Source organism: Elaeis guineensis, chromosome 1 (genome assembly GCF_000442705.2).
Source record: "Elaeis guineensis isolate ETL-2024a chromosome 1, EG11, whole genome shotgun sequence".
NCBI lineage: Eukaryota > Viridiplantae > Streptophyta > Magnoliopsida > Arecales > Arecaceae > Elaeis > Elaeis guineensis.
The window spans coordinates 87167861-87239949 of NC_025993.2; the positions used below are offsets into that span (position 1 = coordinate 87167861).

General features: G+C 39.6%; 2 protein-coding genes across 2 annotated transcripts in view; both read left to right on the forward strand.

The window, feature by feature from the left end:
* Nucleotides 1-10530: 10530 nt before the first annotated feature.
* Nucleotides 10531-19994, forward strand: LOC105032304 (ABC transporter B family member 11). The gene is made up of 13 exons (XM_010906713.4): nt 10531-10850; nt 11298-11716; nt 11966-12020; nt 12116-12291; nt 12508-12729; nt 12829-13067; nt 14280-14805; nt 15044-15317; nt 15528-16399; nt 16804-17070; nt 18016-18279; nt 18970-19263; nt 19416-19994. The coding sequence occupies exons 2-13, from the start codon at nt 11375-11377 to the stop codon at nt 19767-19769; spliced, it is 3885 nt and encodes a 1294-aa protein (XP_010905015.1). The 5' UTR covers nt 10531-10850; nt 11298-11374; the 3' UTR covers nt 19770-19994.
* A 50095-nt stretch (nt 19995-70089) lies between these two features.
* The window catches only part of LOC140856119 (uncharacterized), a 4380-nt gene continuing 2380 nt past the window's right edge, over nt 70090-72089 (forward strand). The window contains exons 1-2 of the mRNA XM_073253284.1: nt 70090-70570; nt 70652-71913. Of these exons, the coding sequence (XP_073109385.1) occupies nt 70090-70570; nt 70652-71913 (1743 nt within the window). The remainder of the gene's footprint in view (nt 70571-70651; nt 71914-72089) is intronic.

The window sequence follows — 72089 nt, forward strand, 5'->3', positions numbered from 1 at the left end:
TCGACATACTCGGTCCGTTCCCACCAGCGTCGGGCCAGAGGAAGTTCATCGTTGTCGCCATCGACTACTTCACGAAGTGGGTCGAGGCCGAGCCCTTGGCGCAGATCACCGAGCGGAAGATGGAGGACTTTATCGAAAAGTCCATCATCTTCAGGTTCGGGTTGCCGCACACCATCATCACCGATAACGGACGGCAGTTCGACAATCAAGACTTCAGAGATTTCTGCGCCAGGTTCCACATCCGCCACCGACTAACTTCGGTTGGGCACCCACAGTCCAACGGTGAGGTTGAGGTGACCAACCGAACCTTGCTCCATGGACTCAAGACCCGACTGAATGAAGCCAAAGGTCTCTGGGTCGACGAGCTGGGCTCCATTCTGTGGGCTTACCGAACGACCCCCCGCGTCCCGACCGGGGAGTCGCCGTTCAGTTTGGCCTACGGGACAGAGGCGATGATCCCGCTCGAGATCGGCCTACCATCTTCAAGGGTCGAGCAGTACCAAGAGCCGGACAACTCCGAGAGTCGGAGGGCCGACCTAGACCTCCTCCCCGAGCTGCAAGACGAGGCTCAAATCCGAATGGCCTCGTACCGACAGAGGGTCGCCCGGTACTACAACGCCAAGGTCAAACCAAAGCTTTTCAGGCCTGGCGACCTCGTCTTAAGGAAGGCAGAAGTGTCGAAGCCCTTGGACCAAGGGAAGCTGGCTCCCAACTGGGAAGGACCCTACAAGGTTGCAGACACCTTCGGGCCAAGAGCCTATCGGCTGGAGACCCTTGAGGGGAAACCCATTCCCCAGACTTGGAACGCCGACAACTTGAAGCTGTATTACCAGTGAATTTTAAAATTCAATAGTCGGAATACAAGTTCAGTTTGAAATCTGGGAGTCTTAAAACCTTCGACTAGTGATCGACGCTCAGCCACAACGTATCGACGCGGACCTAGCGCCGACGACGCATCAGACTCTTGCGAGCACCGACGCATCTACAAAAACAGGAGTCAGCACTCCTTCAACGACTCGTCGGACCTTCACAAGGGCCGACGGACTCTTGCAAACGGGAGTTACACTCCTTCGACTTTCGGCAACACATCCGCCCCTGACGAAGGCCGATGCATCTGTTGCGACGGGAGTTCATACTCCTTCTACGGTCGAATTTCTGGGCAGAATCCATCGGCCGACAGGCCGATCGGGCCCCGACCAAAGAAAGGTTAAAAGCCCACGCGACTATTGTCGTGACTTCCGACCAGGCTACGGCCGGTCGAGGGATATTCGGCTTACCCCCGTCTATCACACGACGCGACCTTAGTCGCATCCACGACCTACCGACCGACCTACGGCCGGCTGAATGACATTCGGCTTGCCACCGTCTGTCAAAAAACACAGAACCCGACGCAAGAGAATGGGGACCCGACTTACTATCGTTCTCCCGACACTGCGCCGGGCGACGACCGACTAAATGCATCTAAAGAAGTCCGACTACCGAACCTTTACCGGGTTCGGTCTGCACCCGACTCAATGGATGCACCCGACTGATGACTTCGACTATCGGAAGCCGACCTAAAGTCGGGACACATCCTACTTTCGGGACTGCGCAAGTTATCGAAGTCCTACCGACTTACGTGAGTTAGCGACTTACTTAAGTTGGCAACTAAAGTTCGACATTGCAGCAATAATCGACATTACAAACAAGAAGAGAAAGAAAGAAGTTTCATTCATTGGTGAAAAGAAATTACAAAGTCGGGTCGAGGCCCGATTACATATATTTTCAGAAAACAAAAAGCAAAGATAGTCGGCAGGGCCGATCATCCGTCCTAGTCGATCTCTTCGACCGACGGAGGATCGGGGATGATCGGCATCTCGGCCATAAGCGGTGCTGGGTCGGCCGCTGAAGGATGGGCTTCAGTCGGCAAAGGAACTTCGGTCGGCACCTGCTCCGGGACGGCCTCCTCCACCACGATGACGCCTCCCGACGGCTGGTCGGCCATCTCCTCCGTTCCTTCTCCTTCGACTCCTTCCTCCTCGGCTAGCGGCGGGACGACGCGGCTGACGTCCAACTCCGGGTACAAGGCGTGGACGACGTCCCGACCGTCCTCGAACCCGATCCGGTATGAGGCGAAGCCCGATTCGAGCATCTCCTCCCGGTATCGGTCGGAGGACCGAAAGTCCTCCACCGCCCGATCGGCCGACTCCCTCGCCGACATTGCCTCGTCCTCAGCACGGGCGAGCTCCTGCTTCGCCGACTCTGCCTCGGCCTTAGCCATTTCGGTGTCGACCTGGGCGATGGACAGCTCCTCTTCGGCTTCAGCGAGCTTCTCCAGGCTGACCCGAAGTTGCTCGCATTCCCCTTGGAGTTCGGCTGAGGCACCATCCCGTTCACGCCGAAGGCGACGCACGGCCCGACCTTTGTACTTGGCCTCCTTCTTGGCCGACCGGAGTTCGGACTCAAGCCGGGAGACCTCGTCGATTAACTTAGCCTCCCGGTCGGCCGACTGCTGGAGTTGGTCGGCCAACATTGCTCTCTCAGCCTCGGCCGCTGCCGACTTCTCCTTGAAGGCCGCCCGAACGTTGCCGAACCTTCGGTACCCGGCCTCCAGTTCGGACATTGTGAAGATCAGCTGCCGATGGAAAAAAGCTTCGTCAGAATCGCATAACACGAAAAATTTCTAAGTTAAAGGAAAAAGTGATGCGAAGCTTACCTCAACCATCGTCGGGTAGAACCGCGACAGCATCTCGGCCACCTGCCGAGACCGTAGCGACTCTACGTCGGCTGGGAGGAGGATCCCTTGGCACAACCTCCTCGCAAGGTTGTGGTCGGCCAACGCCGACGCACCCTCGGGGTAGTATGCGCTGGGAGGCATTGAGCGGCTCCCCGACCTATCTTCCTCCGCGGGCTCCATCGGGGCTTTCCCCCGATCAGCTGCCCCGACCGACGGGACTGGCAGCGACGGCACGCTGGAGTTCGACCCGACGCCCCCCGTTGCGCCAACGGACGCCGCCGGACGATGTTCGGTTTCCCGAACATCATCCGGCTCCACTCGCACCGGTGAAACCGCCGATACTTCTTCGGCCGCCTCCTCAGTCGGCCTCTCCTCAGCTTGGACCGTCGGAGCCACGAGGGCTATGACCGGCTCCGACTGGTCGGTCGCCGATGCCTCGACGGTTGGCAGAGCTGGGGTTGGTTTCTTTGCAGGGCGCGAGGGGCCGGCCCCCGACGCTGGCCTCTTCCTCTTGGCGAACTGCCAAATCTCGGCATCCGTCGGCCTCATCCTTGGTGGTGTCCCTGCAATACCGACAAGAACGTTAAAGGCTGGACCAAAAGCCGACCAAAAGATGAACAAAAAGGAAAGCCGGAGGATCGGGCGATACCTATTCGGGGGACCAGACTTAAGCCGGCGTCATAGAGAGCTTGTTCGGTAACAAGCTCCCTCTGCTTCGGTACCGACATGTCCTTCAGTCGGTGGAAGTCCTCCCGGTCGTCCGCATCCACCCGACTGTTGTTGTTGGCCTCGATTCGGGGTATACCCCAACGAGAAGGAAAGCCCCAAGAAGAAGAGGAGGAAACAAAGAAAAACTGGTTCTTCCATCCATGAATGGACGATGGAAGACCAGTTATGAAAGCGAGACCCTTCCGGGGGTTGAAGAGCCATCACCCTCGGGCTTTAGAGTGGGGTTGGAGCACAAAGAAGGCCCGGAAGAGTGAAACGCGGGGGTTGATCGGCAAGAGCTGACACAACAGCGCGAAAGAAATGATTAAACGAACAGAGTTCGGCGCCAGTTGCGTCGGACAGAGTCCGTAGTAATCAAGTAGATTCCGGACGAACTCCGGAATCGAAAGTCGAAGACCCGCGCGAAGGTCTTCAACGTACAGCGCCAGATCGCCAGGCGGAGGGTTGTTGACCCGACCGCCGGCCCCTGGAGCGGAGAGCCGAAACTGCTCCGGGATGCGATAGTGCTCCCGAAGCCGATCGACGTTCGGCCCCGAAAGCGAGGAAGCCTCATCTTCCGGAGCCGATCGGGAGTCGTCGGTCGGGTTCCCCGACCGAGCTCCCTGAGTCGGTTTCCTGGTCATTATGCCGGAACCGAAAGAAAAGAAAGAGAAGGAAAGGAAGAAGAAGGAGAAGGGGGGACCACGAACCAAATGGACCCTCCGCAAGCGAAGAAGAGCTCTGCCCGCGACGACTGAGAAATCGCCCGGACAGAGTTTCCCCAGTGAAATGTCGCAAATGTGGGTCAGGGGTCCGGGAGGTCCTATATATATAGGGCCGACCGACGGCCGAGATGCTTCCGCGCCGACCGAAGACCTGCAGATGCGCGATGCGTGGCACCCGCCGGTTGGCTAGCGAGTCGGCGCGCCCCATCCCGGGACGGCCGCACCGCCCACATTAAATGCCGGAGGGGGCGCCGGCCAACCACCTTGACACGCGGCACGCGGGGCGCGGCTCTGCATTCACGTGCCCGCGCCGGTTCGCGTTCCCGATGGGACGCCTGACAGCGGCCCTCTCTCCCGTGATCGGCGCCGAACATCCGATCGACTGACGCCGTATCGTCCGGCGCCCGATCTTCTGACACCGACGTAACGACTGACGACGACAAGACGTGGCGTCTGACACCTGACGCCGACGTGACTTCTGACATCGACTGGACGTCCGGATCGCTGGACATTCATGAGACGTCTGACATCGGATCATCCGGCAGTACGGTCGGATCTACACGTGCGACAAATCCACTCCCAGTCATCCGGGATTGCTGCCCGAATGGAAGCATCGGCCAGCTCACCACCCGACTTAGGAGTGGAGGGGGGCAACTGTTGGGGGATACCCACCGACCGACCGACCGACCGACCGACCGACCGACGGACTGACCGACTGACGGCCCGACCGACCGACGGACCGACCGACCGGCGGCCCGTCAGTCGGCCCGACCGACCGACGGACCGACCGACCGGCGGCCCGACCGACCGGCGGCCCAACCGACCGACGGACCGACCGACTGGCGGCCCGACCGACTGGCGGCCCGACCGACCGACGGACCGACCGACTGGCGGATGCCATCACCGGCCATTCGACAATCCATCGCCGACTGGGAATGTGTCGGGCGTATCCATCCCGACCGACTGAACCCAGTGGATTGATGGCCGACTCACATGATGCTCGCCGACCGATGGAGGGGCCCGACACCACCCAGCTGGTTGCCGACTTTTGGTCGGTCGGCTCCTCCAACACCGTACAGCCGCCAGACGTTGTCAGCTCTGACATGGACATGCGGCACAGTTACCTAGGGGCATTGTCCCGCCGAGAGCCGGGTCAACCCTGGTGATTGGACGGCCACACGGCGACATGACGTTTTCACGGCGACTCTGACAGTCCACAGTGAGTTGACAGTTCCTCACTTGTCTGCGCCATTAATGACGGCGCCATACTTAGCTCCACTATATATACCGGGGAAGGCAACAGTGCAAAGGATCGATCCGCCCGTCTCTCCCACATACGCAGGCTCGCTCCTCTCTCCCTCTCTCTCTCTCTCAGAGCTCTCTGTCTGCATTTCACTGTTGCCCAGTCACCTCTCTGACTTGACCGTCGGAGGGTCCCCGCCGGAGCCGCCTCCGGTTGGTGCGGATTTCCTTTTGCAGGTGCACGCTCTCCGGCGATCGGACGACGAAGCGATTGGCCGCAACAAACCCCTTATTAAGAACGTGAACTATACTCAAGGTGAGACCTGAAACTGTATAGGTCTCTTGAATTAATATTTATTGACTTTACTAATTTAACTAAATTGCACCCTCTCTATTGATACTACATCTAGATATCTTGTTACAATAACAAGTGAGGCAATTTTTTTGCTTTACTTTTTCTCAATAGAGCAAACTGGTCCCAGGTACCATGAAGCATCATCATACATGGTAATCATTTTCATAAGTAAAATTTATGAAAGCACAAGTTGTTAAATAAAGATGCATGATGTCTCGTAAATGGGAGACTAGTTTACCTAGATTAGGCTGCTGAGCCGTTTACCATTGACTTGCTACTTAATTTTAATTTTTAATAAGAAGGTTCGTGATGAGAGCCAGTGGACCATATAATTAGTTAAAGATTAATAAATCATCTTTTGGGAGGAGGTACCTCTTAACTAATTTTTTAAACTTGGATCGATCCAATACATCGGTTTTCGTTAACTAACATTCAAAAATATTGACACTGCTAGGGAGTGCTTGGTTGGGGGGAGGGGGGCGGAGGGAGTGAAGGTGTAGAATCGAAATCAGAATAGATGATTTCTATTTCAATAGTTAGTTGGAGGAGTCTTACTTCGATTTCGATTGTAATATGAAATGGGAATGGCCCAATTTATATAGAACTTAATTTTTACTCTCTTCTATGGATTCAAATTTTCATTCCAATTTCGATTCCATTTACGAACTAAGCATTTGGGGGGAATTTAGCCATTTTGATTCCGATTGCGAACCAAGCACCCTCCTAAAATAAGTATAAAGAATAATGAATTCTCAAAATCAAAATCATAAAAACAAGATTTTTTTTTTATTTTCTAGGTAATCTTCTATTTTTTTGAAATAAAAAGTTTCCCATATAATTCCATTAATCTACTATTTTTTAGAACAAAACTTATAGATTTACATGATATAATAATTAAATATAATAAATTTGGGAGCGTAGTAATTGGGGGGGCCCGGGGGGGTGTGTAATATATAAGAAACCCTCCAAATCCATCCATAATTGGCCCTAGATAAGGTGGACTAGTTTTGCATTAATAGACTTGGGTTGTAACTGGATCGAACCAACCAACGTACTAAATGAATCAGGTTTAAAGTTAGGGTTTTGCTAACCAGTGCCCTTAAGGCACTGGTTAAGGAATATTTAATGCTTTTTGAAAACCAGCAAAATTTTTAAAAGTAAATATATTTTTATAAAGATAATTACATCTTTTGCACAGAATATAAAAAGATATAATCCTCATTTCTGATGTGTTTTGCTGGTTTTCAAGGAACATTAAATGTTTCTTGACGAGTGCCCTCGGGGCACTGGTTAGCAAAACCCTTAAATTTAAAGCCCTTATCTTTTAATCTATTTCAATCTGTTAGATAATTTGTTCGAGTCATAGACTATTTAAATCATTTAAAATATATTTAACTTGTTGAAGACTTGTTTAATACTATTTTATAAATTGATCATCCAACCTATTTACAAGTTGTAATTTTCATGTTGGGTAAAGTTACCCATCTGATTTCAAATTAACCAGTGTTCCTTGATACCCATATCCCATTACAACTCAGACTCGACCAACCCGGGTCATCGCCATCTCCATCAAGTAAATGGCGGACACATTATGCGACACGTAAACTAATAGATCAATGAAATATCTTAAGAGGAAGATATCACTGCATGCATCATCTACAAAAATGACTAAGAATTGCATGCAACAAGTAATTCAATGGACCTACAAAGCAATGGGAATTTGGCACCACTTAACAAATCCTTGTATATAGTAGTAAAATAATATATCCAACTTTCATTAGGAGTAGATCTCTAGGTTACAATGGACCACTCTAGAGCAAACTCCAACCATCCCTGGTAAGCTTCATGGATGCTCGGTGCACTACATCCTCCACCAATATGCTATTCTTTTTCTAATCCTTGGCCAAGAAAAGCTTGTCCTTCTTTCTGGCATTTAGAAATAATCACACATAAATATATCAACTGAAAAAAAAAAAAAAAGAATTAGTGCACGTGTTAGTGAACAGTGGGCTAATTAGTTGGGAGCCACTAACTTGGGTAGGCGAGGAATGAGGATGGAGAAGTGACAACTTTTTTTTTTTTCTCTTCGATGGAGATGTGACACCCATCTGTGGGGTGGTTAGATGCGGTGGTCGATACTCGCTAGACACTTGCTAGGTACTTTTATGAGTATGGACATCATTCGACCGCCACCACACAAAGCACTCTCCCAACAGTATGTGCTAAAAATTAGTTGGAACCAAAGTAACTTTATCCCCAAGGCTTTAACACAAGCTGAAGTCTCGCAGTACCTAACTTTTGGTTGGTGTGTCTTTCATAAAAAAAAAAAAAATTATATATATATATATATATATATATATATATATATATATATATATATATATATATATATATATGTATATATGTGTGTGTATTATTTTGAGAGGATAAACATTTTGTATTTCTTACGTCTAAAGATCTCATAATAGGTATCTCAAAGATTCATACGTCATTCTATCGTAGCAGAATCCACTTATATTTTAGCCCATGATGCTGAAGTTACAATATAAGATGGATAATTTATATAAACATAAAAAAAATTTAGAGATATAAGTTTGGTTTTGTTTAGAATCGAATGAACAGTACTGTTTGATATTTATACGAGGATGAATTTAAAATTGAGATCCAAATTTTTCAATAAAATATTATTTAAATGGAATCATGTTGTTTAGGACGCACATCAGGTGACTTTGTTTTAATTTGCTGATTTAATCAAGTCAAATCAAAAATTTTAAAAAACTAGATTTGTATACGGGAGATGTCTCAAAAAATTATAGGTCTCTTTCTTCAATGATATTGAAGGCCGTCAACTAAGCTACTGAGATTTTTATCACAAAAAAAATTATATATTCACATTATTTTGACTTAGACTATAGGACTAAACCTGAGATAACAACGTATTCCTCTATTCTTTATTATTTTATTTTATTGGAGGAGAATGGATAAGGTCGTGGAATAAGTTCAATCGACTAAATCCCCCTTTAATAATATTAATAATACTGCTAACGGACATCATCAAAGCCATCCATTAAACCTTTTCCTATATATATTTTTATCCCTTCTATTTACCATGAACCGATATTAGCATCTGCTAGGATCTCAAAAATGTGTATCTAAAAATTATTCGAAGACCCATGCAATATCATGTAATGATTTTTGAATCAAAATGGCCTTCCCCATGTCACGAATCTTGATTTTATATTTAATATGATGCTCGCCTTTTGCACGTTAACATTAAGATCACTAATTTCAAAGAAAATGCTATTATGAGTGTTTTTGTAAAATAAAACCTAATCTTCTACCATGGAGTAAACAAGTAATACCTAATCAATGGGTTGGGCCAGATTCCACTCATGTAAAGTGGCTGCTGCTTAAGGCTGAGCTGGTCCACTAGACATAACAGGGAGGATACCGAGTGCCGACAAAGCCGTAGTGGAGGGGCAAGGTTAAAAAATTTGTGAAATTTTGTAGGGGAAAGGACACCGCTGGATCCCCTGGTCAACCGTCCGGGCACACTATTGGTCCCGTTATTTTATGTGTCACCGTCATGATCTAAAAGCGGAATCAAGTAGACAAATCTGCTCATGTGAGCGTAAATGAGCTTTGAAATTCAAAAACATTAGAAAGAAAATTAATTAGATTATAGGATTACAATGACATCCTCCTAATTTTTCACGATTTGTATTTATACTCTAAAATTTTTAATATTTTTAATTAGACTTTAAAATTTAGGATTTAGTTGTAATGTATGTTAGTCATTTTTCAGTAGTATAGTATCTTTAATTAAAAATAAATAATGAATAAGAACTATCATATCGATTGGTATCATACCATACTATACTGTTATCCAATCAAATAAAAAATACCATACTATTTTAACACTCATATACTAAATTTTATCATATTAAATTACATACTAATATTATAATAGAATGAAATATTGAGATTGTGAACTTTAAAATGACTAATTTACCCTCTATCTGTTAGTGGACGGGGGTTATCAATTAGAAGGAAATCTTTTTTGAGCTTTTGACTAATATCTTTCTCCTCTCATTCTCTCTTCTTTTTTACCTCTTTTGTTTCGTAACTCTTTATATAAAGCTTCTCCTTTTGTCCATTTTTCCATTGATTCTCTCCTCTTTTCTAATGAATATTTTGAGAATATCACCAATCTATGTGGATATATGTTATATATATATATATATAGAGAGAGAGAGAGAGAGAGAGAGGATAATAGAAATATGGAAGAGATGGAGGCAAGCTATAGCTAGAGTGGAGAAGGATTGGATGCATGGGTGAGGATGGGATATTGTTGGCATAGTAGGTCATATGAGTTTTGAGATAGAGATGACTGACTGGATGGTGGATGATGGTGTTTGACATAAATAGAAGAAAACACAAAGACAACATAGCAAGATTGATTAGTGCTAAATGCCCTCTATTAATTTAATAGAAAAGGTATTTCTAAAATTTTAAAAATATTTTGTTATGACATGATGATTGTGTGTTCATATATTTTGAGAGAGATGAACGGTCGAGCAACGTTGCAATAAAATATTAAGTTTTGAAATCTAATTGAAAAAATTAAAAGTTTTAAGGTGTAAGTGTAGATTGCAAAAAGCTATGAGGTTGTTGTTGCCATTTCATCTAAAAATAATAGAAAAAGAAGGATTAGAAAAATGGGAATACAGATATCAGATCCGGATGCTACTGTTTGACTAGAGGGGAGATTGGTCTTGCTCGCCAACTTCTTTCTAGTGTCCCCAAAGCTTGGGCTTATTCAAAGTTTCGAAGACAGTGATCCATAATGAGAACAGATTTTTATATGCATAAATCTCAGAACCCCATGAGCCTTAGATCTGAAGTCAAGCCCATATTTGGCCTGCAAATGGTGGGTGGCGACACTAATTTTAGTTTCTATACTTGCTAATTTAATTTCTTCCCTAAGGGTGATGCTTGCACTTCCTCCCAAAGTGGGTTGGTGACAAGTGTTGGGGTTCTTATAGCCTCTCCCCCTCCTCCCTCTCCTCATGTTGATCTGTCTTGGAAAGACAGTTTATGTTTGGTAAGTCTTACACCCTTGTTTTCCATACAGTGAATTCGTATATCGACTTGATCTCATATTGGGTGGTTTGATTTTGTTCCCCATTGTTTCCATCTCTGTGATTCTAAAGAAGAAGATATATGTCCACAGGTTTTGCTGAACCATTTATGTTTTTGGAAAGCCTTAGACTCTAGTGTGCCAGCCCTTCTTGAAGAAGAGATCATGACTCTTGCTTTTAGTCCATAAATTAGATTCCAGATGCTGTCTTCTCTTCTCTGCTCTGCATTTGTTTGCTATTCAATGTTACAAAGAGCAAATTTATCTTTTTCCATTTGAAGTAGCACAAGCTTTCTTCTTCTGAACTTTAACCTGGATTATTTCCCAAGAAATTTTCACCTTAGGGCCTGAACCTTAGGTTGAAGGCTCTAACTTTGTCCCCCTAAAGCATTATTCTTCATGTTGTGGCAGGTCATACATTGATATTTACCAGGGGGATCTTCAGATACTGGGTACTCAAAGAGCTCTATTGAGTTCATAGACCAGCAATGGGGGCTGGAGGAGAAAAGGGAAATATCGAACTTGTAGATGGTATCAGGACCAATGATATCGGATCCTCCAGCAATTCAGTAGTAAGAGAGCCGGTGAAGATGCCGGATCGGCATGAGAGTGAGAAGAGTGGGAAGCAGGACGACGGCAAGTATGCCGTTCCATTTTACAAGCTGTTCGCATTTGCCGACTCAACTGATATAATTTTGATGGTCTTGGGGACGGCTGGCGCGGTGGCAAATGGCCTCGCGCTGCCACTTATGACGGTTCTTTTTGGAGACCTGATTGGCTCTTTTGGAGGAGCTGCAGACAACCATGATGTGGTTCATAGGGTTTCCGAGGTGCATGTTTCTGATGTGGATGCTAGTTTTTCGAACAAGCAGTGATCATACTTAAAAATTTTCTGTTTTCACCATCTCTTCGTCATTTGTTAATCAATTGCCATTTTGTATGGTTTGCTTCACAATTTTGAGCATTATAACAATCATCTTATGTTAGTTTCAAAGTTTCTTTGACTAGTATGAGAGCTGAAATTTCAACTGTTTATATGGATGGCGACTCTCTCTGATGATGAGTCTAATCATGTTCAGGTAGCACTTAAGTTTGTCTATCTAGCAATTGGGACAGGCGTGGCATCTTTCTTCCGTGAGTACCCTTTTGCTATTTGTAATGCATCAGAGCCAAGGTTGCTTTCAAATTCTAAAGTTTATAAGAGTCCAATGGCCTAATTGCTTTCTCAGAGGTGGCTTGTTGGATGGCTTCTGGGGAGAGACAGGCTGCACGAATACGAAATTTATACTTGAAAACCATATTACGTCAAGAAATTGCCTTCTTTGACAAGGAAACTAATACTGGAGAAGTTGTTGAGAGAATGTCGGGGGACACCGTCCTTATTCAGGATGCCATGGGTGAAAAGGTACTGGTACCATTTTGTGCATTTTCACTTGGCAAATTTTGATGCATTTCTTAACGAGGCTCATTTTGGAAAGTCAGTTCTTCTAAAGGTTTCTTGTGGCTTCTAATCCTGCGAATCATCTAGACAAATGAAATATTTTTGGTTCCGTAATGGATTTCTTTTTCTGAGCAATTTCCTAATGGATCTCATTTGAAAGTATCTATTACACTTTTGCAGGTTGGTAAGTTCATTCAATTAACGGCGACGTTCATTGGAGGTTTTGTGGTTGCTTTTGTTCAAGGGTGGCTTCTCACCCTTGTTATGCTAGCAACAATTCCTCCACTTGTGGTTGCTGGAGGAATCGTGTCCACTGTTGTATCCAAGATGGCATCACGTGGACAGGCAGCTTATGGAGAAGCGGCAGTTGTCGTGGAACAGACCATTGGAGCAATTAAAACAGTAAGTTCTACAAGTATTCTACGATAGGAGGACTTTACCATTGTATTCTTGATATTAATCACTATTTCTTGTGGAAATCCAACTGAAATCTTTTCTTAGGTTGCTTCTTTTACTGGGGAAAAACATGCAGTGAACAAATACAGTGAGTCTCTAAAAAGTGCTTACAGTTCAGGTGTTCAAGAAGGTTTGGCTGCAGGACTAGGTCTTGGCACAGTCATGCTCTTCTTGTTCTCTGGGTATTCTTTGGGCATATGGTATGGATCAAAATTGATACTGGACAAGGGTTACACAGGTGCTGATGTCATTAATGTGATATTTGCAGTCCTGACAGGCTCCTTGTAAGTTGCTATTCTTTGCATATTTTAATGAAACATGTTTAGTGCTAGAAATTCCATCCAGTACGAGGAAATTTTCTCTGAAAAAGGAACTGAAATGAACTGCCTTGACTAATATGCTAGGAGGAAATGTGAGTTGAGCGTTCTCTTTAAATGAAAAACTTATTTTCCAAAATATCTTACCTTGATCTATCATCAAATAAATGCTAGTTACATTTGATTTCAGTATATTCTACTAGCTTCTATAAGAGTCTGAATAAAACACAAAACATTAGAAATTACTTAAGCATTCTAAGAAACACAACCAGACAAATGCATACACTCATATACACTGTAGAAACTTGGTAAGAATTACTACATTTTGAGGATTCATGAAACCAACCCTAAATAGTTGGGTCAACGTTTGATGGTCGTAGTTGTTCATCAACATGGAAATAAGTATAAGCAATTTTGGGTACTTAATGTGGCTCTACATATATATAGTGTCCATCTGCTCCTAGCACTTTTGCTACCCTGATATCCTTTTAAATCAATCTAACTATTGATGCCTGAAATTGTATCTTCTAGTGCCCCCTACTGTAGTGTCATAACTACTATAATTACAATCTCTGTAATACGTTTCTACAACTAGCTTAAAACCTGGTTCAAATTTTTACTGAAAATTGTTAAATTTTCTTTCAGATTTCAGCAATTGCATGTCTAGCCACTCCATATACATGACAAATTGAACCGGTGAATGAAAAAAAACTTGAATTACAGGCGACCTGTTGTCATAAATATAGACTTATCTGCTGAAACCTGAAAGGAAGTGAGATATGAAGTATACAAATGGCTGTACACCTAGATCTCAGTGGTGACAAATATAAAGATATCTCTCATGAACTATAATCTGCCATTCATTATTCAGCTATGAAGCATTGATGTAGAATACGCTGACAACTTCTGTTATTGGATACATAAAACTCTGGCTACTTTTTGATATACAACATATTCAGAAATATGGAGCTGAAGTAATTATACCAAACTTGATGGGATTGTACTTATTTGTTCCACTATGTCCATGATATATTTTGTCACACCATTCATATTTGATACCTTGAAAAGCTAATAGCACCTAAAGCATTTCTTTATTTGTGTTGTAGTCAATAATAATTATATCCAATCATGATTTATAGCATTTCCTAATATTGTGTACTTCTGATATGAATTTTCCAGCTCTTTAGGGCAGGCATCACCATGCATGACAGCATTTGCAGCAGGCCAAGCTGCAGCATATAAGATGTTTCAAACAATCAACAGAAAGCCAGAAATTGATGCTTATGATGCAAGTGGAAAGATGCCCGATGACATTGAAGGGGACATAGAATTTAGAGACGTTTATTTCAGTTACCCTGCGAGACCAGATGAGCAAATCTTCCGTGGATTCTCTCTTTTTATAGAAAATGGAACGACTGTGGCCTTGGTTGGAGAGAGTGGAAGTGGAAAGTCCACTGTCATCAGTTTGGTAGAAAGATTCTATGACCCACAGGCTGGTGAAGTTCTCATTGATGGTATGAATATCAAGGAGTACCAGCTTAGATGGCTTAGAGGCAAAATTGGACTTGTCAGTCAGGAACCAGTCCTGTTTGCTTCTAGCATCAGAGATAATATAGCCTATGGCAAAGATAATGCAACTATTGAAGAAATCAGAGCTGCAGCTGAACTAGCTAATGCTGCCAAATTCATTGATAAAATGCCCCAGGTTACACATATTTTGTGTTTCAAAAAAGTTTTCTTTTTATTTATTTTAAATTTCATTAGTCATCACTAAAACTGATCATTTTCATATATTAACTCTGTTCCTGTACTGCTGAATGCTTGATAATTGTCAACAAAAGATAGGATATACAAGAATCTGGGCATCTTAATCTCAGATCTTTAGTTTCATATTAGTTGGATTTGTTCATGATCGCTGAAATGGCAATATCCAATATGTTCAGGGAATTGACACTATGGTTGGTGAGCATGGAACTCAGCTGTCCGGTGGCCAGAAACAAAGAATTGCCATTGCAAGAGCAATTCTGAAAAATCCACGAATTTTACTTCTAGATGAAGCTACTAGTGCTCTGGATGCAGAGTCTGAACACATTGTGCAGGAGGCACTTGATAGAGTCATTACAAACCGAACTACAGTTGTAGTTGCTCACCGTTTAAGCACAGTAAGGAATGCTGACACAATAGCTGTCATACATCGAGGATCAATAGTTGAAAAAGGTAAGGATCAATTAGATGCTGTGACAGTTAAGCCTCTACTTTGCCCGAGCACCAATTAAATTGGTCTACTCCATCTTGTCCTTGTCAAGTTAAAAGATGATAAATTGTATTGCTTTGTTTTATGGTGAAAGATTGAAATGGAGTTCTATTACTTTCAAAAAACTTTGAGTTTATTTAACTATCATGATGGGTGAAGTTCTTTTTGATCAGGTTCACATTCGGAGTTGTTAAAAGATCCAGATGGAGCTTATTGCCAACTCATACGCTTGCAGGAAATGAACAAAGAATCAGATAGTACAATGGGACCGGACAAGGACAAATCTGATATCTGGGATTCAGGAAGGCGTTCCAGCAAAAAACTGTCCTTTCGAGGATCATCGAAAGAGCAAAGTAGTCAGCATTCATTCCAAATGGCACTTGGTATGCGTGTAGGAAGTGATATTCAAGCAAATGCAACAGAGCAAACTGACATTCTAAACACTAAAGTGTCTCCACAAGAGCAAAAGGAAGTACCTCTCCGCCGCCTTGCATACCTTAACAAGCCAGAGCTCCCTGTGTTTGTACTTGGTTCAATAGCTGCTGTTGTCAATGGAGTCATATTTCCAATATTTGCAATAATCTTATCCAATGTGATAAATACATTTTACCAGCCACCGCACAAGCTTAAGAAGGATTCCAAGTTTTGGTCGTTAATGTTCCTGGTATTTGGCTTGGTGTCCTTATTTGCACTTCCGGCTAGATCATACTTCTTTGCTGTTGCTGGGTGCAAATTGATAAGAAGAATTAGATTGATGACATTTGAGAAGGTGGTTAACATGGAGATAGAATGGTTTGACGAACCTGAGAACTCGAGTGGGGCAATTGGTGCAAGATTATCAGCAGATGCAGCTGCAGTTAGAAGTCTTGTGGGTGACGCACTTGCGCTAGTTGTTCAGAACACTGCCACTTTGGTTTCTGGTTTGCTGATCGCTTTCCTTGCCAATTGGCAATTATCTCTTATTATCTTGGCTTTGATACCTCTTATAGGTCTCAATGGATATATCCAGATGAAGTTTATAACGGGATTCAGTGCGAATGCAAAGGTTTGGCTATACAACTCTATGAAAAGTTTGCTTCTTTCAGAAGAACTTGATGAAATCTGTTATGTCTAGCATAGACTTAAAATATACATTTGATTAAATTAGATGGGTCATATGATAGTGCTACTTAGGTTATTCACAATTAAATGAAGTCATGAAACTTCAAATTTTGGTGGGACTGGTAAAGAATTTTAGAACATTGTTACTTTAAGACAGCATCTAAGAGAGCTTTTTTAACAATTCGAGAATCTTTGTTTATAGCTATAACTTTTGAGTGGACATAGCTCCTCTCTCTCTCTCTCTCTCTCTCTCTCTCTCTCTCTCGTGTGTGTGTGTGTGTGTGTCTAGACTAAGAGTTTGGTAGTGTCATTGATTTCTGATTGGGGGGAATTTAAAAATGGCTGCAGATGATGTACGAGGAAGCAAGTCAAGTTGCTAATGATGCAGTCGGAAGTATAAGAACGGTTGCCTCATTTTCGGCTGAGGAAAAGGTAATCGAACTGTACAAGAAAAAATGTGAAGGCCCTATGGGAACAGGAATAAGGCAAGGGATAATCAGTGGAATTGGTTTTGGAGTCTCCTTCTTTATGTTGTTTTGTGTGTATGCAACCAGCTTTTATGCTGGAGCTCGGCTTGTGGAGGATGGGAAGACAACTTTTGGAAAAGTTTTTCAAGTACGTACTGTTTTCTTCCTAAAACATTATCAGATTCTATTGACCTTCAATTAGTATATGATTTTCTTAAAAAAAATAATTATTTTTGGATGGTTGCTTTTTATGAAGTTTTAGATTTGATCTTGCCATATTTGTCATGAAAAGCATATATCATACGTACAAGTGGCAATGATTAGTAAAAATAAAAATAACATAATATTTTCATTCCAATTTGAAGATGTGACAGCTGATAAATATGCCCTTTTTCTTACATCTCATGGTTTGAGTTGGAAGAAGAAAATGAATAGAAGAAACTTCTCTCATTTCTTTTGATATTAGCAAGGAATGTGTGGGATACCCTCCTATTCATACTGATAATAAAAGAAGACAGAGACCAGTAAGCTATACAGACTATAGAAGGCCAACCAACATAGAATTTTGCTAGCCTCTCTCATTCAATACTAAACCCAGAAGGGCAATAAAATAAAGGGCAAGAGCAATACCGATAATGGCCATCGATCATTTTAGAAGTTAAACATAGAATGATGCTTAGAGAAGCATTTTGAACATCTAAAACATCTAAAACAGAGCCAAGATTTGCAACTTTCAACAACAAAAGAGGTGCAAAAATACTGTTCGTTAGAAGTATATGATGTTGGCTCACATGCTGTCCACAGCTTTTTGTTGTAGAAATTTTTGAAGTCCAAACTATTGTGATTACCATGCTAATAAGATTGAACTTTAATGTCACTATCTGAAGTGACAACTTTTCATGCTTAAAACAGCTATTGAAATTTGATATAATTGCATGTATTTTTTCTACTGCCTTTTTTTTTTTTTTTTTTTCAATTTTCTTATCCTATTTGTGGTAATGTGAGAAGCCCATCATCCAATTCTTTAACATAACAAGAACAGCTGTATTTGCTATTTTTGTCTATCTCAAACTCATCTTTCATCTGGCTGCAGGTTTTCTTTGCTCTGGCTATGGCAGCTGTTGGCATATCTCAATCAAGCTCCATTGCACCAGATTCTACCAAAGCAAGATCTGCTACAGCTTCTGTGTTTGCTATTCTTGACCGGAAGTCTAAGATAGATCCAAGTGATGATTCTGGGATGTCTTTAGAAACAGTGAAGGGCAACATTGAGTTTCAGCATGTCAGTTTCAGGTACCCTACAAGGCCAGATGTCCAGATCTTCCAAGATCTGTGCTTGGCGATCCGTGCTGGAAAGGTAATGGATCTGATGTCAAACAATTCGCATCTATAGTTATATTTTTGCATATTGAACTTCTATATTTGAGCAAGTTGACAAGTGGAATAAACTAAACTAAATTCAAAAAAAAAAAAAAAAAAAACTCATTTCTGTTGCATTATGTGCCATAACTTTTAAACTTTTTAAAGTTTATCAGGCAACCTGAATGATCAACCTATTGGGTTGTGTATAAAGATTCAACATATTTTGACAACTATCTATCAAGCTATAATTTCTGCTGAAATAGGTTCCAAATTTCTGCCCATGGCAAATTTAGTCTAAACTGCAAAAGAGAGACCTGTTGTGACCCATAAGGCCAGGGTAGAGATATCAACTCTACTGGTCACAGTTTGAGCTTATTCAGCTAGGGAGTAATCCTTAAAATCCAAAGAGTGCAAGACTGAAGACTTCGGATTTGGGGGGAGGTGGGGAAGATGATGACTTTTGATATGTTCATTGCCAATGCAAAATAGGCCAAAAAGCCAAATGATAAACATTCCCTTCTGTAATTTATAAAATACAAAATAAATATATGTTATTTTGTGCTTCATGAAAAAATTCATGGGTTATTTTTTCTCTGTTTAATATACCTGAAGAACTTTGAAGAATTATTATTTAAACTTATGAAGTTTTACTTCCAAAATCTAACAAGCTTCATTTAACTTTTAGACTGTTGCGCTTGTTGGGGAGAGTGGCTGTGGAAAATCAACTGCCATATCGTTGTTGCAAAGATTTTATGACCCTGATTCGGGTAAGATATTGCTAGATGGAATTGAAATACAAAGGTTCCAGCTGAGGTGGTTTAGGCAGCAGATGGGTCTGGTGAGTCAAGAGCCATCCTTGTTCAATGATACAATCCGAGCTAATATTGCTTATGGAAAGGAAGGAAAGGCCACTGAAGCTGAGATTGTAGCTGCCGCAGAGCTAGCAAATGCCCACAAGTTTGTCAGTGGTTTGCAGAAGGTTGGATGCTGCCATATAGCTACTATTTCTGAAAATCATACAGCTGATCACATTTCTCCGTAAATTTCTCTTTTTACTGTATTTGAAATATATGCCCATCAAAAAATGAGCTTTATTAATTCTTGGTTCTCTTAACGAAAACTAAACTGCAGGGTTATGACACATTAGTTGGAGAGCGAGGTATCCAGTTATCTGGTGGGCAGAAACAGCGCGTGGCGATTGCACGTGCCATAGTGAAGGATCCCAAAATATTGTTACTAGATGAGGCAACTAGTGCGCTTGATGCTGAATCTGAACGAATTGTTCAAGATGCATTGGATCGAGTCATGATCAATCGAACCACGATCATTATAGCCCATCGCTTGTCTACAATAAAAGGTGCTGATATTATTGCCGTCGTAAAAAATGGAGCGATCGTAGAGAAAGGAAGGCATGATACTCTGATTAATATCAAGGATGGGGTTTACGCCTCCTTAGTAGCTCTTCACTCGAGAGCCTCTTCATAGCGTATGGTACTTTGCGCAGACCATGTTTTCACCTATTTGCATTTTGGTCGACAAGAATCCCAAGTGCCAATTTTTTCTTGGTTATCCCTCTCATGCAACTCTATTTATACAATCCTTCAGATATAACCATGTGAGCCTCTGCATAGATTGTAGCAACAGAAAAAAAAAAAAAACTGTATACGGCATGAAATGCTTGTTATTATAATTATAATTCATCTTTTCCTATTTGCAGCTGTATGGGAGTAAAACTAAACACAGTTTAATCATGAGTTTTTAAACAATCAAAATTGAAACTGTTGAATTACCAATATTAAGTAATTAAGTTGGAAACAGCTAGCCGACATACTGGCACCGTGTGATTTAAGTGTACGTGCACATCCAGAAACAGCAGAGACAGATGTACAGTGGGTTCTTCTTCTCTAAAAGAAAATATATACAGTGGATTCTTCTACATCTTTGTAAACGTGCGTATGGAGTGTTTTCCTGAACCCCTAATGGTAGGTACTGTCGGTGTGTTCTTGTAAGTTGTACACATTATGCTGGAGCACTAACTGGGCTACCCCAGAATTTTTGTTGATTCTTGATCTCGGCCGCTATGCCAATCACTGTGTCATCAGTTATTGTTGTGTATGAGGCCAGATAAGGCTTCTACGTATGACACTTCATGAGATCTTTGTATTGTTGATATTGTGAGGTAGTACTAGCAAAGGTGGGTATCTTTGGTTGCACTGAAGATTTCATGGCCCAGAGAACAGTTAGGGCATGTTTAACCGTGCCTTCAAAAAATTCCAATTCCAATTCTAGATATGGTAGCTCAAAACCATATCAAAGTTTGGAAACACCTGGGAAAAAAACGCACAGGGGAACAGACTTCCTATGCACAACAAGCGCACTAAGTACTCCTGGAAGGTGCCCTTTCCAAATCATCATCTAAGTTTGTTGTACTAAAGAGATGGTTGCTTGGCAAATAATGCTAAAGAATAACAGTACGACTTTGTTGTATTAATTAAAGGGATGGTTGCTTGCCAAATAGTACGAAAGAAGTCATAATCATGATCTGACCCAACAAGTCACAACCATGTTTGCTTTCCAAGCACCGTTTGCTGTTGTCTCTGATAGAGGTTTACACCAAACTTTCTTTTTTAATTTTATTTTTATATACATTTTTTCCAATTTTATTTAAATTGTTGCTAAAGTCACGGTTTTGGATGTTACCGGGGAAAAAAGGCAACTCCACGGATCTGTATGCTGTATAATGCAAACGCTTGGGGGGTGCGTCTCCCTTCCCCGGTGCTGCCAGTCCTGCCCAAGGGTCTCATCAATTATCTATAAGAAGGGGAGACAGGATTTTGAAGATTTTACCGCTAGTTGAGAGGATTGAAACAAATGGCCCCTGTGAGCATGGACGCTATCTATTTGTAAGTGATTTGATAGTTTATCTTCAAGCCGATACCATGCTATGCTGCAAATGGACTAAAACAGAGACATCCTAAGTTACAAGCTGACAAAATTAGGAAAATTCCGATATGGTACAATATCAATTCGGTATCATACCAACATTTGGTATGTTCACATGTATTAGTTCTGAACCAGCATGTATTTTTTATATGCTTTTCATTATTTTTTGATGTTTAATTATGTTTTATGAAGTTTTTGAATGATATAAATATTAATTTGATATTTTTGAGGTGTTTTAATATTCTTAATCGTGTTGTTTCTATTTTATATGTTTCTTATTTATAAAATTCTTATAATTTTAATAATAAATATAATTAAAGTACATAAATCATTATATTTATCAAGAAAATTAATAAAACACAAAATATAAAGTCAATTTAAATATATATATTGACATCCAAAATCTCATGAAATAACGATATTTCTCTTATATGTTGAGGTTGTCTTTGTATGTAGGAGGCTCAATGTAATGCTCTATCCATATTTCCCCTAGCTCGTATAAGCTCATCAGGTCGCAACAAGGTATGTAGCTAAGATAGTCTGGTATATACTGTGTATGATGGCATCGCTCTATTGGGAGTTATTTTCCTGGTACTATGGCTATGGAGCAATCCATTCGAATATGTTGATAATAAATCTGACTCACAAGATACTCTGAGCTTTGTAGGATGGTACTCACTACAGGATGATATGTCTGAAGCACCATATCCATATAAAAAATAACTAGCTTATAGATAATAGGATCCCGTGTAATATTCTAGACCTGACACATCGAGGGATCCTACCGCATGTGCTCTATCATTCGCAACAGCCTTATATCTACCATGATCTTGAAGAATTTTCTCTTGCATGCAGTCATGACATTGTGATCTTTCAGTCATGCATCCTGATCTCTATTCTGTATGGTGTGAATAAACTAGGAATCTTTGGTGAATTGAAGACCATACTAGGGCTGTGAGTCATATATGGTGGTTTGATATCTTTCTTGACTATTAGATGCATCATTGTTGCTACTCTTATGTGATATTCTGTGCACCCGATCATGTGAGGGCTTCTGGTATTTGCATCTAACTCCACTCTCCAATGGGGCCTTATCTTTGCCTTCATAGTTGCTTCTTTCTTTCCTTTCATGCCCTACTCTACCTAGCTCTGTTGGGAGAATCGATCGTGCCCTAATGATTGACTGGATCAGGTAGTATGTGGTTTCCTCTGAGCATCATTTGATCAAAGCTAGCACTAGGAGGATGGCTTGGATATGAAGCCATATGTTAATCAGCTCCCCACTGACCCCTCTACCTGATCTATGGGCTGTAAGCATGGGATCGATGTTACAATTTACCCATTGCTCCACATCCATCTAAGCCTCTCACTACAAAGCTAGTTCTTGTTTTTTTTTTTTTGATGAAAGAGGAGGGAGGGTTCCTACCTTTGTTTATTGCTGGAAGATATTTACAAGAGGCTTATCATTACAAATTGGCTTCCATACTTAAGTGTACAGAAGACCCATTTCTCCCCGAGCTGGAGAGTTCCGAACCAGCACACATTTTTTATATACTTTTTATTATTTTTTGATGTTTAATTATGTTTTATGAAGTTTTTGAGTGATTTAAATATTAATTTGATATTTTTGAGGTGTTTTAATATTCTTAATCGTGTTGTTTCTATTTTATATGCTTCTTATTTATAAAATTCTTATAAGTTTAATGGTAAATACAACTAAAGTACATAAATCATTATATTCATCAAGAAAATTAATAAAACACAGAATATAAAATCAATTTAATTGTATATTGACATCTAAAATCTCATGAAATAATGATATTTCTCATAGATATTGAGGTTGTCTTTATATATAGGAGGCTCAATGTAATACTTTATCTACATTGCCCCTAGCTGGTATAAGCTCATCAGGCCGCAACAAGGTATGTAGCTGAGATAGTCTAGTACGTACCGTGTATGATGGAATTGCTTTATTAGGAGTTATTTGTTTGATACTATGGCTGCAAAGAAATTCATTCGAATATGTTGATAATAAATTTGGCTTACAAGGTATTCCGAGCTCTGTAGGATGATACTCATTGCAGAATGATATGTCTCGAGCACTATATTCATATAAGAAATAACTAACTTATGGATAATAGGATCCCATGTAATATTTTAGACCAGATACATCGAGGGATCCTACCTCATGTGCTCTGTCATTCGTAACAGCTTTGTATCTACCATGATCTTAAGGAATATTCTCTTACATATAGTCATGACATTGTAATCTTTCAATCATGCATCATGGTCTCTAATCTGTATGGTGTGAATAAGCTAAGACTTTTTTGTGAATTGAAGACCATACCAGGGCTATGAGTCATGTATGTGTTGAGTGGATGTCTGGCCAGGACACCACCTCCCAAGATCCTTTCAGTACCACGCGATGCAGCAGGAAGAAAGAAGAAACAAAATAAAAGAAAAAACAATCAAAATACGTGGATCAGCCACAAAAGGGCTCGCCTCCACGGGGCATGCAAACTTCACTATGAAAAGAAAATTTTACAAGAGGAGACCTCACCCTCAACCCTTGTACACCCAATTCTCTCTCACATGAAGTTTCCCTCACAAAAGCTCTCTCTCTCTTGAAGACCCCCCTGAACCCCTGAAGAGCCTGGCGACCGCTGTCCAGGAGCCTCCTGCTCTTTCTCTCACAGCACGTCACGCCTCTCTCTCTCCTCTGGTTCGTATGGTCTTCGTACGGCGAGAAAACAACCACCACACCTCTCTGTTACCTTACAGGGCCTTTTAAAGGCTTAAACACTGTTTAAACTTGATTAGAGAGGGATTAGGAATCCTAAACAAAGCCAAAAAACCCCCCGGACCGTCGGATCAAGACCGGAAATCACCTGAGCCCTCCGATCGCACTTCGGTCCACGGAATAGTGCCGTGGACTGTGAGAAACGCGTGGGAAATGCCCATGCAGTCCATAGACCGCACCGTGGACCACCCGGTCCACGGTGGATCGGGGCAAGGGGGCCAGCAGCCCGCTGGCCTGGGCTGGCCCGCGCGCGCGGGCCTGGGCCGCGCCTGCGCGCGGGCCTGTGCGCGCCTGGGCCGCGCGCCCGGCCTGGGCCGCGCGCCCCGCTGGGCCGCACGCCCGCCTGGGCCGCGCGCCCGCCTGGGCCGCGGGCCCCCACCGCGCGGGCCTGGGTCGCGCGTCCCCCGCGCCACCGCCTGCGGCCGCGCCGCTACGGCCCGCCGCCGGTAGCCGGCGGTCCTCCGCCGCCTTTATTCTCGTGCCGACTTCATAAGCTCGTATCTCCTCCATCCGAGCTCCGTTTCAGGTGATCTTGGTCTCGTTGGACTCCGTATTTTGCCGTGAACCTCGCTGTGGGCTCAATGTGGGCTGAATCTCGAGGTGTCAAATCCTAACAATCTCCACCTCGACTCGATATTCGGCCTCCTCCAAACTCCGAGAGCTTCTGGATCTCCTCGCCCCATGCCCTGGGGCAATCGCCTGCTGATCATGGATGGGCAAACATGGGAGTCGAGCCAGGCTGCTCAATCCCATCTCCGTCGTATGCTGTGCTCCTCCTGACCTGAGACCTGCTCAGGGCATCTTCCTGCGGTAATAGGAATCTTACCTTGCGACGTCGCCTCTCGTCCTCCCGAGTCTCCTGTCTCATGCCCGATCCGCCTCCTGGAGCTCCACCTCGCTCTGGGCTCCACCTGGCTCCCGATGCTCCACCTCGCACTGGGCTCCCTGCCAGGTAATAATGTCCTCTGCTCCCCTTTTTCCCCTCCAGCACAATCCTATCGCCGCGTAGCACCCTCAGGATTCCTCCACCAGCTACCATCCTGTAGCCTCTCGAATCCAGTCTGCTAAGTGAGATAAGATTCCGTCTGAAATCGGGTATGTATCGGACCTCCCCCAATCTCCTCACTGCACTGTCATGTGTCCTCCAGCTGACCGTCCCAATGCCTCTGATCGCACAGCTCGATCCATCCGGCAGATATACAGTCTTCTCACTGTTCTCCAGGGAGTCAGACTGCTCCTCTCTGCAACACACATGATAGGGGCATGCAGAATCTAATATCCACTGCTGGGAAGAAGTAGATACCTCGTCAGATATCTCAAAGACATCTCCATCTAAATCACTGCCGGCCGTCGCTACAGCAGCCACCGTCCGATTTTTCAGTTGAGGGCAATCTCTGGCTAGATGCCCCAACTCCTCACACCGGTAACACCTGGTTTTGCTCAAGTCCCTCCTGGACTTAGACCGCCCTCGATGCGATCTCCTGTCGCTCCGTCTACCGCCTCCTGCACCTCCAGAAGCCACCAAAGCTGAGCTATCGCCACCTGAGCTCGAAGCTGGGTTCTCTCTCTTGAGAACCTCGTTCTGGAGTATCGCCGCGGTGACCTCGTCCATCTTGATAGTACTCTTCCCCACTAGAAGAGCAGTCACCAAGGACTCGTACGAAGAAGAAAGCGACGCCAGCAAAACCAGCGCTCTGGTCTTCTCCTCAACATTCTCGCCAACGCTGAGAAGGTCGGTGAGGATCTTCTGAAAGTGGCTCAGATGCTCCTGCACGCTCTGTCCCTCAGTCATCCGCAGTTGGTAAAACTGCCTCCAGAGGAAAAGAGTGTTGGTGAGAGACTTCGCCATGTACAACTCCTCGAGCTTCGACCACAGCACCGTCGGGGAAGTCTCGCTCAGCACATGGATCACCACCTCATCCGCCAGGTACATGCGGATGGTACTCACCGCCTGCATCTGTAGCCGTTTCCAATCCCGCACCTCCATGGTGGTCGGCTTCTCGTCGCATAAGAGAGCATCGATCAACCCCTGTTGGATGAGCACGTCCTTCACCCTTGCCTGCCACAAGGAGAAATTGCTCTTACCATCGAACTTGTTGATCTCCATTTTGATTGTTCCTGTTTTATCCATCTTCAGTCTTGCTCACCACCACTGCAATCTGCGTCCTTGTACCGCCTTGCTCTGATACCACTTGTTGAGTGGATGTCTGGCCAGGACACCACCTTCCAAGATCCTTTCAGTACCACGCGATGCAGCAGGAAGAAAGAAGAAACAAAACAAAAGGAAAAACAATCAAAATATGTGGATCAGCCACAAAAGGACTCGCCTCCACGGGGCATGCAAACTTCACTATGAAAAGAAAATTTTACAAGAGGAGACCTCACCCTCAACCCTTGTACACCCAATTCTCTCTCACATGAAGTTTCCCTCACAAAAGCTCTCTCTCTCTTGGAGACCCCCCTGAACCCCTGAAGAGCCTGGCGACCGCTGTCCAGGAGCCTCCTGCTCCTTCTCTCACAGCACGTCACGCCTCTCTCTCTCCTCTGGTTCGTACAGTCTTTGTACGGCGAGAAAACAACCACCACACCTCTCTGTTACCTCACAGGGTCTTTTAAAGGCTTAAACACTGTTTAAACTTGATTAGAGAGGGATTAGGAATCCTAAACAAAGCCAAAAAACCCCCTGGACCGTCGGATCAAGACCGGAAATCACTTGGGCCCTCCGATCACGCTCCGGTCCATGGAATAGTATCGTGGACCGCGAGAAACGCGTGGAAAATGCCCACGCGGTCCACAGACTGTGCCGTGGACCACCCGGTCCACGGTGGACCGGGGCAAGAGGGCCAGCAGCCCGCTGGCCTGGGCCGGCCCGCGCGCGCGGGCCTGGGCCGCGCCTGCGCGCGCCTGGGCCGCGCGGCCGCCTGGGCCGCGCGCCCGCCTGGGCCGCGCGGCCGCCTGGGCCGCGGGCCCCCACCGCGCGGGCCTGGGTCGCACGTCCCGCGCGCCACCGCCTGCGGCCGCGCCGCTGCCGCCCGCCGCCGGTCGCCGGCGGTCCTCCGCCGCCTCGATTTTCGTGCCGACTTCATAAGCTCGTATCTCTTCTATCCGAGCTCCGTTTCAGGTGATCTTGGTCTCGTTGGACTCCGTTTTTCGCCGCGAACCTCGCTGTAGGCTCAATGTGGGCTGAATCTCGAAGCGTCAAATCCTAACAGTATGATGGTTTGATATCTTTCTTGACTATTAGATGCATGGTTGTTGCTACTCTTATGTGAGAATCTGTGCACCCGATCATGTGAGGGCTTTTGGTATTTGCATCTAACTCCTCCACTCTCCAATGGAGCCTTATCTTTGCCTTCGTAGTTGCTTCTTTCTTTCCTTTCATGCCCTACTCTACCTAGCTGTACCTAACTTCATTGGGAGAATCGATTGTGCCCTATTGATTGACTGGATCAGATAGTATGTGGTCACGTCTGAGCATCACTTGATCAAAGCTAGCACCAAGAGGATGGCTTGGAAATGAAGCTATATGTTAATCAGCTCCCCACTGACCCCTCTACCTGATCTATTGGATGTAAGTATGGGATTGATATTACAATTTATCCATTGCTCCACATCCATCCTAGTCTCTCACTACAAAACTAGCTTCTTCCTCTTCTTTTTTTTTTCCCTTGTTTTTTTTTTTTTGGATGAAAGAGGAAGGAGGGTCCCTACCTTTGTTTATTGTTGGAAGATATTTATAAGAGGCTTATCATTACAAATTGGTTTCCGTACTTAAGTGTACAGGAGGCCCATTTCTCCCCGAGCGGGGGAGTTGACAAGACCTCGATGTAGTAGTGCTTCCCCCCAGGTTCTCTCAACCAACATGGGACCAAACCATGCAAGATGTGAGGGACAGTCCCCTGACACTCCTTCCTCGCCGTCTTTTCCTCTGAAACCTCTAGTCTCATCCCTCTACATTAGCATTCTCCCTAATGCTTTAATTTCTGCTTCCCATTTCCCCCTGTGAATAGATGTCCACTCCTTGAAGAGATTTACAGCTTTGTGAAGGGTCTTGTGTGCAGAGTAGGCCTCAAAACGAAATATCCTCCCGTTTCCTTCTTTCCACATAGTCCAGCAGATAGCGATTACCAAGCAGTCTCAAGATCCTTCTGAAATGTGTATGGGAATCTGATTTCTCCTCAGTATGCTTAACACTCAAGTATACTTACACTCAAAGCATAGGTGTTTAACTGTTTCTTCCTCCTCGATGTATGGTGGGCATTGGAATGGTGCATTCAGATTCCTTCGCCTCAAATTGTCAGCCGTCAAAATCTTATTTCCAAGTAGTAACCAATTGAAGAAGATCTTAGTCTTTTCCAGTACTGGAATTCTCCAAAAATTTGGAAATTCTGTTGTTATTCCCCCATGGCTTAGGAAGAAATAGCAATCTTAACATTTTTACAGGCTTTTGTACAATTGTACCAGATGACATTTGCTGTTCCAATGAGCCTTAAGATTGTGTTTAGTGCATTTAGCAATGCCCCAATTGGATGCTTGATATATGCATAAATTGTTCCTGTGGTTAAAATCTCAGATGCTGCCTGGTAGCCAAACCTAAATAATCATCTTCCACAAACTAATCAAGAGTTAGGGCTGTAGATGGGCCGGGTGACCGGTGACCCTACCCGGCCTAACCTGGTCCTGCTCCGAGGACACCCAGCACCAACCATGTTTGGAGATCCATGGGCTGTGTTGGGGTCAAACATTAGGCCCGATTTGGTAAACAGGTTGCCTTTGTATTTGGTATTTTCTAAATTCTAAATCCAACAAGTATAATATCTTGGTATGACCTAGCCCACCAATCAGACCCTCAACCAACCCGAGGTAAGCGGATAATGGTTTTGCATGAATAATTCCAGCCATATACGGATTCACCCAACTTAATCCATTTATTAAATAGGTTGGATCTGCGTTTAGAGTCCTAACTTGTTTAACCCACTTCGACCCATTTATTAAATGGGTTGGGTCAGTATGGTTACAGCACAACCCATTAAACCATTTGGTACCATCTAACATGTGATCACAATCTTGACCTGATCTCACCTTTTTATTGAATAGGCAAGGCGGGTTGGTTCAGGTTCTTTGTTTGGTAAAAGGTTATGTTTGGTTTTGGATTTATGACTTGTTAATAAACGGAACATGTTAGTTTTCCCTTAATACCTATGTGGCTATGTCTCAACCCGACCTGATCCAACCCAGACTAATTGCCACCCTATTGGTCTCAAAATTAGCCAATGATAAGAAATTAAGAACAGGACTTTAGAAAATTTTAGTTAAAAGGTGACTCCTCAAAGATAAGAAATGAGACTAATTGCCGTTTCGCAACCGCAAATGTTTGATACTTTCGACAAAAGAAGAAAGGCTCCACCGTGTGCGGTTACAGGTTTTCTTTTTTGTGTCACCATCTGAGGTTTGGATGCCAGATGAGCAGTAGCAAACAATGAATTCACGTGCAAAAGTTTGGGACTGTTAGGCAAGAGGACATTGCATGGTCCGTAGGTATTATTGAGGAGAGAGGAGAAAGTAGGGCCAACAGAAAAAAAAAAAAAATTCTTTTATTTAATTAAAATTTTTTAAAAAATAAAAAAGTAAAATGTTATTGGAATAATTTTGTTTATATTTAATAGAAAAAAATTCATATGGAATATAGATTGTTTTGCTTTACCATAGATTGGGAATTAAGATTTTTTTTTTTCCAAAAGATCTTTAAAGCCATCCAAGAATTTATAGAATAAGATGAAGATTTTTTTTTTTATTAAAGATATGATATATATTTTATATAGTTTTCAGAGAAAAATGGATGTTCAATTGAATATGAGCGACCGTAAATTGTACGAAATTCTCATGACCAATTAAACACACCAAACCATTTTTCTAGATATTAGTTTCTTAGAAAAAATACTCTAGTGAGAAAAAAAATTTCCCATGAACCGAACAAGCCATCATTGTGTCACGCCAATCATTCTAACAAACCAAAAATAACTCTTATAACTTCACCGTCTTGCCATGTCCAATCATCAACCATCTATCATAGCATGGATGGTGGGTGTTTGAAATAGTACAAAGTCAACAAGCTAGGTTGGGATGGGTTGTTGAGAAGGTTTCACCATTTCCTCACTTCCAGACTACTGAATTTATCTCCTTGCTGAGGGATACATTGCTTAGTTTCGATTTCAATAAACTGAGCTCTCTTTCCCCCACTGTACCTAAGATATCTCTGAAAAGACTTCCCTTCTCTGTAATTATTATTGCTTGAGCTACTGTGATTTTTGGGTAAAAGGTGAGGGGATACAAGCTTGATAATTCATCACAGAGTGATTTATCACCAGTCCAATGATCATGCCAGAAAGACACATCCTTGCTATTTTTGCATTGAAACTTAATGCTGCATCTGAATGGTTGTATCACCTTTAAAACAATTTTCCAAACTACGTACTGAGGTGAACCTTGCTTGCTTACACTTTGTCGTCCATGGTGCCTTATCTTGATAATGTAGTCTTCTTATCAGAGAGCTCCAATTGTTCATTGGTTCCTTAGCAACTTTCCACCACCGCTTTATTAGGAGACATTGATTGAATATTTTGAGGTTAATCACTCCCAAGCCACCTAATTTTTTTGGGTGGCACACCTGATTCCAGTTTACCAGTTTAACACGTCTTGCACCTTCCTTGTTACCTCGCCATAGGAATTGCCTATGCATTTTGCCAATTTTGTTGTTGATTTCCTGTGGTATCAGAAGTGAGGACATCCAATAAGTGGGAATGGAGCTTAGACAAGCATTGATCAAAGTTACACGTCCCCCCATTGAAAGCATTTTATCCTTCCATGCTGATAATTTGTACTCTATTTTTTCTAACAGGAAGGACCAATCAGCCAACTGAAGATTTGAAGTGTGTAGTGGGAATCCCAAGTATTTTGTGGGAAGTTTTGAAAAAGTACATCCTATTTGCTTAGTAATATTCTTGCCAGTGGATTTTGTAGTTCTGATCCCTAATAAATTGCTTCCGTCATAGTTGATCTTTAACCCCGTGAGCAGTTCGAAAGAGTAGAGTATAAACTTGAGTCTTGATGTTTGTAGCTTATTGGCATTGCTCAGCAGTAGCATATCATCATCATATTGAAGGTAGTATGTGTTTCCTGTTGTTTCTTTAGCACCAATTCCTTCAATGAGTTCATGTTTTGCAGCTCCTTTGAGTATTCTATCAAGAGTATCTGTGAGAAGGGATCATCTTGTTTGAAAGAATCCAATTCGATGGCCTTCCATTGACAACAGGTGCCAACTTGCTGGAGCATAGTAAATTTTTAACCCAGTTGCACCACCCTTCCCTAAAGCCTCTTGCCTTCATCAGCTCATAAAGAAAGTTTCAGTTTATTTTATCGTATGCTTTCTCAAAATCCAGCTTCAGCAAAATACCTTTTTGCTTAATCTTTGAGCAGTGTGAGATAATCTCCATGGCCGCAGAGTAACAATCTGCAATTTGGCACCCTAATGCGAATTGTGATTCTGAGACCAAAGAGTTTATATATTTCAGAAGTCTATTCGCCAGTGTCTTTGTGAAAATTTTGACAATCCCATTCATCAGGCTAATGGGTCTATAATCCTTCGCCCCCAAACTGCCTTGATGTTTTGATATAAGGGTGATATACGGGTAATTTAATCTTCCTATGTCAGTGTTCTTTGAGTGAATGGCCTGAAATAGTTTGCATACACCTTCCTTCATCACTGCCCAAGGTGTTGCTAAAAATTGAATGTGAAACCGTCAGGTCCGGCGGCCTTATCCTCTGGGATATCAAAGCTTGTTGGCTGTGGAGGTAATCTCTTAGCTCATTAAAATCTAACTACTATTGATAGTCTGCAAGCCAACCAATCATCGGGTCTTTGTGGTCCTAAACAAAGTCGTTGTGGAGCGGATCATTACACTAAAGCTCCACTTCCTCCTTAATACACCTAAGCCTCAATCTTGGATTATAGTGTATGTAGATGAGACTGTGGAGGTGATTCCGTGTGAGACAGTTCCTTTGTCTGCTGTTGATCAGGAAGAATATCGATGTGCTTGCAGTTGAAAGGAGTTGTACAAAGTAGATCTTAAACATGGAAGAAGATAGGAAAGTCGCAGCTAACCACTTCAAACCAACAAGAAAGAGTCAACAATGTCTATCATATTTGATAACTCATAGCATGCGTAAAAGCTTCCCACTCCATGTGCATAAGCAATGGTGAGGAGCTTCCTGGCCCGTGATATATAAAATTTGATCCTATGATTGCTCACCCTGGTGCTGTTTATGGGGGAAGGTCTGGGAAGTAAAGAAATGACGCCCACTTGTTTTGATGGCTCACGCTGTGTAGCCGTGTGGGTTGCTATTGTCCTATGAACTCTTTCAAGCGCGTCCATGATCTAAATTGCTTTTTTGGAGAAATATCCTTATTTAGGATCTGGTTGGTTAGGGACCTAGGGTTAATTTGGTATAAAAAAATAAATTTCATATCAGAATATCATGTTTGGTATAAAAAATACGAAAAAAAAAGATAATAAAAAAAATTGATGGGTCCCATATTTATTTTCTGGAGAGAAAAGATAAAACAAATACCATAAGGGGTTGGTCTTTGATAAATTTCTGAGTGGTAGTAATCCATATTTGACATAACTCCCAATATAATCATTGAATTTATTTTGATACCTTCCCAAATTTATTCAATAAAAAGTTTTTGCAAAAGAATAAAAATGTAGATAATATTATGCAAAGTGCTATGCGATTATGGTTATCATATAAAAACTAATTGAAAATGACAACATTATCTTGGTATTAAAAATTATTTTATATTGATGGGCATATTTATAAATTTGGTCATATTCCTATGTAAGATCACCTCCAACCAAATATAGTAATTTTTTTTCAGTGTCATTTTTTTTGAATAATTTTTCTACTAGTCCAATATAATAAAAATTATTTTCCTTCAGAATCATCTTTTTGGATAAATGATTCCAAGGAATCCTCAGGTTATCTTGTAATTTGACATACCTTAACCAAATGGATCCTAAGATTTCTTTCAAGTAAACCCATGCTTTGGCAAAAGAAAAATTTTTTTTAACAAATAGGGCTAGAACTTGTGCTGGATTAGGGTGGGTTGAAGGTAAAACCTCAATCATACTCAACTACCAAATCTCTCGACACTGATCTAACACAACCTAACCTAGTCTTATCTTAGAACTCTCTAACCCAACATAAACCTATTAGAAGATGTTGGAAGGGTAGTATGTCATCCAAGCTGAAGACATAAATTAATGAAATATATTGGGTTGTCACCACAGCATTGCCAGAGATGAATGAGCATGATCCCAGGGGTATATACATCATCCCAGAATTGTAAAACTTTGGAGGGAGTTGTAAAGTTACTTCGGAAGAGGTCATTCAGTACATAATGAGACAACAAAAGATTCTGATAACTTCGAACTCAATCGATCCTGGCTCGTCGATCGATCCTTCTGGATGGAGCTTCCTGATGGAAAATTCTATCAGACCTAGCTTCGATTGTTGATCCCAGCTTTGATCGATCCCAATTTTGGAGGCCAATTCAGACTGTCCATCGATTTTTGTTTTAATCATATATCTTAATCACCAACATTGGAGCAGTCCTCACCTCCATTTACCATGCCACTTACCAATTGAAAGCTCAACGGCCAGGATAGATCCCACCTGAGAGTTCTGCACCTCCTTTCAAATTCAAAGCAGCCCAGCTGGCTTTGAAGCTAATAATGCAGGTATAACTACAGCATCCCAGAACTCTCGGCCCCAAATCTCACCACAACATGTCTGAATAGATCGGGATGACCCAAAAAGGGTGCCCCTAAACGGTTCTCGCCTCTATCTGTAAATGGAGGCCTCAAAGGGACTTTCTAGGTATGTAAAATATATATCTCTTGCATGCTCTTTCTCTCTGATTCCTGAAATTTGACTTAAGTATCGGAGGGTTTCGATCAGAGCCAACTCTAGACAGGACTTGTTTTGTAGGTCATTTTTTTGGAAGGAAGCACCTCAACTCCAGCCATCTCGACTAAGAGTCAGATTTCAACCACAATAGATTGGTGCTAGAGGATGGATAGCTTTGTCCATTTTCTTGAGAAACAGCATGTTATCTGTCATCATGCCGCTGCAGAAAGCTTCATCAAGGCATTCTGGGCATTTTGTCACTATTGCTCGCCATGCGATCCAAGATCTGAATGAAAACCATGCACTAGCATCCCAGCCAATACCACCACCACAACCACCACAATCAGCTCCTGGAGTGAGTCAGGACCAGTTTGCCATGCTGGTTGATCAAGTACAGATATTAATTATGATGGTCAACACCATGCGACAGCAAGGTGCTGCACAAGCGGTGGCCCCACAACATCCTCCTCGATCTCCACCACAAAGCTTAGATCGACGAAGACAAATCAGATTGAGCCAGCCCTGGAGCCCCGAACGTAGGAGGTGTTCACCTACTACTCACTTTGGAAAAGGCTCCACCCTTGGGCAGTCTCCCACTCACCACGTAGAAAACCACACGATCCATGATGCTGACATAGATCGAAAGTTTCAACAGATCAACCACAGTGTTGAAGCTCTACAGCATCGAGTTGTCGGATAGAATGATTAGGCTGGTTTTCACATTAATCCATAGTTTGATGATAGGATCATATGAGAACTGCTACCTCCTGGTTTCAAGGTGCCTCAACTAGAGGCTTACAATGGGTCTACAGACCCAATCGACCATCTGGAGAGCTTCAAAGCTCTCATACTCTTGCATGGCACCGACGATGCGATCCTGTGCCGAGCCTTCCCTTCCACCTTGAGGAGAGTAGCTAAGGATTGGTATTTCAGCTTGAAGTCTAACTCCATTCATTCTTTTGACCAAAAGAGCCAGATGTTTATCACTCACTTTGCAACCAGCAAAAGGCAGCGTTGGCTATCGGTGTCGCTGGTGCACATTAAGCAAAAGGAAAGAGAGTCCATCTAGGAGTATATGGCCCATTTCAATGTGGCTATTCTAGAAGTCGACGACCTGGGTTGCCATGACTGCCTTTCTAGGAGGGCTTCAAAAGAACTCCCTCCTTCACTCTCTATAGAAGAAGTATTCACATGATTTTGTGAAAATGTTAGAGTGGGTAGAAAAATATGCCCGGCTAGATGAGGCCATCGAGAATCATGAGACCTCGATCGAAGCACTAGCTGAGGGGGGCAAAGACCCCAAACATTAGCTACTTAGAAGATCCAATTAAGAACCGCCCAAGATCGAGAACCCCTCCTCGCCATCGATCTCAGACACCACTGTAGATCCAAAGACCTAAAAGCCCGCCTCGACAGTGTCGCTCATCTTCGAGGCATAGGTCTCCACAAAGGAGGTTCACTAGCTATACCCTCTTAAATGCCTCAAGAGCTCATGGAAATCCAGGAGCAGCTCCTTAGGCCGCCGATGATGAGGTCCAAAAATCATGATCGGAGGAAATATTGCTTCCACTATCACGATCATAGTCACGATACTGAAGATCATATTCAGCTCCACAAAAAAATTAAGGTGCTCATTTGAAGAGAAAGATTGGATCGCTTCATCCGAAGAATAAGGGAAGGCCTTGCGCACCCATCGAGAGTGCCTTGGCATGAAGAGTAACCCTAGCAAGATTAGCCTGTGGAGAATCAATTGGTGGTGGGCATCGTTAATGCCATCACTATGGGGCATCGTGGTGGTGGAGCAAGGAAAACTACCGAACCTTCCAAGAGGTGGAGGACTGAAGAACCCATTATTTTCATCAAAGAAGATGTACAAAGAGTTCAATTCCCACACAATGATACAGTGGCTGTATCTCTCAATATAGCAAATTACGATGAACGCTGTATATTGGTTGATAATGGAGGTTCAATCGATGTATTGTTTTACGATGCTTTCTCCCAAATGGATATATCTCCTGAGAGGCTTGGGCAACTGGATTTCCCCCTTGTGGGGTTCACTGGCAATGTGGTATCCATTGAAGGGCTTATTACCCTGATAGTGATAGGTGGATGAGCTCTTCGACAATCCACAACATAGGTCGACTTTCTTATAGTTTGGGCATTGCCAGCCTACAGTGCTATCCTTGGACGTCCAGGACTCAATACACTCTGAGCTATAGTTTCTACTTATCACTTGAAGATGAAGTTTTCAACTGAGTTTGGGGTTGGTGAAGTTCGGAGATATCAGACCCTGGCTTGATAGTGCTACATCATCATGCTCCATGGTGCAAGGCCTTCTAAAGTATATCCTATCGATGGATTGGATACCCGCGATGAGCTGATCGAAGAACATAGGGAACCGATAAAAGATGTTGAGACGATTCCACTAAATGATAGGAACAAGGAGCACATAGTACAGATCATGTCGAACCTTGATCTGGTAACCAAACAATATTTCTTTTTTTTTTACGAGAGAATGCAGACATGTTTGCTTGGACCCCAACTGATATGCCAGACATTGATGCGGCAGTAATGGCACATCAGTTGAGTGCTAAACCAATCTACCGACCCATCAAACAAAAGAAGAGGAGCTTTGCACCTAAGAGGCAGAAGGCGATAGTCGAAGAGGTAGACAAACTACTCAAGACTGACTTCATCCGGGAAGTGACTTATCTAGACTAGATTGTAAAAGTGGTCTTGGTGAAAAAGACGAATGCCAAATGGCATTGACTTTATCAATTTGAATAAAGCATGCCCAAAAGACAGCTATCTGCTGCCCCTAATCAACCAGTTGGTGGATGCGACTTTGAGGCACGAAATTCTTACCTTCATGGATGTCTTCTTTGGATATAATTAAATCTGAACGGTACCTGAAGATGAGGAGAAAACTATCTTTATCATTGATCGAGATCTCTTTTATCACAGGATCATGCCCTTTGGCCTAAAGAATGTAGGTGTAACATATTAGTACCTCATGAATAAATCTTTAAGGACCAGATTGGATAGAACATAGAAGTCTATTGGATGATATGTTTGTCAAAAGTAGAGCCTTGCGACCCATATTAAAGATCTTGAGGAGATCTTTGCTACTCTTCAAAAGTATCAGATGAAGTTGAACCTAGTAAAATACACTTTTAGGGTCACTTTGGGCAAGTTTTTGGGATTTATGGTGTTAAGCCAAGGGATTGAAACAAGTCCCAAAAAAATTTGGGCCATACAAGGGATGAACTAATGCGTGTTGTTATTAGCACCAAAGATAAAAGTTGTAATTTGATTCAACTATTGGATAGAATAGCTGGAGTTGGGTGTCAAATCTATGGAGATTAAAGACTAAGTTGTGTTCAACAAAAACAAAGATTAAGATTGAAGGTTTTAGGGTTTGTTTTATATAAAAATAATTTTATTGAATAGGAAAGTTTTTATGAAACAAATATCTTGGAGAATATAAATAATTATGGAAGTAATTAATTAAGAAATTTAATTAAGAAAAATTGTATGAGAATGAAAGTCTCAGGGTTTCAAATCCATCTTTAATCACAACCTTAATATTTTCTATTGATGCAATCATGATAATCAATCAAGATATTTTATAATCAAATTTTGAGTATAACTTATCTCACTCAAGCACGAATCGTATCTCTCGATCACGACCTATCTCTATAGAGTCATAAGCTGTTCAAAACTTGAATCTTAAAAATCTTAAGAGGTAGATAAAGAGACTTATGAGTAAATCCTCAAGATAACCTATTTTGCTTGAGTATAGATCATATCTTTTGATCATGATTCATCCCTATGAATACATAGGCTATTCAAGGACTAATTACATATACCATAGAGCATAAGAACTTGAAAACAATCTCATGAATAGGGAAATAGAATTAAAGCTCATTGTAACATAAAGAGTCTTACAAGTTTTTAAATCACTAATTGCATTGAAGATAAATACATAAACATATTCAAGATAAAAATATAAGACTGTAAATTAAAAACTTCATTTGCTCCCTTGAAGACTAGACCTCTAGCCGCGTATGATGTTGATTTTGCTTGCCATTATTCCCTCCATCTTCCTTCTTGTTAAAACATTGAAGTAGAGGCTATGGATAGATGAAAGAAGGATATAAGATTGGAGAGAGAGGGATGAGAGTCTAGGGCAGTAGCTCCTAGGGCTTGGGCATGGAGATGAGGGTGGCTCGGGTTTTTATGGGGATATGGGAGTCGCCTAAGTGATGGAGGGTTGAGATTTGATATGGAAGCAAGGGACATTTTAGGAGAGAAAGGGGGGCACGGGATGGTGCAGAAGAAAAGGAGGTGTGCTAGAGTTGGGGCATGAAAAGTGAGAGGCATGCTAAAATATGAGGGCACTAGGGTTTTGTGAAGTGGACTCCTCTTATGGTGCATGAATGGTGGCCATTGATTTAAAAGAAATTGCTTCCTATCCCTTAGATCTTAGTGTGCCGCCTCATATCTCTAGAGTTTTCTGAAGTGGTGCCATGAATCTCAATCGTTGAGTGGAGCATCACTTTTAAGCCCTTGAATTTATTTCCTTATTTGCTTAGCCGTTCAGGTGGTTGCTCTTAGCCTCTTAGTACTTGAGTTTTGCTTTGGTTCTGTATCAATTTGGATCCTGATTAGCATGAACTTTCAATTTTCTGTAAAAACGGACAAGAAATATCAAATTCTATATAATATGGATCAATTACTAAGAAATTTAATACTTCTATATTTTAATTAGTGCACTTATGAACTCATCAAAGACTGTAAATAAGGTTTAATGTCTCACCGACTGAGTGGCAGCATTGAATCGATTCATCTCCAAATCAATCGAGCATTACCTTTCTTTCTTCCAAGTTCTGAAGCAACTAAAAAATTTTCAATGGGCAGAAGAATGCTAGCATGCATTTGAAGAGTTAAAGAGCTACCTCAGCTCTCCACCACTCCTCAACAGGTCAAAGCTTGATGAAGAACTTTATTTGTACCTGGCGATCTCTCCAGTTGCCATAAGTGCCGTACTGGTTTGAAAATCTGACAAGATTCAGAAGCCAATCTATTATATCAGTAAAATTCTCCACGATGCAGAGATCAGGTATACCATGCTAGAGAAGCTCATCTTTGCCCTCATCATTGTAGTCCGAAAATTTCGACCCTATTTCCAAGCACATCTTATTATGATCTTGACCGATCAACCTCCCAAGGCAATCTTACATCGGCCCAATATATTTGGCTGACTGGCAAAATGGACGATCGAACTCATGGAGTTTGAGGTGAAGTTTCAATCATGGATCTCTATTAAGGCCCAAATCTTAGCAGACTTTATTGTGGAGTGTACCATCCCAAAGGATCAAGACAAGCCCGAAGCAGTCTAGGAAGAGATCGAACATGTTGAGCAAAGCTCCTTAGAAGAGCCAGATGGATTTGGGGTGTACACATAGATGGGTCATTCAGCTCTGTCAGATTGGGAGCAGGCCTATTACTCCTTAGACTAGAAGGATTTGTGATGGAGTATGCCTTATAGTTCAATTTTCCGACCACCAATAATAAAGCTGAATATGAAGCTCTTATCATCGGACTGAGGATTGCAAAAGAGTTTGAAGTGTAGATGCTGAGGGTTTGCACCGACTCATAATTGATGGTGGGATAAGTAAAAGGGGATTACGAAGCATGAAAAGAAAATATGAAGAAGTATCTATAAAGGTGAAAGACCTAACCTTGATATTTGTTAACTTTGACATTCGGCAGGTACCTAAGTTGGAGAACTTGAGAGCTGATTTGTTGTCCAATTAGCAATTTCGGTGCCAAAGGATCTACCTCAAAAAATATTTTTTGAAGTTATGAAGAGACCCAACACCAAAGAACTAGTCCCAATCTTGCAGATCGATGACAAACCAGGTTGGATGGACCCATTCATCTGCTTTTTACGAGATGGAATGCTGCCTTTAGATTCGAAGGAAGCTCGAAAAATCAAATACCAAGCACCTCATTACGTTCTCCATAAAGACAATGTTGGGTTCTGGTGATGTAGCAGAATATGATTTTCAAAAATTTTTACATTCATTTAACTATTGAAAACAAGTTTAACAATTAAACATGACTACCGAAACACAAAACCCTAGAAACACCTTGATGATTATAATTAAACAATTTAGGCTTGCATATTAACAAGGGATCAGAAGTCATATACTAAATATGAAGATGAGAATCTAGTATAGAATGATCTCTATAAGGCTCCAAAGTAGAAGCCCTCCAATGGTGATCCACACGGGACAAATTGAGGTCCTTCCCAATTTGGCGTAGTGCTGTAGCCATCTTCACAAGATCACTGCCAATCGTCCTTCTCAAGAATGAGTTGCACCACTACCTGTATGCCTTCAAATCCTCCACTAGGACCACACTAGGAACCATTTCTTACAAGAACTCATCACATAAAAATCAGATTAGATGTTCAACTCTTGAACAATCTGAATTTTAGGACAAGTATCACATACTTTCCAATTTCCTCTTGCCTTCCTATCTATTTTTCTTTCTCTCTATTCTTTATCTCTTTTTTTTTTACTTTTTATCTCTTCATTTCCATGCCTAACCACTAGAGAAATACCATGTTTATCACATAGGAGATGCCCCCTTTAAATAAGAAAGAAAAGGGCACCTCCAAGGGATGCCAACAATTGGCGTTCAATGTTTTTCACTGATGATTAATTCCAATTAAGGGAGTTAGTTGGATTTTTAATCTATAGAAGGACTCTCCTCTACACACACCACCCAAGGCACCATCTGATGTTGCCACCCTTTAGGAATTAGTGTGGAATAATGAAGAGATAGGAAGGTAATAAAGAGTTTTAAATGAGATGGACTCTTCCAATCTCATCGCATAAAATATATGGTGTCCCATTTATTTTTTGGCATGTGAGTTCCTTCACAGAGAAGGACTCTTCCTTCTCTTTTGCACCCACATGTCCCAAGGCACCATCTGATGGCACAAAAAACAAATGATAGCATGGAAAAAAAAGAAGGGAATTTAAGAGGAGTAAATCAGAAGGACTCCTCCATCTTAATGCTAAAATAAATGGGGTGTGGTCCTTTTATTTCTTGCGTGTGGTGGCATAGAAGAATTCAAGATTAGGTGAAATACTTTCAAAATAAATTAATTAAGCCATCTCATGTCTTAAGGATTGAACCTAATTTCATTGGGTCAAGGCAATAAGTCAAGGGTTAGCACAAACACTTTTGCACTGAACCCAATTAGAAACTTGAGTTAATTCATGTGCTAGCAATTTAATTAATTCATAAAATTTATAATAAATCCAAATAGATTAGATCAAGATCAAATCTCTATTGTGTGTGATCCATTGGATTTTATATTTATCCAGTAGTGGACTCAAACTCATGACCTAATCTGATTAGGTCAGCCCAAAAGCATCAATCAATCAAAACACCTTCTAATTAATTTTTGAATTAAATTTTTTTAATTCTTGTAAGTCTACAAGTCATGATTGACATCTAGCAATATATTATAACTACCTAAAAGATATAAAATTTGATAGAAATATCAAAATTATCTTTCCATGATGAGTTACCGTGTAATTTAATCCTTCAATCACACAACATCCCAACTAGGCCATGGGCATGGAATCATGTTAAGCCCAAATATCTATCCATATGTATCTCGATTCGATGATGATGACTTGATTGATAAATTTGTAAAAAAAATTTTTACGATTCATTCCTGCTCTGGCCAGAGATTCTCAGAGTTATCATCCTATAAGATCACATAGGATATTCTCTTCTCCTGCAAGGAGTGACCAATTCCATATTGACCACTTACAACCTCCATGCATACTTCACCAAATCCAGAATATCCTACACACATCTCAAAGTGGCATGCTAGGAAATAAACTAAAGTAAAAATTTATATACATAACGTATCATGGTTATCTCAGGTCAAAGGATCACTTGCACCACTCCCACTGGAGAACCATCTATCGACATGCTGTAAGGCTCCATCAGATGTTCTTTCTGTGGATTAGTTCAGTGAACTCATTCTTTAATGAGCACTTACATCCTTGTATTAGTGTCACCATACAAGTGATTGTGAGATCAATCATCCTCTCCATCAAGCATATATAGGATGTACCAATTTTACCGACATCATTGATCTCCGACTAGATAATCCAATGGCTGAAAATATTTTAGATTGGGACTATCAAAATTTTAGATCTCACTGGTATAATCTTATCATGGTCTTAAAATCATTATCCTAATCTATGAGATTTATGATAATCATAAAAATATGATGCAGCAAATGATAAAATATAATATCTCATGAATAAAATAATCAATGTCATACAAATGAGTAGGAAGATAATACAAGAAAGTTCCATCGCATCACCGATATGATTGGCTTGTAAAGTATTATTTTTTCAATCTCTCACTTGCACTAAAGTCAATCATCCCTATACCTGATGCCTATGCAATCGAGGTGGCGAACATACTGTTGCTGTGTTAAGGCCTAGTGAATTGGTCCATTATGCTGTTCTTCAACTCATTTTATGATCTAATCTTGAATGAGGTGAAAGTGCCATAGGATGTGCGTAGGTTTCTGATGAGATCACACCCAACTTAGTGATGAACCCTTTCATCAGGCGACTTTTCTTAGCAATATTTACTAATCGTAATTAACTGAATCAAACATAGTTTATTGTTTGGAACTTTTTCAATTCACTGCTCCTCTAGTACTTCTCAAGTACTTTGAAAATACTTTTCACAATTTTCTTTCAATGATCCTACCATGGATCTGCCTGAAATCAAGGATTCTACATAAGACACAAACCACATCAGGCTTAGTACATTGAATATATGGGTAAGTAAACTCTTTTACAACCATTCATGTTGAACCCCTTCAACATAAAATCTATGTACCTAAACTGGAACAAGCCTATCATCCACATGTATCTATCTCTATAGATGCCAAGTATGTTGGATACTTCATCCAAGTCTTTTCAAAGAAAACTTCTATGATAAGTATGTTATTGGCCAAGTGCGATATCGGGACTAGCTTCCCAATATGCTGTATGTCATCCACATACATAATCAAAAAGTTAGTGGGACTCCCACTTATCTTCTTGCACACACATGTTCATTTATATTTTGATAAAATCAAATATTTTGACTATCTCATCAAAAATAGAAATACCAACTCCTCCATGCCTGCTTTAATTCATAAATAGATTTGCTCTCCCACTAGAGGCAAACTCTCTAGATGGTATGCGGCTATGGCAAGCAAAAATTTAAATTGACATTCTTGTTAGCAATCTATTAGGTCATACCCATAGGTGCTTAAACCAAAGTCCATACTTGGTTGATGTACAGAGAGTCCATTTCAGATTTCATGATTTTAAGTCATCTGTCAGAGTCTCTACTCATGACTATTTTCAAATAGGTCAAGAAATATCATTCTCAATGATGTGTGGTATATTATCATTCTCAATGACAAACCCAATATCTGAGTGGTATATTACACACTCTTATTGACCTTCAGAGAGGTGTGTGTTATGATAGTGCCTCATCAATGGACACATCTGGTCGAGGATCAACTTGTGGACACTCCATAGGTTTTGATAGAATAGTTTATAGATCTTGAACTTCTCAAGTTCAATTATCCTCCCATTGTCTCCTTCTTAGATATTTTTTTTTTAAAAAGTGGCATACCTACTGACAAAACACCTTTTATCCAATAGGATGGTAGAAGTAGTATCACATACTACTACGATAATTTATAAACTTATATAAACCTGATCTAGCATAAAACTTATGTACATCAATTTTTTTCATATAAGCTGGGCAACCTACTTTTTTTTTTTTTTCATATCTTATATGGAGTGCTAGTAACATATTTTAACGGTATCTAATTCAAAACACATGCAACTATTTTTGGGGTATATCTCTAGAAAGAAATAACAAGGTTTGTGAAGCAAATTAAGCAACACACCATATCTCATATGGGGTGTCTATCTCTGAGTCAAGATATTATTAGCCTTTGAACATCCATATATACAAGACCTAATAATTCGCTCGCACCTTTTTTCATATCCAGTAAATAAGATTTTGGTCATTTTACCTATGAGATAAGATTTATAAATTCTATATGATTCAAAAATCATACAGATCAAAGAACTCTTCTTTGTATTACTTGTTTATCTTTGACTCACAAAAATGGCCAAGTTGGTAATGCCAGAGATATATGACCATCACATATTTTTTTTTATTCTCATCAATATGAAGAACAACATCATTGAGTGACAGGAACACAAGACCACTATCATAAATCCACAACCATAAGATTTACCAGAAGGAGAGCAACTTTTGCTCCATACATTAATTTCAAAATCATGCTGCAATAACAAAGAAATTGAAATAATATTTCTGATAAATTTAGGTATATAATAGCAGTTTATTAGTTTCTAAACCTTGCAAGAAGGTTACATGTATAAATAAGTTTCTTCAGCCTTAGTTAGGATGGACTATCCATCAAAAACAAAAAGGCATGAAGTTACCTCTCTTCAGCTTTATACGTCTAACAATGGTTAGTATAAGAGTTGTCTAAGGACTAGGACTCTAAGGACTCTCAATTAGAGTTTCTTCAGCTTTATATCGTTATCGGATTAGGACTCTAAGGACTCTCAATTAGACATCGGCCCCTAAGGACTCTCGAGCTCAATAGGACAAAAAATTCTAAGAGTTGGACCAGGTTAGGATTAGACAGTTTAACTGGTGTCTAAAAAAGTGATTCAAAGATTATGTCCTAAAAATAGGTGGTTTATTAATTGATTTCATTCACTTATCTGGCCATAATTGGTATCTAAGAAAAGCAACAGGAGGACCCCCACCAACCTTACACTTACTTAGTCAGTTGAGTGGCTAGTCTTTTGCTTGGAGTGCTCGAAGGTGACTTTGGTAGTTAAGAGTTGTCTAGATTTAGGATAATCCTTAGCTAGAATTTATTGATCTGCTTGATTGTTAATTGAAAATATGTAACCTAAATTAAATTCTTCGCATCTATCGTCTCTAGATCTAAGACTCTCTTAGGATTCTCATCTTTAGACCTTCTCTCTTTTTTCCTCTTCTCTTCTTCTTCTTCTTCTCTCTCTCTTCTTTTTTAAAAAAAAATAATTAGAGTGACCCAATTCTATCATATGGCTGCACCCCTAAGAGATACAATAGAGGAAGCTAGCCTTAAAAGAATTTTAGGACCCATTGCATACATGTTGGGATCTTTTTGGAGTGGATAATTTTGACCTAGATGGGTATGTTGAAAATGTTCACATATTACTAGAGCCACCCAATTTTAGCACCACTCTCCCATGGGCTAAAAAATATGAGCCTTTACCTAAAATACCTGCTCCAATAGCTCTCTTTTTGGAATCACCATTGATCCTAGAACTGAAGCCATCCTCGATCATACCTGAGTATGTATGTATAGGACCATATGATATGCTCCCAGTAATCAGTGCATCGAATCCAACTCCTAATCCAAAAACCTAATTTAGGAGCATTTTAGAAGAATATATAGAAACAACACTTGATAAATAAGAGATGGAAAATGGGGTGGCGAACCATCTTCCGAAAATTGATAATAATGAAAGAGTGGAACTTATCAATAATAGGGTTGTGAACTACTTTTTAAAAATTGATGATAAAGTAATGAAATTTATTAATAATGGGGTTGCAACCTATCTTTCTGAGATTGACAATCCGAAACCATTGGAGTTTGTCGATCTCATATTTGACATAGGATAGATAGAATTATGAAGTATGGCTGAAGATTTTAAACTTAGCACTTGTTAGAAGGCAACCTAATTTCTTAAGAGTTGTCTTAATAATGATTTGGTTGAAGATCTTAAACTTAGCATTTGTTGGAAGGCAATCTAATATTTTATTTTTTAGTTATCCAGCTTTTATTCTGTAGGAATTTAATAAGGACACTAGCTAAGTTGGGGGGAGAGCAACATCAACATTCGATAAGGGCCCATGGGAAACATGAAAGAACCTGCAAACAACAACAAATCAGGTGGTATCCCTCTTTTTATATTTTTTTAAGTTTTTTTCTTCTTCCATTAGGGACAATGGAAATTAAGTTGGGGTGGGTGAATAACTAATAGTAGTTTAAGTGAGTTCTCAAGTATGATAAAAAATAATTAGCTTTATGTACTCAAATTTTATCTTGATTAGAAGTTAATTAGGCACCCTAATCAATGATTGATTAATGATTTAAATAATTTTAGAGATATTAAGAGATAAATTATTAAAAAAATCTAATAAATGGTAGGGTTAGATTAGACCAAATTGTGGAGTGATTCTAAAACCCTCTTCTTATCTATCTCAATGAAGAATCTGCTTCATGCGGGTTGGATAGAAAAGTTGAGGCATGCAAAAATTTTTTTTAGTATTTATAAAAAAATTTACATTAATAAAATAAGTTTTTAGCATTTCTCATTGAATAACTAGGTCCCTTAACCTAAGTACGTGTTGTTGTTCATGACAAAAGGTGAGAATATAAAAAAATCTCTTATAGAGTCAGTCTTAACTCATAGCCTTTTTGACTTGAGTTAATAAGCTTGAAGGGTGTTCTACACCTAATATTGTAAAGCCAACTAATTTCAGAGTTATTGACCTAAAGCTTGCTATAAGAGTCAATTAGAAAGCTTAAAGAGTTAGGATATTTCACTGACTCTACATATAAATATTTTTTTAAAAAAATAGTAGATAATAAGGAGACTAAATTATAAGAAGATAATAAACTCAGCTCACATCAAGTTAGAGGATTTAAAGAATAAAGTGGAGAGTTGATGAAAGAAAATCTTCAATAATTTTTATGACTAACACTTAATTACTAATTGGATCGAATTAGTAATCCGATGAAGTACCTCTTCAACTGTCTGACCAAATATTAGTTATCTTTAAAGATATCTAACCTAACTTTTAATGCAAGGCTGAGTCAGTACCTATTGCTAATTTTTCTACTTTACTTGAGGACGAGTAAAGTTCAAGTTAGAGGGTATGATGAATACTTGAATTAAATCATTGGAGACATATAATTCTATTTAATTACTTTTTATTTATTAAAATTTGATATTCTTTAGTCTATTTTGCAGGTGATTGAGAGCTTAAGTTCATACGATTCAAATTAGACTCAAATCAGATCAAATTCAAGTGAATCAGACAACTAGCTCCCATTCTAGTGTTAACATGATTTAAAGATCAAGGGTCAAGAAGTAACCTCTCTAATCAAGGATCCAGATTAAAAGATAAATGGAATCAAATATGAATACGACTTAAATATCAAGGATTTAGATTAAAAGATCACTCTTCATGAAGATCCAGTGGGAACGCGACTTATTGATCAATGGAGGAGAAGTAATATGAAGATCTAAGGGTCCTTATTCATGCTCTCACCTCTCTTCTTATGAAATCCTAGTATCCAATGTCTAAAATCCTCTTAAAACTCTAGCCTCCACTCTATAAATATATGCCCCCCTTCTCTTCCAAAGGAACATCAGCCCTCTGGTAGGGATCATCTCCCTCTCCTTCCTATAGCCTTAGGTTCCATGCCACAGCCCTTCTTCACACTAACCCTATCTTCTCAGATTTTTAGCTGGCCATTGGTACAATCTTTTTCTCTTAAATTTTGGCATCCTAATCCTCCATTAGTCCCCTACAACTCATAAAAATCTCACATCCAAAAGCCTCTAAAAAGTCCTCCAAATCTTTTTCTCTTTCCAACTTTATAGACTGCAGCCTAAAAATTTTAGCAATCCTCTTTCACCTTCCAACATCTTCCAAACCCATTTTCCTCAACCTAGTCTCTACCAAATCTTTTTTTCATGCTACTAAAGGTCTTCTCCAAGTCTCAAGAAAGAAATCTCTAGTGTCTAGGATGCAGATCATGGTGAAGAATCTTCTGATAGTCGACTAGACGTCACATCTCAGAAAATCACTGGACTATTTGTAATGATAGTATTTTTATTTCTCTATCTTTTTGTATTTCCTTCTTATTATGCAATAAAAGATTTGACTTTTTTATTTATTTATTTTATATATGATATGAGTCTTTGAATAACCTATGACTATGTAGAGACGGATCGTGACCTAAGGATACAATCCGTGCTCAATGAGATAGGCTATGCTCAAGTATTGATCATGAATTTATTGATTTGTATATCTAAATAATTTTGTTTAATCTATAACCTTAAGAGATGGGCCATGATCCAAGAATACAGGCAATGCTTTCGAAGATAGATTATATTTTTATTGATTAGATATCAATCCAAGGTATGTTAAGAAGAGTACCAGCTGTCTAACAAGAAAATAGTTGAGATCTTTAGAATCTATTTTCGTACTTGCATCCAACCTTTAATTAATTCTCTTTATTTACTTATTTTTTTATTAATCTAAGTAGTCTTTTAAAGCATTCATACTACTATCTAACCTAAAACTAATTAACAATCATAATTAACACGATCTCTATAGATACGATCCTAATTTACACTATCTATATAATAATGAATTAGGTTTATTTTTGACCGCCTACGATAGCGATCACTGCAACTCTGAGAAGAAAAAGAAAAAAAAAAGGGAGGTGAGCTTTACGGCCTAGTAAGAAGCCTCACACACTCACACCATCATAATAATAAATCAAAAACAACATATGAACACTATCAAAGAAAACATAAAGCCATGAAATCTCATATCAAGTTTCTAGCATAATGCAATACCGATATATATAAAAACATACATCATATACCATCAAATATCTATCTTTTTCAAAAGTTATATACTGTACACATATAATCAAGTAAAACTCCTTTTTACTTAATTGTGATTTCACGTTTGGTCATCCACATCTCATTAACATGATCCAAATCAATCAATAGTTATCTTTAGGGTCATAGACTAATCATAGTCATGATCCCATCTATGACTAGCAAACCATAATATCCGTGATTTCATCCACCGTGGCAAATCATACTAGCTGCGATTCCACCTCCAATGGCAAACCATACTAGCCATGCTTCCACCCGCAGTGGCAAATCATACTAGCTGTACTCCAATTCGTAGTGGCAATTTCAAGTACCATGTTTCTATCCGTCACCAGGCTATTCTAAGTTTAACGTGGCTAGTCCAAATATCCCTTCTTGATCATCAATTTATTTAAGTCTCAATTTATGCCAAAAAAGTATAGTATCATAATATGTTCTTTTCAAAAATCTTATTGCCGGTATTACAATGCAAACCATCTGAAAAGTCATTGTTATTTGATATAAACATATGATACAAAATATATAGATAATCATACTGACAAATATAAAATGAATATCAACCACAAGAAATCAATTCATGCAGTGCCATATATATATATATATATATATATATATATATCGATGTTTGTGTCCACAAACTCTTACCTCTATTGATGATAAATTAACCGCCTAATCTCAATCCACACTCAGGCTTATGAATTAGGTACCAAGGGGCCTGCTTAAAGATCTCCTATCCGAAAGATTATTTTCCTATATAACCAATCTTAATATTAAAATAATAAAATATGAATTATCTAATTCAACTCTCTTCGGCTCACAAAGGGTCCTCTCCAAATCTCCATAATTTTATTTTATTTTTTCTACCAAATTAGGAAAATAAATAAATAATTAAAAAAATAAATAGAGAGAAGAGAGGCACTCTCTCTCTCTCTCCCCCACTTCTCTTCTTCCTCTTCAAATAGTGCAACCGAGCCCCAGCTTCGCCTTCCCTCTTTACGTCGGCCATGGCCGTGGAACCCGACCAACGACGAATGATGGCACACGACGCCAACCACAAGATGACCCCAATGACAGCCATAGCCACAAGTGGTCGGTGGGAAGAAAAAAAAAATGGAGAGCAAGGATGGGCCCTATCCTCCCCGATCAATGGCTTATCGGACCAAATCCGATGATGGCGAGACTAGAAAGAGAAGAAAAAAAGGAGGTAAGCCTTACCCCAGTCTGGCAACACTTATTACGAGAGATTTGACGATCTCTCTAGTGGAAACCAAAGGAAAACTCAATGCAAGGACTCAAATTGATGGTGATTTCTTCAAGGATTTGAGGTGAGAAATGAGGGAGAAAAGGGGTCTCTATTTGTAAGTTAAAATTTATGCTTCTTCCTTACGTGCAACGCACGCACAATTTTTTTTTTTGGGTGATTGAGATCGGGTTATTACATTCTCCTCCCTTAAAATAATTTTGTCCTCAAAATTAGCATGCAATAAGTTAAAATCTTAAGGATACAAACTTGTCATCTTATCCTCAAGCTCCTAAATAATCTTCTTGATTGAGAAAAGAAATTCAAATCCTTTATCATGACACCTTCACTTAAACCATCACACTTTCACTGCACACTCTAATTTAATCCATAAAATTTTTTGAATTTGCTAAATAATTTTTGAATCAATAAATTATAGTTTGTCAATTTCTCGAATTTGAACCCGAGATATAAGTTATCCATCCAATCCCTATCACCTCGATCGCAATCCTTAATAATCATAACCTTGTACTCAAATATCTCTTACGATCTCTAGAGATTATAATCCTAAGTTTTGATATTATTCTATCACACTCTATTGATCATAATCCAAAATTTTGATATTGCTTATATCATAGTTTCTAGTGATCTTAAACCTAAGCTCTGATATCATTCTAAAAATACCCCGAATCCAGCATCTGGGTCGGATACGTGATGGCTGTATATTCTTTAGAACAAGCCCTAAAGAATGTGCAAGATCAAAAACTTTCATTACAACCTCACATCCATAATGATCTAATTTCAATAATAATTAGTAAAACTTACATAATTATAAATTTAATTTCTTTAATCATACGATCGGTATTAATGATGCTCTATTTATGTATCTGCTCACCAATGAACCCAAACCAAAATCAATTATGAGTATCTTGCAACTCTAAGAAGAAAAAAAGAAAAAGAAGGGGGTGAGCTTTATAGCCCAGTAAGAATCCCCACATACACATCAGTATAATAATAATTCAAAAATAATATATGAACAATATCAAAAAAAAATATAAGCCACAAAATCTTATATCAAGTTTCTAGCATAACACAATATCGATATATATACAAAAATATGCATCATATACCATCAAATATCTATCTTTTTCAAAAGTCATATACTGTACACATATAATCAAGTATAGCTCTTTTTTACTTAATTGTGATTTCATGTTTGGTCATCCACATCTCACTAACATGATCCAAATCAATCAACAGTTATCTTTAGAATCATGAACTAATCACGATCATGATCCCGTCCATGACCAGCAAACCATAATATTCATGATCCCACTCACAAAGGCAAACCATACTTGTCGTGATTCCGCTCGTGGTGGCAAACCATACTAGCCACACTCTTGCTCGCTAGCCACGCTCTAGCCCATGGTGGCAATCTCAAGTATCACATTCTTGTCTGTGGTCGAACTATTCTCAGTTTAACATGGCTAGTCCAAATATCCCTTCTTGATCATCAATTTATTTAAGTCCAATTTATGCCAAAAAAATATTGTATTATAATATATTTTTTTCAAAAATCTTATTGCCGGTATCACAACCCAAACCATCCAAAAAGCCATTGTTATTTAATACAAACATATGATATAGAATATATAGATAATTATACCGGCAAACATAAAATAAATATCAACCACGAGAAACCAAATCATGTAGTGCAAAGAAAAATAAATATATATTTAGCAGTGTTTGTGTCCAAAAACCCTTACCTCTATTGATGATAAATTAACTTCTTAATTAATCTCAATCCACACTCAGGCTTATGAATCAGGTACTAAGTTGAAGATCTCCTATCCAGAAGATTGTTTCCCTATATAACCAATCTCAATATTAAAATAATAAAATTTGAATTATCTAATTCAACTCTCTTCGGCTCACCAAGGGCCCACTCCAAGTCTCCATAATTTTATTTTATTTTATTTTATTTTTCTCGATCAAATTAGAAAAAATAAATAATTAATTAAATAAAATAAATAGAGAGAAGAGAGGTGTTCTCTCTCTCCCTCTTCTCATCTTCTTCTTCAAACAGGGCGATCGAGTCCCCTTCCCTTCTTCACACTAGCCATGCCCGTGGAACCCAATCGGCAGCGAACGATGGCGCATGATACCAACCACAAGATGACCTCGGTGGCAGCCACAACCACCGGTGGTCGGCGGGAAGAAAAAAAATGAGGAGTAAGGAAGGGCTCTATCCTCCATGACCGGTGGCTTACCGGACCAAATCCGAAATGGCGAGACGAGAAAGAGAAGAAAGAAAAAGAGGAAAGCCTTATACCAGTCCGACGACACCTATGGCAAGAGATCCGACCATCTCTCTGATAGAAACCCAAGGAAAGCTCGATGGAAGAACTCAAATCGGCGGTGATTTCTTCAATGATTTGAGATGAGAAATGAGGGAAGAAAGGGGTCTCTATTTATAGGCTAAAATCCATGTTTTTTTCGGCCATTGGATGGTCCTATTCTCTGATGGATTTGGAGAAGAGGAAGACTCTCATCGAGAGTCTTCTGCTTCTTCCTCATGCCCAACGTACGTGCGATTATTTTTTTTTGGGTGATTAAGGTTGGGTTATTACACCTACCTTATAATTGACTCTAAAAATTGTAGATTTCACCGTTATCACCTACAAAAGATATGGATCGCAATCCTAATTTTTGCATTAAGGTATCTTTATTATGAAAGTTTTACTTAATTTGTAAGCTTCCAACCATCTGACCCAGTTCGAGTCCCATGGTGGATGTCGAGGCTCGATTAAATATTAGCTCGTTGGTCTGTAGCATGTGTAGTCTAAAACACATAAGCTGCCTAATCAAAGATAGAAGTTCTCATCATATGCACACAATCCTACCATTTTGAATCTTAAGTATCCTTATGAAAAGTATTAATACGAACAAAATTATAGGCCAAGATGTAAAGTCAATTTTATGGTTGATAATAAGGCACTAAACTCTCAATTTTATGGTTGATAATAAGGCACTAAACTCTTGGTTGTCCTAGTTGCCAACAAGATGCTAATTATTTAGGAATGCAAGATTGCTTTCTTCCATGAGATTTAGTACAAGGCTCACGTAACACACATTCTTAAATATTAAAAATAAAAAAAAAAGGAACACTAAATCTATACATGTCATTGATGATCTCAAATAGCAAGAGTTATAAAACTTCAATGAATGTTACATATTTAAATTAACCGAGAAATTTCTTATTTAAATAGGAAGTCCTCCAATTAAATTTGAAGCCCTCCAAATTTGAGGTCCTCCAATTTGTTCGTCTCCCTCGTTGGTCTTCTACTGAGAAGTGAAGCTAGGGGGGGTACCGGCGCCATCAGGGTTTAATAGATGGATGAGTAGGGACGAATGATAGAACGATTGGGACCCATCAAAAGCAAAGCGATTGTGTTGCAATATTAACACTTTCGGGAGTGATCCCTTACCTTTCAAAAAAAAACAAAGAAAGAAAGAAAGAAATACTCCCAGACCATAATATTTTTTAACAACTTCAGGTATTCGAACTACTGGAAATATTTCATACTTCACATATGACAACGTTCAAAGATTAGAATTCTATACAAGTTGTTTATAAGTTTAAATTAATCTCGACAGTCAAAATTAAATCAAACCTAAGACTGGCAGTTTTCATGCAACAATGCAGGTTGATATGTATTGGTTTTGCAAGCGGAGTGGCCTATGGGACCAGCCCAAAAATTGCTTCTCCCAATCCTAACCCAAATTATTTTGCATTAAACTTGTTGGGGAAAGAAGCCAATTTTACATAAATATTGAATTTGCAGTATTTTAAAACTATACATTTTATATGAACAAACATTATTTGACTCAATAAAATAAATTAAATGCACTTGCCAGTGAAATTTTTTATCAAAGGGATTTTTCACTTCGAGATAGAGGAGGCCTTAGTGACCTAGCCAAATCCCAACCAAACCCACCTCATCTTGAACACCTCCTTCTCATCTCAACTAAGCATTTTGTAGTTGTTGATAGGGTTGTTGATAATGTCTATATCTAAAAATTCTCAGTAGATTTTTGAAAATACTTTATTTAATATTTTTATTTGTTTTAGTTATTTAGTAAATAGATTTTACACATTTAGAGCAGATAAAATAAGTTTAAGTTATAGATGTTGTTTGGTTCAAGGCATGCTATAGAATGCAGTCCTTTCATAGTAGAATTCATCCTACTCGGGTATAAATAGTTGATGGCAATCTATTTCCGAAACAGGATGAACAATTTTGTGATCTTCTTGAAGTGCACTCTCATGAAGGAGAATCAAGGTCGAATCCAACTAGTCAAATCCAAATGCAACAAAAATCAGCAAAATAGATTGAATAAAATCTTTCTCAATCCTCTTTATATGGACTTAATCCTCTCTTCTCAAATGCTTAAAAAGTACACTTGAGTTCACTCAGATGGGTGGATGAATGGCAATGACGATCCCCTTCTCTATTTATAGATGTGAAATGATGAGTATGAATGGATGTTTAAGCATCTTTTTATAGGATGCATCCCTTCACCATATGATCCATCCAATCTTCATGGGTTGTGTACGTTGGAATTTTATCAAATCGAATGCATCAGATTAGATGCGTTAAGATCCATCTTTTCGTGAGAATGCATCTAGCTCTTCGTATGGGAATTTCCCAATGCATCTATTTACTGGGCAATCCCTTGTAATGTCTTGTGAGAAGAGAAAGAGAAAGCAACTCTTCACACTTCTCTTTAAGATATCACGCATGAGAAACAATTAGAGGCATGTCCATAAAAGTTTATGAGAGGAGAGAGAAACAAAGATAAAAATTAAATTTTACATACTCAAAAAACCAACTTATCTAGGTGTCTAAGATGAGGATTTCTATTTTAAGCAGGATTTTGTTTAGTTATATATATTCAATATGGGATTATTCCTAAAACATCAAAATCTTTAATTAAATATATTATTAATAAACCCACATTCTAAATGTTCTTTGACACAACTTTTTTTTTTTTTTATAATTATGTTAAGCAAACAATCTATACACATTTCGTATGCTTTGTATTTGGATTATTTATGACCAAATTTGATCAAAACACTTCACAAATCAACAAAATAGATCTTAAAGTCGATGAATGGGGTTTGGATTCGAGCTTTTGACCCAATTCAAACATGGATCGTACTTAGGTCTGCTAATTATTCATCTAGACCAGCCTACTCACAGCCTTGCCTAGATAGAGATATATGTCGATGAAAAGATAACAAGTTCAACTTCATGTATCATCACTGATGTTTTGTGGTTTTGTTTGGAGAGTCCTTTCTTGAGAGAAAAAGCTACTACAGTGAAAATGGTGAAAGGCGATGCTATAAAAGGCATTTTACGACGTTAATAAGCGTCGTTAACAAGCTTTACGATGCTTCAAAAAGCGTCGCAAAAGCGTCGTCTATGTAAGAGTGGAGACAAAAAGCACCAATGCTTTTTACAAGCGTCGCAATAATTTTTCACGATGCTTTAAAGCGTCGTAAAATTATCTTCTAACGGTGCTTTTTAGCGTCGTTAAAAACAACGCATCCTCCACTCTACCAAGATGCTTTTCGAAGCGTCGACAGTTAAGTCATTAGCGACACTTATAAGCGTCGTTAAACAGTGTATTAACGATGCTTATAAGTGTCGTTAAGTTTTGTAACAGAAAAAAAAAAATATAGATTTTATATAAAAAAAAAAATACATACATTCCTATACAAAATTATATTAATTATTCAAACATAAACCTGTACAGTCACCACCATTCACACCAAAAGTAAACTTCAATAGCAAATTTAACCAAACCAAAAGACATTGTTTTATATAAATAAAAACAAAGTACTAATCGTCCATTACAATCAAGAGTAATATAAATAAATATAAGAATACAATAAAAATAAAATAATATCAATCTGCAGGCGGATGGTCGTCGCTGTCTCCACGTGACGTGCCGCTGTCTCGACGGGTGCCTGATGTGTCAGGAGCCTACAAGAAACATATCAAAAGCATGATTTGTATATCTATAAATAAAAATATATAGATCATTAAATTAATATAAAAATATATATTTAATAATATGTATTTACCTGAAATGGGCCATACATCTCTAATAAAGATGTAAGCCGATCAATCTGTCCCCTCATGGCCTGCATCTCGGCACGGCTCTTCGCATCTCCTCCATCTCAGCGGCACGACTCTGTCTAATCTCCTGTATCTCCGCCTCGAGTCTGCGGACGCGTGAATCCTGAGCATCTGCTGCAGCATGCTGCGTATATCTACTAACCTCAGATAACTGAGTGGGGGTGACTCCTACTTCATAACCCCTCACTCGGCCGTAGCGCTCTGGTCCCATCAACTCTGTGAACACCTCAGCCTCGATATGGCTCTGCTGCGTAGATGCTGCGGACTCGTCGTTACGCTCCGCAATGAGAGATGTAGCCCTCTCTTGTATTTATTTTGAAAACAAGAGTTATACATTAATAGCAAATAAAATTAAATTAAAATCATTACAAAAAATAGAATATTAATAATGTCGTACATATAAATCTCTCGACTCATCTCGAACAAAAGTATCATCCTGATGAGTATGAGTCATCCGGTAAAACTCCACTTTACCGGGTTCCCTCCCATGCTCATCCACCTACACAAATAATTTCAATTTTAAGCAAACAGTTATAATAATTTAAAAAAATATATGAGTATCATGATACAGATATGGTCCATGATACATAATGATATTAGTTATATAAATATTTCAACATAAAAATTAAAAATTAATTATGAAAGTTTAAGGAACATACAAACTCCTGTCGGAGTCGTGCATAACTCTTCGACCCCGATGTATGAGGAACAGATTGAGCTGCTCGTACAGCTCTACCAATAGCAGAATAAGTCTGTAAAATAAAGTAAAGAACTTGTTATATGTATAATATATAATATATAATATAAATTAATATTTTTATAAAATATTTTAAAAAAAAGATAATGAGCAGATAATATACCTGTGCCCTCTCAGAGAATCAATAATGAACCAACTCCATCCACTGATAAGGGGGTATATCAGGAGGACAATTCCTAGCAACCTCCTCCTCTGTCATACCCTGTCTCATATAGTCCCTCTTCAATTGTGCTCTATATTCTTTCCATTTGCGGTTGAGAGACTTCATTACAAAATCATGAGTGGATGGAGGGAGAACAAACTTGCTCTATAAAAAAAAAAGTTAAATGAAATAAATTATATAAGTGATTAACAATTAATATACAGTATGAACATTAATTCATTACCTCTATAACTCAGAGGAGCTCAACTTTGTACGTTGGAAGCATGTCATTCCATTTTGCATAGCCCAACGGACATAGCTAAGGCCTCTGAGCAACAGTCTCCAAAAATGAAGTCAATAAGCAGGCAGCTTTCTTAATTGGCTGACCTAGCTGATTGCACTCCACAACAATTCTCTCGCCCTCACGCATCTGCCACACATCTCGTACTACTGTGGGTCTGCGTCTGGGACGTACTCTCCCGGATCCGTCTGCAAAAATACATAAAAGTAACTATATCATAAATATACATAAAATGAAATAAAAATAAAATTACATGAAAGACAATATATACCCTGCACGTGTATCTCATCATCTGACTGATGAACAGGAGGATCGTGCTGTGCTGATGATGAAGGACAGGGCTCAGAATGCTGTGCAACTAAACTGGCCTCAGGCTGCTGTGCTGAAGAAGACGTACCGGCCTCTGTCTGTGAAAATTGAAACTGCACACCAGCATATCGTCCCCTGCGACGCATGATGTCACCTAGCATTTATATAAATAAAAGGTAGAATAAGTTAATATATGGAGTAAAATAACATAATAATTAATACAAAATATATACATCATAAATAATTATTACCAGTAACAATCAAGTAGTAGTGTTTCCTTCAAATTCTGTCCTAACCAACGTCGTCGTAGCATTTAAATCATCAGCTGGCACAAAATTGTAGGGCATACATTGTGTATAAGTGTCATCGTCATCATCCTCCACTTAGTTTTCCATATCATATAAGTCTCTAGGTTTTGTTTTGATGACAGTAAACTAATCTTTATCTTTTGCGTCTTGTACATAAAATACTTGACGAGCTTGAGATGAAAAAAATGAATGGGTCATCCTTCAATAACACACCAGTGTGTATCAACCTTGAAAAAATTACAAGTGTAAATCCATTTGCATCTTGTTTCAAACCCCTTGGTGAGTTTATATCTATCCAATCACATCTAAACAATACTACTTTAAATTTTTCATAATAATCCAACTCATAGATATCTTTAAATGCACCATAATAGGATTTTCCATCCGCTTCCATCATAACACCGCTATTCTGTATTTTTTTAAATTTTTTCCGTTCTCTAGTATGAAATTTAAAGCCATTAATTATGAAACCGTTATATCTATTCACAATCTTGTTAGGTCCTCGAGCAAGAGCTATTAGTTCATCTGAATTATTTATCTCCATCATCTTTGATACCTAAAAAAAAATGATATGATGAAGTACTGTTGAGTTATCTAATATTAAATATGTATCAAAAATTAATGTATCTCATAATTAAATATAAATCACACCTGGTTCAAAAGCCACATAGGGAATAACTCGACCAACCTTCGTTGTTTAATCCTTGCATTAGAACGAATGTTATGATTGACTCGTCTCTGATAAATTAAAAATTCACTGCATAAAATATAAATATATCATTTAAAATATTATATCTAATATAAAATTTAAATCTTGATGTCATGCCTTAAATATACTAACCTGCAATGGTCAGATATTATGTCACTATGAAGTAACACATAACGATGTGCTTGTGCTAAGGATTTTTGATCAAGTACAATACTTTCAACTCTTCTCAAAAATTTTCCAGCAGTTAAGAATTTATACAGTTCTGCATTCTCCACAAAGTTATTATGCCGTTGAGGTCGATTAAAAATAGTCTCTACACCTTGAAGATATCTTGAACAAAATGTCAAACATTCATCCGCAATATATGCTTCAGCAATCGAGCCTTCGGGATAGGCTCTATTTCGCACATAATCTTTAAGACGCATAAGATACCTTCAAGAATTAAATATTTATTAAAATATCAGTATACTGTTGTTTCTAATAAAATTATCAAAAGATTTAAGGTTTGCAATAATACCTCTCAATAGGATACATCCATCTATAATGTACCGGTCCACCAACTTTAACTTCTGAAGCTAGGTAAATGAGCAGATGTACCATAATAGTAAAAAATTCAGGAGGAAAAATCTTTTCCATCTGATAAAGTGTAATTGCAATATCAGATTCTAACTGATCAAGTTTTCGAGGATCAATAACTTTGGAACATAATGCCTTAAAGAATGACGATAATCGAAGTACAATTGCAACAACTTGTTTCGGCAATGATGATCTTAAAGCTATTGAAAAAATATCTTGCATCAATATGTGACCATCATGACTTTTAAGATTTGAAAATTTTCGATCCTTTAGATGCACACATCGTGAAATATTTGATGCATATCCATCAGGTACTTTGATACTTTTCAAAACTCTCAAAAAATTATCCTTTTCTCGAGCAGACATTGTATAACATGCAGGAGGCACATACATTCTATCATTAGAAAGCATTTTAGGATGAAGTTCCTGTCGGATATCCATTTCTTTTAAATCAAGATGCGCCTTCATGTTATCTTTGCTCTTTCCATCAAGGTTTAAAAATATTTCAAGTAAATTATCACAAACATTCTTCTTTATATGCATGACATCAAGATTGTGCCGAATAAGATTATGTTTCCAATAAGGTAAGTCAAAAAAGATACTTTGTTTTTTCCATAAATATTTACTGGGCTGTTGTGTAGATGCTATCTGTGTGTCTTCTTCATTTTTATCCTCGAAATAATTATCTGGATCTTGAAACACCTCTGTATCTATAGTACTGATACTAACTTCCTCTGGTAACCCTTCATGCATTGAGCTTTCAACATCATCCTTTCCTCTTTTTTGAGAGAACTTTGAGTGCTTACCATAGCTGTAATTGATGCCATCCATTTGTCTATGAACATCAATTCCAAAAGGTGGAATAGGGGCACATCCCAATTCCATAGTACCATCAAACAAATCTTTCTGAAATCGAAACGGATGATTTGCTTCCAACCATCGACGATGTCCCATGTAACAAATTTTTTCTCCATATTTTAACCAAATTGAATGTGTTGAATCTCCACAACAAGGACATGCGACCCGTCTCTTTGTACTCCAGCCAGATAAATTGGCATATGCTGGAAAATCATTAATAGTCCATAACAAAGCTGCCCGTAGTTTAAATGTTTGGCCGTTTGAAGCATCAAATGCATCAACACCCTCCCACAACTGTTTCAATTTCTCTATTAAAGGCTGTAGGAAAATATCAATATCATTGCTTGGACCCTTATCTCCTGGAATAACCATTGACAAGATAAGTGATGATTGTTTCATGCACATCCACGGTGGCAAATTGTAAGGTATCAAAATGACTGGCCAAGTGCTGTAGGTAGAACTCAGGGTCTGAAATGGATTGAAGCCATCAGAAGCTAAGCCAAACCTAACACTGCGAACATCAGAGGCAAAATCAGGATGCTTATCATCAAATACTTTCTATTGAAGACTATCTGCTGGATGTCTCAACATTCCATCCTTTGTACATCCTTCATCATGCCATCTCATTGATGAAGCTATTTTTGATGATGCATAAATCTTTTTCAATCTAGGTATAAGAGGAAAGTAACGCAATACCTTGGCCGGTTTCTTTTTACTCCACGTTGCATCCAATTCATTCAGTACATCGTCTTGATCTTCTTTTTGTGTTATCCATCTTGAAGATCCACATACATTGCATGACTCTTGATTAGCATTTTCACCCCGATATAACATACAATCTTTCGGACAACTATGAATCTTTTCGTATCCAAGATCTAATTTCTTTACTACTTTCTTGGCTTCATAATACGATGGTGGTAAACGAGTGCTTTCTGAAAATGCATCCTTTAATAACTTGAGCAGCATGGTAAAACTCTTTCCAGACCATTCATTCAAATATTTTAAATGAAATAAATGTACAAGAAAAGAAATCTTAAAAAATTTCGTACAATCCGGATATAATTCTTCATCTGCATCTTTCATTAAGGTGTGATAACGAGCTGTCTCATCATTAGATGTATGTATAGGCTCCTCAATATGCATACATTTCGTATGCGTACATCCATCAAACATCCCAACTATTTCTTGTATACTATTGGATTCTCCTAAATTTTGAACATCAAGTCCAAAAGCATCTGTGATCAAACCCCTTATATCATCATCTCTTGCAGAATTATCTTGTAGGCTAGTGGATCCAAAATGAGTCAAGGGTTGGTTACATGATGATGGCAACATAGATTCTTCATGAAAAATTCAGTCGGTATAACCTCTTAAAAAACCATTCCATACCAAATGTTCTTCAACAATTTGTGGATCTAAAGAAGAACTATTTACACATTTCCGACATGGACATAAAATCTTTCTATTCAAACTACTTTTCTCCATACCAAATTTAATGAAGTCATGAACTCCATCTAAATATTCTTTACTATTTCTTGGTTTATTTATCTAACTTTTGTCCATTGTAGGATAAAAATGACCGAACTTGCAATTTATCTAAAAATAAGAAAAATTATACAATATATATTAATGCAATGAGTAAAAAATATCAGTCATTTCATAAAATCCAAAAAAATAACAGCTAGATAAAGTTTACATAGTAAATGCTTGCTATCATCAACTAATAGGTAAAGAAAGTCCTATCCCATTCAGAAAATATATTAATTCTATAGGTCAATTACAGAAATCAAATGATATGCAACAAGAGCCGAAAAAAATTTCGGCAGCATTTCTCCTTAATTCTTCCGTATAGGAAAAACAAAAGGAAAATACCATCCGAAATTTTTTTCGAACTCTCAGCATACCATTTGATTATGGTAATGACCTATAGAATTACTCACATTTTCCAAACTGTCCATACTGGACAATCAATTGATCAATGTACATAATTCTTTTATCCGTACAAAAATAAATAAATATACGGATACAATAGAATATGTACATTAATCAAAAGATGGGTCTATGATTCTATGCAATGCAATTTTTTTTAAAATTAATTCATAATTAACATTGCCTGGCATGAAATTCACAACCATCACAAAAACACCCATGAAATTCACGGTATGTTACCTTATCAATCAGCGTATGGTCCTACATTACTTGGTGACGGGCTCTGATCCTTTCCATATATATTGCATTCTTATGGACCCTCCAGATAAATTCTCTTCTGACTCTCTTATGCTATCTCCCTATCCCTTTTAGGTTTCATTTTATATCTAAGAATTGTATCTGACTTAGACATTAGAAGATTTCCTATTGGACATGTTTTGGTGGATAGATTTCTTTGTTTTTGCTGTTTCTGATCGAAGCCTATGTTAAAATGATATCTGAAGCCATTCCTCTACCATCCAGCGCCTACTCGTGAGTACCCGATGTTGGGCTTATCGCCGACAGAGCATAGCAGCCACCAGAATATCACCATAAAGACGTGCAAGATTTCATCTAAACAAATCGAGATTTCTAGCAACTCCCATCAATTCGTCATTTTGGTTAAGCTGATTTTCAATGGCAACAAAACCATTTTGCTATCATGTATAAAAAATAAACAAATATGTGTGATAACAGAAACAAAGATTGATGTCTAAGGTTTTTCTTTGATCAATAAGATGTCTAAGTTATTTGAAAAGCAAGACAGATCTGTAACATGTCTGTTAAAAGAATAAACAGCTTGAATTATGTAGCTAGCTCATTGTACTTATTATCGATTTTTGGATAGGCTGTCCCTCGTGGTTGGGAACTCCTTGCTTTCAATTGCTATGAAAGTTTTCAATGCATGCCTGTAGGAATAAATTGGTGGACCTTATGTTCCTCTTTGGATGATGTGGTATTATCTATTTGGACATGATATACAGGAGAGGATTAGATAGCCAACACCTACATGTGATTCCAAATGCTCCATTCTTTTGGTTAAGATTCTTAAATTTTCAACTGGTGATGACATAAATGAGTTGCGATGCTCTTATTTGTTCTTAGGAATATCTACTATGTTTTATATTGATACATTCTTTCTTTGATGCAAATGTTTGTCATTGCAATGACTCATTTCGGGCTTTTTTTGTATTCTAATTTTCAATGACTTCTGCCACAACATAGTTTTTGATTCATTGATATTTGTTAAAGAATAGACACATAACAGATGACCATATTAAAACATACTCATTTCTTTGGTTCATGTCGGGTATATGTGAGGCACTGCCTCACGGGCATCAGATCCTCCTTTCCTACCATAATGTTGGTGCATCCTATTGCATTAAATATTTGAACAAACTCTTAGAATTTATCTCGGTTGTCATCTATTCAAAAAACTATCATGCAATTAGATTCCTTACACAGATCATGAAGGTGTCTACCAGAAGAATGTGTCTGGCAACTTCATAAAAATCCAAACATCAAAGAATAATGACTAATGGAACATGAGACACCCCATGAGCAGAGATTAAGGGGACCAAGCCAACCAAGATCTGGTCTCCTATCCTTCAAATGCCCATATCCTCATACGATGGGAGCTAATCTGATCATCTGTGGATATACAACTCATGGCCATCCCTACTTCAGTATTGGTGCCTATGTGCAGGGGATTTTTAATTGGGCTATTTAGCTCGATCATGCCACTTTCTTGATTGTTTTTCGAAGCCCCTTTATGCGTAGGACTCGGCTAAAGTTGAGCATGCTACTATGAGATGGTTAAAGAAATAAATTTATCTAGTACAACAAGGTGACCACATATTTGTATTATCATTATTTTATTCTAAAAATAAGGATTATATTGTTAGAATTATTATCCATCCAGCAAATTTTGTATGTTCCCTGGAGTGATATTGTTTGGCATATGCGGTCGTATCACGTGTCGATCTAAATGATGGGTTTTGAGGGTGATATTTGCCAAAGTGTTCTAGTTTTTTTAACTCCTCCAGGGATGAAGTTGATTATATGCCTCCACTTCTGTTTTTAATCTATATCTTTCCTGATAAGTACACGGATCGAAGATCAGAAAAGTATGAATTAGTCAAAGGTCTCGGAAAACAAACATGAACGATGAACTGAAACAACAGTGTTCCTGGAAAACGAATTTGCATCACATACGACAATAGAGGGAAGCCGTAATTGTTATCTATCCTTGGACATGGACTAAAATATGGAAATTAGGGAGGAAAACTAAACAGAATCAAAGATTGATCAAAATTTTCTCACCTTTCTTTCTCCGACAAACGGCGAACAACTCCGCCAGAAAAGAAGAATTTGAAAGTCCGTTCGATCACCGGGAGGGGAGAGGGGAGGAGGGCCGGTGGAGAGGCTGCTTCCAGGAAGGCGGACGGCGTACGACTTGGACCGCGCGGGTGCAGCATCGACGGATGCGGCAGCAGAGGGGAGCGGCGGACGGCGGGCGGCGTGGACGGCGGGTGCGGCATGGACGATGGGTGCAGTGCCGGCGGCGGAGATGGGGTCGGCGGAGGAATGGGTGGAAAGGGACGGCGGTAGATAGATTAGGGCACGGGAGATTGGGGGTATTAAACGAACCTAACGACGCTTTTTAGCGTCGTTACATAATGACGTAAAAAAGCATCGGCATTTGCTTTATTTAACGACGTTTTTGCTAAAAGCGTCAGCGTTGACAATGCTCAAATTTTATGACGCTTTTAAGCGTCGTTAAAAGACGACGCTTTTTAAAAGCGTCGGTAGATCAGCACAACCTGCTGACGCTTTTCAAAAGCATCGACAAAAAAGGGTCGCTAAACCCCCTTCTTTAAGATCCATCTTTTCGTGAGAATGCATCTAGCTCTTCGTATGGAAATTTCCCAATGCATCTATTTACTGGGCAATCCCTTGTAATGTCTTGTGAGAAGAGAAAGAGAAAGCAACTCTTCACACTTCTCTTTAAGATATCACGCATGAGAAACAATTAGAGGCATGTCCATAAAAGTTTATGAGAGGAGAGAGAAACAAAGATAAAAATTAAATTTTACATACTCAAAAAACCAACTTATCTAGGTGTCTAAGATGAGGATTTTTATTTTAAGCAAGATTTTGTTTGGTTATATATTCAATATGGGATTATTCCTAAAACATCAAAATCTTTAATTAAATATATTATTAATAAACCCACATTCTAAATGTTCTTTGATATATTTTTTTTTTGTAATTATGTTAAGCAAACAATCTATACACATTTCGTATGCTTTGTATTTGGATTATTTATGACCAAATTTGATCAAAACACTTCACAAATCAACAAAATAGATCTTAAAGTCGATGAATGGGGTTTGGATTCGAGCTTTTGACCCAATTCGAGCATGGATCATACTTAGGTCTGCTAATTATTCATCTAGACCAGCCTACTCACAGCCTTGCCTAGATAGAGATATATGTCGATGAAAAGATAACAAGTTCAACTTCATGTATCATCACTGATGTTTTGTGGTTCTATTTGGAGAGTCTTTTCTTGAGAGAAAAAGGAAAAAACCAAATTTCACATGCTTCACTATACAAGAGTGAACCAAGACGCCGAAGCACATGTGAAAGGGTAGACATAGAGATAAGGAAACCACAAAAGAGGGAGGGGATTAATTAGAGGAAACAAAAGAAGTGTGTATAGGTTGGAAGAAAACAAGAGCTTCCAAGGGATCAAATGTAGCCCAGAATGAAGCAACAATAACTTAATGATTTTGAGCTTGTTTCATGAAGATTATGTTGGTGCTTTCCATTGAATTGATCTAACAAACAACTAATATCAATGTATTCCCAATATCTTTTTTTGTTTGATAGCCGAATCGATCCGTTTCCATTCACTGGTTCAAAGGGGTCAAAAGTAGGCATGATTGATTTGAATGTTGCAGGTAGGCAGGATTGTCTTCAAGATTTAGTGGGTGAATGGGCATGATAAACGTTCACGTGTAACAAGCCATGGAAAAATTAATCATGTGAAACGAAATAGTCATGCACTTTATTGACCGCTTGGTCTCTGGAGAGAAATGCCAAGTGAAGCATCATATAGATATTTTGTCCATAGTCATGCACTTTATCCAAGGTAGCTATCAAGTTGATAAGATCTATCCAGATAAATCATACATTCCTACCAGTAGGATTCCAAAAATAACTGGAAGCAATTACATACCTACTCGTAAATAAACATTTCCATGATGAAAAAAAATAAATTAAGAAAGATGTGAGGATCAAATGGACTTAAATATATGTTAAGAAACCCATGAAAATCATTATAGCTTTATTCTTTTTGCAAATGATATGTTCTCAATAGAGTAAATAGAGCCTTACAAAGCAACTAAACTTTGAAACTTTCCATATAAATATAGTTTCAACATACATGATTGCAAAATGCTCGGTGACACCTTAATCTTCTAAATGCAGGACCACCAGCATTTCTACTCTAGTGGTTGCCTTCTACAATGGTGTTGAGGATTGCATCACAAACCGTTCTACCTTCTTACCAACCGCCTTCTCCTCAGATGACAGCAGCTTGGTGACACCATGCACTAGGAGCTCCACTATATTTGCTACAAGAGTCATAAAGACACACCAACAAGCAAAATGAATCAGTAGAGAACCTCATTCACAAACGAAATGGGATTAGATGGCATTTAAAGTCATTCTTTTGTAAATGCAAATTGTTGCTGCTTGTTTTTATTGAGATCGGAAGATGGGCGACTGGGTCTTGTGCAGTGGTATTGGAGTGACATGCAAAACAAATCCGACCCGGAGGTTTTCACTCCGATGAGTATCCTCTGATGCTCAAGTCAGGAATCAGAGAACGATGGAAGCAGCAACTGGTTTTTCGAGAGGGATCACTTACTTGGATCCTCAGGGCTAGTTATTTATAGAAGAGAGTTGAAAAAATGGACAACTCCGAAGATCTCAGGTTATTAATCGCACTAGATCAATCCGGATGGAGATCGATGGGTGATGTTTGGACCCGAATGAAAATCAATGGGCGATGTTTGGACCTGAATGAAAATCAATGGGTAAGGATTAGTCCGGATGGAGATCGATGGGCGATGTTTGGACCTAAAAATCAACGGGTAAGGATCAGCCCAAATGGAGATCGACGGGCGATGTTTGGACCCAGATGAAAATCGATGAGTAAGGATTATCTCGGATGGAGATCGATGGATGATGTTTGGATCTGGATGATAATCGATGGGTAAGGATTAGTCTAGATGGAGATCGATGTGTAAGGATCAGTCTGGATAGAGATCGACGGGCGATGTTTGGACCTAGATGAAACTCGATGGGTAAGGATAAGCCTGGATGGTGATCGATAGGCGATGTTTGGATCTCAATGAAAATCATGGATAAGGATCAGCTCGGATGGAGATCGATGGGCGATGTTTAGATTCAAATGAAAATCAATGGATAAGGATTAGCCCAGATGGAGATTGACAGGCGATGTGTTTGGATCCGAATGAAAATCGATGGATAAGGATCAGCCTGGATGGAGATCGATGGACGATGTTTGGATTCGGATTAAAATTGACAAGCTCAGCCCGGATGGAGATTGATGGGCAATGTTTGGATCTGGATGAAAAGTGATGGGTAAGGATCAAACATTAGTCTCAAACCCACAGTAGAAGCGTGGTGGGCCCATAACCCACAGGTTCCAGGATCGTAACCTAGCTCTGATACACCATTAGAAAACAAGCTGATTAGCATGCATAGATTGATACGGTTATACTAACCACGACGGAAGCAGATTTTTAAAATTTTATTTCAGATCTAAGCATATTGATTCTAAATCATAATCACTTACGATAGTCTAACATGCATAAATAAATTTATAAATCAGATTTAAAATCAAAACAGAAAGAAAGAAAATATACCTGATCGCTTTTCCCTCCTCCTTCTTCGGATCAGATCTTATAGATGTCTGGGGTTGCTGTTAGAGCCGCACAAGCGTCTGACCTCTGCTAGTATCCACACAGAGATGTCCCGATCAGAACTCCAAAATTTTTGGGGTGCTAGCTCTCTTGTAGGCTTCGTTCTTCGGCTTGAATCAAGGTAATTTATTTTATATCACTTGAAGCAACCCTATTATTGGATCCTAGGGATTGATCCTAACTACCAAAAAAGATCAAGAACCCCTTCTTGATTTTCTTTTATCTCTTTGTAGGCTCTTTCTCAGATCTAACCTAGAGGGAGTGGGGTGTGGAGATGGAAGAGGGAGGAAGGGAGGCATGAAGAAGAAGATGCGGTGGGAAGGAATTAGTGCACGCACATGGGATTAATTTTCCTCACACCAAAATGCCCTCTTTAAATAATTTTTTGTCACACAAATCAGATGTTCCATGCTATAACAAACTCCTAATCTGATAAGATCTGATTTAAATCAAATTTAAATCATTCATTATCAGAAAGGAGTTTCAACTAATAAGGGGAAGCGCCAACTTGTGCCTCCTCTTATTTCATGCATACGCAAAAAACGAGGGACGATATTTTTAGCGCCCCACTCCCCTTTGGTCGGCCATACGAGAGAGGGAAGCCGAGGTAGGTAGGATAAATTTGATTCAATAAAAATATGGAGAATCAAGGGAGAAAAAGCAGATAGAATTGTGATTGCTATTCATGAAACTTTTTATTGGAAAGATTGAGCTTAATTGGAAAAATTCTAATTAAAGGTCCACGGATTTATTCCGTAGCATATTCTTGATTATTCTTTGGCATATTCTTGTTATTCCCTATCTATATTTGGGTCTACATATTTGTATTTATAGGTCTTTGTACACACTTTTGATTCAGAGTGAAGAAAAATAAAAATAAATATCTCCTTCTCTTTTTCATCATGGTATCAGAGCTTCCGGGTTCTGATCCATTCTTTCTTCCTTCCCCTTCTTAAAGAAAAAAAAAACCTCTGTTCCTCTGCCCACCTCTGCCCTCGTTTTTCCATTATTATTATTATTTTTTCTCTCTTCACAGCAAACTGCTGCCATCTTTCTTCTCGGGCGCCTGCGAAACCCCTTCGAAACCCCGACGTCAACGTTCTTCCCGGTCGCCACCACAGCCATCGCAGCGCTCTTTCTCACCGGCCGCCTCCATCAAGCCTCCGTCGAGCCCTTTCTTCCCGGCCGAAGCCCCTTCAAAGCCTCCGCATCCGCCAAATCCATCCATAGCCATCGCCACCGCACCCTTTCTTCCCGGCCGAAACCCCTTCGCCGGCATCCGTCGAGTCCATCCGAGCACCTTCTTCCCGACCGAAGCCCTTTCAAAGCTTTCGCATCCGCCGAGTCCATCCACAGCCCCGGCCAAAGCCCCTCCAAAGCCTTCGCATCCGCCAAGTCCATCCGCAGCCATCGCCACCGCAACCCCCCTTTTCTTCCCGGCCGAAACCCCTTCGCCGGCATCCGTCGAGTCCATCCGAGCCCCATCTTTCTTCCCGGCCGAAACCTCTTCCTTCCCGGCCAAAACCCCTTTCTCCACCTCCCGGCCAGCGTCGTGGCAGCCACTGCAATATATCCTCTTCCTCCTCCTCTAGCCCCCAACGGCGTCGCCAGCGAGGTGGCGGCAGCAATCCCGTGCTTCACGGGATACATAATCGGTAAAAGCCACAGCTTCCTTTTTTAACACTTTCTTTTATTTCATTTACAAAAAAAAAAAAAAAAAAGAGAGAAAGAAAAAAAAAATGGAGAACTTTTATGCCTAGATACTTAAGAAGCCTGTGTTTACGGTGTGTCCGGTAATTCGTGTGTCTGGTGATTCATTGATAGTGTGTCAGTGAGATTATCATTTTGTTTGTATGGCCAATCCAATTACTATGCAAGGTCTTGAAGGTCTGCTGGATCGGCTTATTACAGTTGCCACTCGATCAAGGGGTTCGTCAAGAGATAGTGGATCGCTGAATGCTCTTCAAGTGGCTGTAAAACTTGATGGCCCAACGACATATTTACAATGGGAGAGGAGCACTCGTCTACTTGTACAAGAACGAGGATTGGAAGGATATCTCACCGGCACAAAGAAGAAACCTACTAATAATGAGCAGGATATGGCTCAATGGAGAATGGAGAACTCTATTGTTCTAGCATTTCTTCTAAATACCATGACACCAAATGTGGCAAGAAGTGTGCAACTGCTGGAGACTGCACAGGAAGTCTGGGAGACGGTGGCCCAAATGTTCTCACAGAAACAGAATTCTGCTCAAGCATTTGAGATTCGTTCTCAATTGTGTCAGCTTCGTCAGGGAGATTTATCTATCACTGAATATGCCACCGAGTTGAAACGTCTTTGGTCCGAAGCTGATCATTATAGAAATTTTGCTCCATAATGTTCCATCGATGTTGATGGATTTTAGAAATATTTAGAAGAAGAACGGGTCCAGGACTTTCTATATGGTCTGAATCCAGAATATGAATCTGTCAGAGTTCAGCTCCTCACCAGAGATATTTTACCTAGTTTAGGTCAAGTTTTCTCTACTGTTTTAAGCGAGGAGACACGGCGACGAGTGACTTCTGACTCCAATAGTTCTATAAGATCAACCCTTACCGTACAGCCACAGCAAGTAGGTGAGAAGGTATGTTTTCATTGTAAAAAGCCTGGGCACATTAAGGCATTTTGCTGGGATCTCCATGGCCGCCCAAATCAGCCTGGGCGTGGTAGTCGGGGCTGTGATGGTCGTCGTAGTGGTGGAAGAACTGGAGGACAGAATCATGTTCGTGGACCTGCCCAAGCCAATCTCTCTGAAGAGACCGAGGGTGCTATACACAGCTTATCTACAGAGGAGTATCAGACCTTCCGACGAATGATGGAAAAATATGAATCATCTTCTAACACCACACCTTCTACTCTGAAGCAGTCTAGCCACCAGGACGAATATCTTGATTCCTCTCTTTTTGCACACTCAAGTACTTCATATAAGTTATCACATGCATTTACTTGCGGGACATCTAACTCCTGGGTAATAGATTCAGGAGCATCCAGTCACATGACAGGGGCACCTAATAGTTTTATTTCATATTCACCATGTTCAGGACATAACAAGGTCAGAATAGCTGATGGATCTTTTACCCCTGTTTCAGGAAAAGGATCCATTGACTGTACTCCTAACTTAAGATTATCATCAGTATTGCATATTCCATCCTTTCCTACAAATTTACTCTCTATCAGCTCTGTTACTAGAGATTTGAACTGCTCTGTCACTTTTTGGCCTTCACATTGTCTATTTCAGGAGCAAAGAACGGGGAAGATACTTGGGGGTGGTAGAATGCACAATGGACTCTATTATCTATCAACTGATGAGAAAAGTATGAGCTCTTCTTTGATGGGGTATGCATTGTCTGCTGAAGGTGGCACTTCAGAACTTATGTTACATCATCGTAGGCTGGGTCACATTCCTTTTTCTATTCTTAGTCGTTTATTTCCATCTTTATCAGCTAAATGCAATAAAAATTTGTTAGTTTGTGATCATTGTGAATTGGCTAAACACACCAGAGCAGTATTTCCTATATCTGGAATTAGAAGTTCTCAACCTTTTGCTTTAATTCACTCTGATGTATGGGGACCATGTAGTACCAATACTCTCAAGGGCCATAGGTGGTTTGTTACCTTCATTGATTGTTTTAGTCGAGTAACTTGGGTCTATTTATTGAAGAAAAAAATGGGAGTTTTAAACTGTTTTAAAGAGTTTCATAAACTTGTAGGTACTCAGTTTGGTGTTGAAATTAAAATTCTACATTCTGACAATGGCACAGAATACATTAATCAGGAGTTTCGTGCATATCTTCAAACTCATGGAATTCTTCA

Coding starts and splice junctions, on each gene's coding strand:
- LOC105032304 (XM_010906713.4), top strand. CDS start 11,375: ATGGGGGCTGGAGGAGAAAAGGGAAATATCGAACTTGTAGATGGTATC. Junction 12,021..12,115: donor AGGCGTGGCATCTTTCTTCC/GTGAGTACCCTT, acceptor TTGCTTTCTCAG/AGGTGGCTTGTTGGATGGCT. Junction 16,400..16,803: donor GATTCAGTGCGAATGCAAAG/GTTTGGCTATAC, acceptor AAATGGCTGCAG/ATGATGTACGAGGAAGCAAG.